This window comes from Xenopus laevis, chromosome 1S, assembly GCF_017654675.1.
Source record: "Xenopus laevis strain J_2021 chromosome 1S, Xenopus_laevis_v10.1, whole genome shotgun sequence".
Taxonomy (NCBI): Eukaryota; Metazoa; Chordata; class Amphibia; order Anura; family Pipidae; genus Xenopus; species Xenopus laevis.
In genome coordinates this window covers 96,983,029-97,055,117 of record NC_054372.1, presented here as the reverse complement: position 1 = coordinate 97,055,117, position 72,089 = coordinate 96,983,029, and the positions used below count along the sequence as shown (strand labels likewise).

At 37.7% G+C, this 72,089-nt stretch overlaps 2 protein-coding genes across 2 annotated transcripts; both read right to left on the bottom strand.

Moving 5' to 3' along the window:
- Positions 1-48,028: 48,028 nt before the first annotated feature.
- On the bottom strand, positions 48,029-53,357 carry LOC108706905 (ubiquitin-60S ribosomal protein L40). Its single transcript, XM_018243700.2, has 5 exons — positions 53,209-53,357; positions 51,628-51,741; positions 50,339-50,425; positions 48,999-49,101; positions 48,029-48,180 (listed from the first exon to the last, which is right to left on the bottom strand). Exons 2-5 carry the CDS (start codon positions 51,728-51,730, stop codon positions 48,087-48,089), a joined length of 387 nt encoding a protein of 128 aa, XP_018099189.1. The 5' UTR covers positions 51,731-51,741; positions 53,209-53,357; the 3' UTR covers positions 48,029-48,086.
- A 6,351-nt stretch (positions 53,358-59,708) lies between these two features.
- kxd1.S (KxDL motif containing 1 S homeolog) lies at positions 59,709-66,152 on the bottom strand. The gene is made up of 5 exons (XM_018243699.2): positions 66,012-66,152; positions 64,189-64,298; positions 62,818-62,970; positions 62,108-62,154; positions 59,709-60,924 (listed from the first exon to the last, which is right to left on the bottom strand). The coding sequence occupies exons 1-5, from the start codon at positions 66,054-66,056 to the stop codon at positions 60,692-60,694; spliced, it is 588 nt and encodes a 195-aa protein (XP_018099188.1). The 5' UTR covers positions 66,057-66,152; the 3' UTR covers positions 59,709-60,691.
- Positions 66,153-72,089: the final 5,937 nt, after the last annotated feature.

Below are 72,089 nucleotides of genomic sequence, written 5' to 3'. Positions count from 1 at the left end.
AAACTGCTGCTATTGCAGCAGATAGAAGCAGAAGTCAAAACATCCTGTCAGCAATAGCTACAGATCTCTCTCCTGTCAGTAAAGAATGATGGGTAAAAAAAAGTATTATGGGATATTTCCTGCCCCTTGAGAATTTTTTTGGTGAAAAAATACATTTACGGCACTACCTAGGTGGCGGTAAAATTTTGCGAACATTGTTGTGTAAATTTGCGTAAACCAGGCGTTAATGTGTATGCATCGTTATTTTCAGCGAATGCGATAACTGGCGAAAACTTATTTTTGCGCAAGAAAATTTGCAAATTTATATTTACTGCAGGTTAGTAAACCTGGCGAAAACATATTTGGCAACAAATTTGTCTATATTTTGTGCACATATTTTTACCGCGCTTTAGTAAACGGACCCCTATAGGAGAATAGAAAGGAGGAAATGAAGGGAAACAGCAGATGACAGGGAACAAATGTGAAAAAAGAGAGGTGGATAAGGGGTAGGCATATAGTAAGAGAGAAGAAATTTAGAAGTAGGAACATGACAAGAGAAATAAACAATAAAGAGAATATATTCTGAGAAGAGAAAAGGACATGAGGTATGAGGAGTAAAGACAGAAGGACACGTGGAAATGAATAAAAAAAAATCAAAAATCAAATATAAAATATTTAATATAACAATATTTAAAATTTAAAATGTTAAGCTGAACAAATTGCAGGACACTGCTATACCAAACAGAAATGCACACATCATGTCTCATGCTACACACATAACAATGCCTAAAAAACAAAAGAGGTTTTAACCTTCTCTAAAGGAATTGTAAATGGAGACATGCAAATGATTCTTCTGTGGCCAACTATGCATCAAGACTGCTAACTGCTTGTTTAATGGTACAGATACAGACTAATAATTAAGATCCACATATCAAAACTTGCAGAATGCCTGTTTCGTTCTCGATAATTCTCATCAGTGCAAGGCATTGGAACATGGCATCTGAGGGGGTGGGACTTGGAAAGCAGCAAGCCAAGCAGCCATTCTCAAATCACAACATACATTGTAGATCATTGTTGGTTTGGCAGTTCAGTTTTTTGTATCAACCAAATTTCTGGTCTCTTCTTTTTTTTATAAATTCTTTATTTTCGTGTTTTGCAAAATACAGAAAATACAATTGCACAAAATTCCTGCAGTGAAGAGTTCTAGCATATGATACAGTTCTTGATCTCACATTACTCCAACACAAGGATTATTATATGTTATCTGTAGTTTATCTTGTAGCCGCTTTCTGTAAACAATAGAACATGAAATATAAAAACAAACTGTGTTGGGCATATCTCTATCATAGCAAGCAATATCATAGTGGCGTTTGGAGGAGTGAGCACATGTAGGAAATGTAGTCGTAGTATTAGTAATTGAATACCTTGATTGCATATCAATTGAATATCAAGGGTCTCGCTAATGCTACGGACAATCATTGGACTTTTCACGTTGTAAGGGTTCGGTACTCGTGCAATTCAGTAAACTGGAGCCAGTAGAACCATTTCTGAGTTAAGCTTTCTTGGTGTCGCGGATTACTTGCCTCTGTCTTGTATTGTTCGATAGTACACTTGGTACCCTATAGTTTCTGGTCTCTTCTGTGTGTATCTCCTACTCTCTCTGCATTCTGCCCAGTCTCTCTCTACAACCTCTCCAATTTGTTTTTTTTCTTTGTGACTCACACAAATTTTTATTTCTCATGACATATCCCTTGCATTCTTTTTACAGTATTTATATGCCTGTCTTTGCCCCATCTCTAGTCAACATGCCTTTCCTTCACAATGTTGTATATCTCACCACACAGTTTTCATGAAAGCTTTTTATTGTTGTTTTTAATTCAGCAAAATCCCAGATTCTGCAATCAGACATATGTATTTGCTAAAACAATGATATACCATTGTTTTGTTGCAAATACCTTGCTTTAAAGAGTGTTATTGAAACCTTCATAATGCCCTGATGTTTTAATCCCAATAAGTTATTTATATAAAGTGGGTGAAGCAAAATTCAGTTGTAGACCAAATATTGCCATGTGTGTACACAGAGAGAGACACATTGGTATTGCAGGGCCTACAGCATATCTCTGGGTAGTTGAATGTTTTCAACTTCAGCTGTGGGATAATAGCAATTCAGTCTAATTTTTAGCATGGGCAATGGGACATGGGCCAAAGGTCCACCATGCAAAAAATGCAATTAAGCATTATGAAAACAGAAGGGATTCACATGACTCATGCTACATTCATAGCATTTCCTTAAAACCAAAAATGAGATGATTAAAGGAAAAGTTCAGTGTGAAAATAAAAACTGGGTAGATAGATAGGCTGTGCAAAATAAAAAAGGTTTCTAATATAGTTAGTTAGCCAAAAATGTAATGTATAAATGCTGGAGTGATTGGATGTGTAATATAATAACCAGAACCCTACTTCCTGCTTTTCAGCTCTATAACTCTGAGTTAGTCAGTGACTTGAAGGGGGGCCACATGGTACATATTTGTTCAGTGAGTTTGCAATTGATCCTCTGCATTCAGCTCAGACTCAAAAACAACAGATATGACCCATGTCGCCCCCCTCAAGTCTCTGGTTACTGCCTGGTAACCACTCTACCTACTTCCAGTTTGCTCTCTCCAACTTAATTTCTGTTCTATTTACCTGGGTAAATAGATAGGCTTTGCAAAATAAAAAATGTTTCTAATATAGTTAGTTAGCCAAAAATATAATGTATAAAGGCTGGAGTGATTTGATGTATAACATAATAGCCAGAACACTACTTCCTGCTTTTCAGCTCTCTAACTCTGAGCTAGTCAGAGACTTGAAGGGGGGCCACATGGTACATATCTGTTCAGTGAGTTTGCAATTGATTCTCTGCATTCAGCTCAGATTCAAAAGCAACAGGTATGACCCATGTGGCCCCCCTCAAGTCTCTGATTGGGTACTGCCTGGTAACCAGGGTAACCAGTCAGTGTAACCAAGAGAGCTGAAAAGCAGGAAGTAGTGTTCTGGTTATTATGTTACACATCCAGTCACTCCAGCCTTTATACATTACATTTTTGCCTAACTATATTAGAAACATTTTTTATTTTGCACAGCCTTTCTATTTACCTAGTTTTTATATTAACACTGAACAATTCCTTTAAACCCACCTTTAAGGAATTAAGGGAGATATACAGATTATTTCTTACTGTTGGAACAGTGACATGTTGACATGAGGTGCTGCTTTGTATTGGAAACTTGATTTATTGACATAATACGGTGGTACCTGTATGACCACAGTATCATAATCAGTATGCATCTATATATAACGTTTACAAACTTTTGATATTTATATTTGTTGGCAAGCCAGTTTTTATTAAAGATGGTGTTGCCATTCTGCTTAAAGAAAAACTTTGCCCCCAAAACAAATACTTAAGCAACAGATATACAGTTTACCGTATATACTCGAGTATAAGCCGATCCGAGTATAAGCCGAGGTACCTAATTTTACCTACGAAAACTGGGAAAACTTATTGACTCTAGTATAAGCCTAGACACAACTACAGCCCTGTCTCCCAGCAGCGCACCTTCCGCCAAAGAGAATCCCCCAGCGATCGACCGGACTTCTTTGCAAAGTTGATGGTGACAGAGAATTGTGCAGAGAGTGCTGTGTGTCATAAAACCATTACTGATCTTTCGTATAACCAACAGATGGCGCTGTGTGATATTGCCATCACTGTTAATCCTTTATTCAACCAACAGATGGCGCTGTGTGATATTGCAGTTACTGTTATTCTTTGATATAACCAACAGATGGCGCTGTGTGATATTGCAGTCACTGTTATTCTTTGATATAACCAACAGATGGCGCTGTGTGATATTGCAGTTACTGTTATTCTTTGATATAACCAACAGATGGCGCTTTGTGATATTGCAGTCACTGTTATTCTTTGATATAACCAACAGATGGCGCTGTGTGATATTGCAGTCACTGTTATTCTTTGATAAAACCAACAGATGGCGCTGTGTGATATTGCAGTCACTGTTATTCTTTGATACAACCAACAGATGGCACTGTGTGATATTGCAGTCACTGTTATTCTTTGATATAACCAACAGATGGTGCTGTGTGATATTGCAGTCACTGTTATTCTTTGATACAACCAACAGATGGCGCTGTGTGATATTGCAGTCACTGTTATTCTTTGATATAACCAACAGAGGGCGCACTGTTATTCTTTCATAAAACCAACAGAGGGCATTGTGGGATATTGCAGTCTCTCCCCAAGTGAACTGTTGGTATAGGAATGATTAAAAGTGACTGCAATCTCGGCTACTGCCTGCTGACCCGAGTATAAGCCGAGGTAGACTTTTTCAGCACATTTTGGATGCTGAAAAACTCGGCTTATACTCGAGTATATACGGTATATCAAATTAAGTAGCATAATAAAGAATCTTACCAAACTGGTATATATATTTAAATAAATAGTGCCCTTTTACATCACTAGCTTTGGTCAGACATAACTTTCGTACGATTGCTTTATTTGATCAGAATGGTTAATGGCAGGTCGGGAGATGGGAAAGTATGATCGTACGATGAATTGTACGATCAGATCTTTCCGTCTATGGCCAGCTTTAATCGGCTCATGTAACCTAACATATGGTTTGTTCGCTTTATTTCTGTGCACCGTGAGTAGGGATGTAGCGAACTGCCGATTTGGTGTTCGCGAACGCCGTTCGCGAACACCGGCAAAAAATGCGAACGTTCGCGAACAGTTCGCGAACTTCGAACACCCGCTAAAATCGTTCGATTCGAACGATCGAAGGATTTTAATCGTTCGATCGAACGATTTTCATTCGAATCGAACGATCGAAGCATTCGATCGAATGCTTTTCATTCGATCGAATGCTTACAATCGTTCGAACGAATGGAAATCGTTTGATTTTTAGCGGTCGAAGGAATTCGAATGGTCGAATGGTCGAACGATTTGTATTCGAATCGAACGCGAACTCAAAATGCGAACGTCGCGCGACGTTCGCGAACATTCGGCGGACGCGAACGGTCGAAGTTCGCGCGAACAAGTTCGCCGGCGAACAGTTCGCTACATCCCTAACCGTGAATCATACGATCCCAGGAGACGGGCCTTATTTTTTTAAAATGGCAATTTTCTATTTAGGATCACCGATGGCACATACCACTAAAAAAGTATATTATTATAAAATTGGTTTATTTACATGAAGCAGGGTTTTACATAGGAGCTGTTTTATGAAATATCTTTTTATACAGACCTACATTGTTTGGGGGGTACAGTTTTCCTTTAAGAGATGGGATAACCTGTAGCTCAGTCTCACGTGAGCCTGCAGTTTCCTTTTAGACAGACTTGAAACTGCACACAGACACCATGTTTCTCTTGCTTCAAGATGACATAACTTTATTAACACTTCTGCGTTAGCAGACAAAGATCATGTCACATGACACCGTGTCAGTATCAGATTACTATGGGATCTGTATGAGAGCACACTCCTTAATACATATCTTAACAGATGGATACCTACATACAAAAATAAATCAATTATTTGTTAACTTTTACAAAATCTTTATATACTTTGCACTCTTTGGTAAGTAGAAAGGGTGAGTGATGTTCAACAATACCTTTTTATTACATATGTTCATTTAGACTTTATGATAAAAGCAACGACAATAAAAGACACATACAACTCATTAGCGCACATCATAAGACTTATAGTCTAGTCAATAAAAAGGGCAATTTAGCAGAAACCAAATGTCTCAGTTATAAATAGCAGATAGCTCTTCAATGCTGTTCTTATTTCTGATATCTATTTCTCATTTTACCAATGTGTCCCATCAGTCCATCAACTCTCCATGCTGAATTAGATTCTCCTGCCATTCCCCTTGAAAGCATGACCCATAGAGTCAGTTCCCACAAAAAATGAAAACAGACATATATCTCCTGGTGTGGAGATGTGACAGCTCTTGGTCGTAACTCCTGCTGCGCCACAGCTCAACAGACGGATTTTTCAAATATCTTTACAACCATAATAAGCTAAAAATTAATTTCCAAGATGCAAAATAACATGGAGAGATCTGTGAAGAGCACATCCATAGTTTTACACAAAACAATAAAACTTGAGAATTTTAAAAGAAATGCCAACCAACAAAACGGAATGTCAGAAAGCTTCTTTGCCAAGATCACATGGGGACATGCGGGAACCTACGCCTACTGGCGAACAAATGTAACAAAGCGATCTTACCCACTCCTCCTCCCAACATGAACCATACTCTACAGGAGTCTGGCAGATGGGCCTCCTTGAAAATGTCTTACGGTCATAAGGGGTTTGGAAATTAATTTCCCAGTTGTAAGAACGAGAACAGATCTATTGACGCCATAAAGAAAGCATCAATGTTCAAATGAGGGAATAATTGAATCCCGGTGCCTTTAAAAGCAAGAACAGGCAACATAAAACAATGAATGTGCTTGGCTATTCATTTAATGCCAAAAATATATCTGTAAAAGAAACATTTTTTCCTAAGATTGCAACTTTACATTTTCTGCTCATGCTTAGTAATTTACCCTATCACTGCCATTAAACCTTTCATGCAGAGCAAACCCGTGGTTTCCACCCTCTTCCTAACGTGAAAAGGTTAAAATATCTTGCTAATAAATAACAGAGGAATTTTAGTGTTTGTTATGGTACATTACACTGTGAAATATTAGATTAATGTCTAGAATGTTAAATACTGAACCTATAAAAAAAAGATACATCATTTTTCAAGGCATTGATCTACGAGCCATGTGTGGATGAAGCCAAGTTCCAATATAAAGGAGATTTTGTGTTTTTTTAGGCTCAGAGGTGGAATTACAGGGGGTGCTGGGTGAATTACAAGTAGAGTGAGTGGTCTTCATTAGTATTTCTTCTATGTCGTACAGTGGACACACATGTTTGAATAGAAGGTGACTTGTTTGGCTTCGGTCCCAATACTGGAGTCCAGCTGGCAGATTTAGAAGCATTGCACAGTTCCTGGGGTGTGTTGATATCTCACAGCATTCTCTGAACAATGGGTTGGCACAGCTACAATAAAGCTGATAACTCTTTTGTCTGCTTCAGATATTTAGAGAAAGTGATGGAAGCCTAGCTCAAAGTAATGCTGGAATTTAAACACACTTGATTTGCTGCTTCTTCATCCAAGATGAGCAGAGGCTTAGATTTTAAATAATCATATCTATATATATATATATTAATCTGTCTATCTTCAATCTATCACTATCTGTCTTAATACATTTATCATTTGTATGATTTTAATCGGGTAAGTAAAATGATGCACTGGAGAACCATACAAAGGATTGAGGGCTCACACAAGTGTACTGTTATAAAAAGACTGTCAGGACTTGCCTGTTCTCTAACCCTGGTCTGGTTGATGAATTATGCCTGTATTAAGCTTTTCAGCCACTGGGGTTTTTTAGAATGGAAATGGGTCAACTATCCTGATGGTCACAGGTTGCTCTCTTCCTGCTGGTCTCTTCCTACTCCCAACTCATTTACATCAAGTGTTTCCAATTATTCAATTCAGGGGCTTTATAAGCCCATTACAAGCAACTCCTGGTTGCTTGATCATTAATAGAAGAACACTCGCACACCCTTTATGTAGATAATAAAGATAAGCTCAGTGCCCAGTGTTTAGAGGATATGGCAACCTCCAGGTACTTAGTAGTAAAGAAGCACACTGTTTGACGAATGAACGAATGCTGCGACAAGCTCATTATAGGCATGGGAGTGACATCAGAAGACACTCTGAATGACATGGCAGCTCGTATCGGGAGATCCCTCCTCATGCGAGTGTCTTAGAGCTGGCAGGGGTGTTAAAAAAGTAGGTGTAATGTCAGGCAGAGTCTCATGTAGGCTGCCAGTCCACATATGGGCAATGAAGTAGCCAATCATAGCACTTATTTGACACCCCCAGGACTGTATTCATGCTTATGTTCTCCCCATTTTTTTTTTACATCTGAATGTGGCTCACAGGTAAAAAAAAAAATTTAAAAAAAGGACACGGCAGACAGCTGTCCATGCCAACTTTAATACAGGTCCCATCACCAGCTATAAAAAAATAAAAGCATATCATAATTTATTTGATTATACTGTTTCAGGTAAAGATTTTTTTGTTAGGTAAGTGCTGGAAGTAGTTGGAAAAGAAAGTGGATTTAATTCAGCAGTGGTATTTGCATGTTTGTGTGACCTTCTAGAGCAGGGGTCCCCAACCTTTTTTACCCTTGTGTCACATTCAAATGTAAAAAGATTTGGGAAGCAACATAAGCATGAAAAAGGGATGAAAAACAAGTGCTGTGGTTGGTTATTTGGTAGACCCTATATGGACCAGTACCCTACAGGAGGCTCTGTTTGGCAGTAGACCTGTTTTTTATGCAATTAAAACTTACCTCTAAGCCTGGAAATCAAAAATAAACATCTGCTTTGAGGTCACTGAGAGCAACATCCAAAGGGTTGGTGAGCAACAATTATAAACTTTGCACGCACTGCATCCACATTAAAATGGATGTCACATTAGGGTAGCATGCCACAGCAGGTGGTTGCAGAGCACAGAAGGAACCCTAGACTTAGGTGGTAAAAGGAGTCCATGGCACGTCTCACCAGGCCCTGCAGCTGTGGCATAGAGTAAACACTTTTTCTAATGCTTTTTTACAGACACAAATATGTCCCCATTTTTGCACCAAGCCCTTCACCAATTATATAAAATTAGGCCCATTAAATTTATATATTAAACTGTAAACTGGCAATTAAACTACTTCATATTGATCTCAGTGACACTTTAAATGACAGGGCGGGTTACAATTTATCCATTTAATGTAGATTTTAAATTATTAACTGATTTAAGTAGTTTCCTGTTTGTCCCATGTCATTTCAATCATGTAATTAAATTCAACAGTAAGTATTAGTCCAGGATCATTTTGTTATAAATAAAACATAAATGTTTGTGGATGTTATTTTTTTGATGATGTTATTTTTGTATGAATGTTTAACCATTAGTCCAAACATTTATCTTATGGCTCATAAAACACATTCATAGATTAAGTTTGGGTTTTCTTATTCTATTGATGAATTGCTAACATTAATTACCAGCATTTGATTAAGTACCTTGTATTTGATCCCAAGTAAGATATACAGTAAATAATCTTTATTTGAGGCAAATCAATCCTATTGGGTTTATTTAATGTATAAATAATTTTGTTATAGTATGGTGATCCAAATTATGGAAAGACCCCTAATCTAGAAAACCCCAGACCCTGAGCATAGATAACAGATCCCATATCTGTACCATAAATAGAGACCAACAAACTTTCCTCTTACACCTGGAAACATGCATGTCTCAATTACACTTCTTCTATCTACCTATATCCCTCAAAATTCATGGGACACTTGACATCTCTAGTATTTTTTTCTTTAGTAATACTGAATTCTTTCTTTCTGTATGTTCCAAGGCTGTAGTGTGGTCTAAGGTTGACAATAATAAAATGTATTCATGCACTGCTCAGCCCTGCTCCTTCCTTGCTTTGAATTATGGGGGTCAACCAGGATCGGACTGGGGGGCCGGAGCCCACCGGGGCTTCTGCCTTTATGGCCTCACATCCGGCAACCCCCCGGAGTATTATTTTTCCACTGTTTGTAGGTGGTGGGTGAGTTTTTCCCACAATATTGATCCTTTCCAGTGAGCCCTGCTGCTACATACACAGCTCAATGCTAATGCTATAAGATGCACAATATTTTTCTGCTGTCAGACGGGAACGCCAAATATTCCTCTCCCCAGAACTGATATCACATACACACAAGGCAAAAAATTGTTTACATTGCTGGTATTTTTTTCAGTTCTGGCTTTTATTACATTCCCCAGCTAGCTTCTTGCCTAGAGCATTTTATTAGTGGGTTTGGATATAATGCCTTCCTTTCCTAATCTGCTTGGCTCATTTACAAAACACAGTTTTTGTCAAATACATTGGAATTAAAAGCATTAAATAAAATGCACAAATCCAAAAAAAAAAGGCAAAGTCTTTGGCACAACAACCTGGAGCACAGGCACAGCAGAGTCAGGGTCTTAGGGAGCAGCATTGCCTCTTCGGTAGTAGCCAGCCCAGGTGGAGTAGCGGCAGCGCTGAGGGGCCCATTGCTGTAGAAATAGTTAACGCAAAACTAGATCGCTGGCAAAAAATACATATTACAGTGTGGTCGGACTAGTGGGTGCCCACAAGGACTGGGGCCCACTGGGATTTTTCCCGGTGTCCGGTGGGCCAGTCTGACACTGGGGTCAACACTCTTGCAGACCAAAAGGAGTTCTTCAAACAATCTATAGTACAGGTATGGGATCTTTTCACTTGATAAAGGGCATGTTGCTCGAAACATGTTGTGGCAATAAAACTCACTAGAAGCTAGTCCTGCTTTGGTCTATGTCTTCCATCCTCTCTTCCTGAATTTACGCACCTGGAGTGGGTTGCTTAAAGGGGAACTCCACAAAAACAAAACTTTAGCTTTTTGAAAAGTAAACATAATTTCAAGCAACTTTGCAATATACATCAATTAAAAAATATGCAGACTTTTTAATGGTTTCTGACAGTTCCCTAAGCCTAGCCTCCTGCACTCCTTTCTGACTACTTTTCTGAGCTAGCTGATTACTCTTATTTTGTATCAACAGCCATATGTCCTCAGCCTGCATCCTCCAAACCTGCACACAGGATTTCAATAAGGAAAGTAACATCACAGTGCAATGCATTGTGGGTTATGTAGTTCCTGCATGCTGTCTGTAAGCTGTGGAGGATTTGTTACAATTTGTAACATCAGTGTTTTAGTCCCTCCTTCCCTGCCAGGATGATGCAGAAAGAGAAGAACTGTTAGCTGGATTTCAGCATAGAAATATTTATTCATACTTTTTGAAGAAACAGGGAACTGTGATGGGTATATTTGGGGTTTCTGTGTTATGTGGGCCTCTTTATCAAATTTTGGTTTGGAAGCCGGGGTTCCCCTTTAAGAGAAGATTGGACCTAAAAGGTTTTCTCCTCATCTGTTGGGCTCTTATATGTTTGTGAACAGGTATGGGACCTGGGGTGCTCGGGACCTGGCGTTTTCCCGATAACAGATATTTCCGTATTTTGGATCTTCACACCGTAATCATGTTAACATTAAATAAACCCAATATGCTGTTTATGCTTTCAATAAGGATTAATTATATCTTAGTTTGGATCAAGTACAAGCTACCGTTTTATTATTACAGAGAAAAAAAAATTGGATTGTTTGGATAAAATAGAGTCTATGGGATACAGCCTTTCCGTAATTGTGAGCTTTCTGGATAATGGGTTTCCAGATAAAGGATCCCATACCCATACGTTTAATCACTTTTTTCATATTCCCAAATGAGAAGAGATCTTATTATACAAAGTAGGGGATAAGCATGTTTCTGCCATGCAATGCTACCATGCTTATTTCTAGGTAGTCCTGCCAGAGAACAGTGATCTATCAGCTGCGTACCGAGCATTGGTGAAAGCGAGAGATAATCTTGGTTGATAGGGCAAACTAACTTTAATTTCTTTGGCATTCAGTAACCTTCAAAAGCATTTGATTTTTAGGGAACTCTGGGTGTTGAACTTCACAAGACACAAGCACTAGAGGTTTATGAGGCATCACTACAACAGCATGAGGCATGTTATGTGGTTTCCATTGCCTTTAGCTATGCTTCTTATCTTTCTGCACATTTCAAGGTGTTTCATATAAAGGAGCAGTATTTTGCTCTGCTATCTGTTAGAGGCTTATCAGAAGTAATCACTGCCTTTGGCCTGCTACTTATTCCTGGTGATGCATAAAACATTCATAGCTTTCTGCCAGATGCATTGTGAGGACATTTCACATGCATTATATGTTCATAAATTAAATCACCAAAACAACTTGTAACAATAAAAAGACCAGGCATTAAGGGTACAAAACTATGCGATTTAAGTACCATACACATCAGGCTTTTACCAACCTGAGCTTGTGTGCGCACGTGCCTTGCGCTAATTTCGGGTTGCATCTTGTCCTGGAAGTAACTACTTGTGCCCAAATGAGGCTTTTTCTTAGTTTATCAGTATGCAATATTAAAAACTACTCCACATAGCTATTCCATACTTCAGTTGCTTTTCAGATGCACAGTTGTGATCTCACTGTTCCTATTTAGATATCATTTTGTTGAGAGATGTTTTCTGACCCAGTGTGCTTCTGAAAAAAAAAATCATGGTAATTAATTTTGCAGATGTCACTTCTTATGCTGTGTCTTTGTTAATTTTTGATGTATATTTGCTTCCATAAAATGACTATTTAAGCTGTCTAAAAAAAAAGAATTGCCATTTTATCCCCAAGGCATTTGTGTTAATAAAAAGGAAGGTTACCTAATCTTGTCTGTGTTTGGCTAAAAAATTAGCCAAACGGCGATAAAATGTGCTACTAGTTTTTGGGCTATGTCCTGTTTGCTGTTCTCATTTATTTTTCAGGATCTAAAGTTGCTCTTATGGAAGCCCCCTGCATTTCTATCCTATTGCCTATACATACTGTATATGTGTGTATATCATGTAAAAAAAGAAAACCTTTATACTGTAAGCATATATCAAGAATGCCATAAAGATATCACATAGCAGCCTAAGCATTTACTTGTCTACTGCAGTTTGGAAATGAAAGCAAATATTTAGGCAGTTGCTTAAACTGGCTACCTTATCAATCTTCAGGGATGTAGCGAACTGCCGATTTGGTGTTCGCGAACGCCGTTCGCGAACACCGGCAAAAAATGCGAACGTTCGCGGACAGTTCGCGAACTTCGAACACCCGCTAAAATCGTTCGATTCGAACGATCGAAGGATTTTAATCATTCGATCGAAGGATTTTCATTCGAATCAAACGATCGAAGCCATTCGATCGAATGCTTTTCATTCGATCGAATGCTTTTCATTCGATCGAATGCTTACAATCGTTCGAACGAATGGAAATCGTTCGATTTTTAGCGGTCGAAGGAATTCGAATGGTCGAACGATCGAACGCGAACTCAAAATGCGAACGTTCCCAAACGTTCGCGAACATTCGGCGGACGCGAACGGTCGAAGTTCGCGCGAACTAGTTCACAGCAGAACAGTTCGCTACATCCCTATCAATCTTGTAGAAAATAAGGATAGCTGATAAACTACATCATCATGCATACAGTGTCTTTGCTAACTCTTCCATAGTGAAGCCAAGGGTCATTTGGATTAGTGCAATTTAACTTTTTTTTGGTCTGAGAAAAAAAACTATTTTCCAACCATGGAAACTGTTAGTGAGGTTGCAGCTGCCTCTGCTGTGTGGGGCTATATTTGTGATTTGCTAGGTACACAAATGAAGTCAGTCCTATACAGGTTGTCCGCTCAACTACTGTTGGTCGTGTTTGCTAAGGAGCTTGTGCAAAGAATGATAACATTAATAGGGTGTGACTTTTGTGTCGCTGTTTATTAAGAAGAACATATGGTAGATGGTGAGGTTGATTTCTTTCAACCTGTTCAGCTACCTTTCTCTCTCTTTCTAGATAGATAGACAGATACATATACAGTAAATATAAAAGCAAAAACATGGAATAATATTCATTCAAAGAGTTCGCACATTAGTTAAAAGCAATGTTCTGGCTCAGTTAAAGTATTATATAACTTGTATGCACACTGTGAAATCATAAAGTTAATTTCTGTTCCATCAAATCTGTTCTCCATACAGTGCTTAGATACAGGCAATTTGTCATTGCCATAGCTAATTGTCTATAGAACGGTCTCCCCACAAAGATGAGACCACAAGGAAAAAGGAGAACAAAATAAGAACCCTTCTTTATACAGAAGCATTGTGACAAGGATCAGGTATCCATGCTTCCCTGGCAGATGATCTTCTACCTTCTGACAAAATATCTTCTATGTATCACCACCACATGATTAGTGAAAGAAACCAAATGACATTTAAACTACTACTCCTGCAACCATATTATGAAGAAGTTGGTGTAGGTGGGAGTGGCTTTAGTTGACATTGGGGTCCTATGTAACTGCAGATACAGTAATATGAATATTTTAACCATAAATAGTTGTTATACAATTAAATGCCCGACAAGTCAATAAAAACCCCACTTACTGTATTTACCACAATGCATCAAAAGGTTTTTGCAAACATTTATACCCTCTGTTTGAAGAATGCATGTGCACAAAGCAGAGTCCTACCGATCACTATGGGCCGCCAGTCCATCTGTGAAAGTTCAGGCACCCCAGGTGTGCGAGGCCTGGGGCAAAAACATCTTTGGCTTTAAAAGCAGCTGGCCATTTGGTCAGAAGATCAAGTGTTTCACTATTAAACCAGAATGGACAGGTGCAGTCCTTTATGAACAGAAACTGGACTTGAACTTAGCCAGAGACTAATATCACAATCACTCCATCCATGTCTTATAACTTTCATCAGACTTTTGCTACAATTGAGTTAAAGTCTCACCCTCAGACATTGTTACATTATAAGGGTCTCCAAGAAGTTCCAAAGTTTCCTTCTGCAAAATCACATTTTACCTGAGGCGTGTATGATATAGGTTGTACAAACCTAATTTACTGCAGGGACCAAAAATCCCAACTTCAAATCTCTTACTTATTCCAATAGTGTCATTAAGCTTATGCCTCCACATACTGAACTGAATCCAAACCTTAATTTGTATACAGTATTTCAGTTTGAATATCTTCTGTAAAAAAATATTGACTTCAAGTTTGTATTATTTCAGCACTAAGAATTCAGATAAATCCTAAAACAAAATTCTTAGGATTTGGCTGAAACCCATACAAAACGATATACAGAGTGCATCGCTAATTAAAAATAACTATTGCAGATGCTTCAATATATGATTAGAGCAAGTGACATATACTGAAGGGGACAAGCAGTAAAGACTATCAATTTAGACTATAATTACAGATACAGTTTTTATATAGGGGTCATTCACATCTATATTATTACGAGAATTTATGGAGGAGTTTCAGCTGACTGCAAATAAGACTACATGTCTATTCTTTCTTAATGTGCAGCAGTAATACATTTCTGTAGCTGCTGTTGCTGACCTGACAGTAAAAGTACATTCACCTTAGTAATTGGAAACATGTGGTTAGTAAAGAAGTTCAAAACATGCTTTTGGCACAAATTAAGTCCCTTTCACTGAACACCTTGCCTCTGTTTCTTAATCTTGTTAAGGAAATCAGGGTTTGAGTTATTGATATCTAACATTAAATAAATAGAGATTTCTTCTATGTTCCTTTGGATTGGATCCAGATTTCCCTGTGCCCTATAGTGAGCCAAATGATATAGATTGGGAAATATCTCAATAAATCATCAAAGTGAAAATCCCACGTGGTAAAGCTGTAAGGTTGGCTAGCATGTGTCTGCCAATTGGGTCATTTTTAAACAGGTTCACAAAGGGTCTGTATTTAGGAAAGAAAATAACTTGAACATTTGCCTTTGTGACAAGCCTCCTGCATTATTAGCTGAAAAGATCAAGGATCTACAACTACAATTCCTTGTAGCAGTACAGCGATGGTAGATTTATTATTTTAATTTAGTAGACTGTTATGCTATCTTACACCTCTGGTCTGATCTCTAAATAATGCCTCAGTTGTCATTTTTTTTTGTAAAATATTTTCCGTTGTCTTGACTAATTTGAAAAAGTATTATTTCCTATGAAAAGGATATTGGTATAGGTATGTATGGGTTTATGTAACCCCACATACTGTAAGGCACAATAACCAATCAGATTACTGTATGTATGTATATATGTATGTATAACTTTATTTGTAAAGCGCTGTTAAGGAGCGGCAGTGATGTACGGTGCATAAAAGTATATATATATATATATATATATATATATATATATATATATATACACACAAGTATATATATATATATATATATATATATATATCCGTACAAACTGGAGTGGAGCTCACCCTCCCTTAGTCCATGATTTAGTCCACGTTGTGGACAAATTATATAACCAACAAAAAAAGTCAAGACAACTTTGTGCAAATAAAAAAAGTTTTTACCAACAGGTAACAGCAAATGTGACCTTTCGAAGCTTCCGCTTATGCTTGAGAAAGAAGCGGGAGCTTCGAAACGTTGCATGTTTGCTGTTACCTGTTGGTAAAAACTTGGGAAGACAAATCACATAATAAATATATACAGAATCATATCAGGACAAAGAACTTACCGTATATACTCGAGTATAAGCCGAGTTTTTCAGCCCCCAAAATATGCTGAAAAACTCTACCTCGGCTTATACTCGGGTCAAGCGCAAAAACGGTCGCCGGCGTCTAAGAATAGTCGCCGGCGTCTAAGAATAGTCGCCGGCGTCCAAGGATTGTCTCCAAGAATATTCGCCGGCGTCCAAGAATGGTCGCCGGCATCCAAAAACGAGATACCGGCACCTCCAATGGGAGCAGAAACCCTCAATTTTTTGATTGAAACTTACCAGAAGCTGCTGCATTTCTCGCCCTCGGCTTATACTCGAGTCAATAAGCTTTCCCAGTTTTTGGAGGTAAAATTAGGTACCTCGGCTTATACTCGGGACGGCTTATACTCGAGTATATACGGTAAGTGCTATGTGGTAAGAGACGAGATATAGTGGGAAGGAGGTTCCTGCCCTGTAGAGCTTACAGTCTAAGTGAACGGGAGGCTAACATACAGGCACAAATTGGAGATGAAAAAGTGCACAAGGTAAGGCATAGTCAGTAGGCACAGGACTAGGCTAATGTTCTAGTGCTCCAAAAGGTAGGCCCATAGTTTTTTCTTGAAGAGATTAAAAGAGGATTCCTTACGGAGGAATTCAGGGATGGAATTCCAAAGGTAAGGAGCAGCAAGATAGAAGGGTTTGAGACGAGAGCTGGCAGTGGATGTGGATGGTGTGAAGAGAAGGTGGCTCTGAGAGGATCGGAGAAGATGACCAGGAGCATATAGTGAGACAAGAGAAGAAATGTAGTGAGGAGCAGAGGAGTGAAGGGCTTTGAATGTTAGTAGAAGGGTTTTATATGCTCAACAGGCAGCCAAGCTAAGGATTATTTTAATCTTTTATTATTCTTACTGTGTTATAAAACTGTTGATTAGTTATAATGAGGTACAGGTCTGGGGCCTGTTATCCACAATAAGAGGCCTTTCGATAACTAAAAATAATTTACACATTTAATAAACCCAGTAGGATTGTTTTGCCACCAATAAGGATTAAATATATCTTAGTTGGTATCAAGTACAAGGTACTTTTGTATTATTACAGAGAAAAAGGAAATCATTTATAAAAATCTGATTTATTTTACTAAAATTGAGTCTATGGGACTATTTTACAGTATGTAGTCATTTAGTGCACATATGTTAGCAACTAATTAGATGTTTGTTATCATCTTCCAGCCTGCACAAAACCTAATATCCGAATAGTTTGCTATGGGTTACTGCACTGCAGGGATGTAAGTACATAGGAATCAGACCCTGTCAATGTTTGGGGATTTGGGAGGTATTTCAGCAATTTCAGTATATGCTTATGAGAAATGTTTTATTCCCAATGGTAAGAGGACCCTTAGAAGCATAAAATAAATGTAAAATTCCCACAGTGAAGAATGGGTTAACACTAGCCTTGCTCTGTCAGTAACCTTCCAAACTTCAGTATTCATCACGTTCACAGGGGGTACAATTAAAAGTAATGAGAATAGATATAAAATTTGATAAAAATGCTGCAAAGAACATACTTTCAATACAAACCATATTTATTGCTTCTAATCATTCATAGTCAGGTAATATATCTCAAACTTGTATTCTTCTTCTGTCTGCACTTCTTGGCCCGATTCTATAAGTGTAATTGTCTCTGGCAACCAAAAACACGTTGGTCTGTGTGATTATGAATATTCTTGCTTACGATTGCATAAGTTGCTGGGCCCCAGACATCCATCAAGTAGACATTGCCCATCCCTGGATCCTCCTCACATTTGGCCCTTGTTGACTGCTGGTAATGGTTTACTATTCGCAACACCCAGTCTAAAGTAATGGAGCCCTGATACATCTGAGGACAAGTGCCATAGGTAGAACTGACTGCTATAGACATAAAATATCTCTCTGGCATAGTTTAAGTCCCTAAATCAAGTCCAGATACCAGTCCTAGCTAGACACAAACATACTATCAGTATTAGTTGCAAATTCCAGGTTTTTACTGGTTTACAGGCAGATTTGGGTGTACTACACTGCCATCTTGTGGTCATAAAACAATTGGGAAGAGCCAGAATTCTAATCACCTCTTATCATAAGACATATTGACAAGGATATTTAAAGTCAAAGAGGAGTTCCAGGCACAAGGTTGAAGGACGAGTGCTTTTATATAACATAGTCATAACATAGTAAGTTAGGTTGAAAAAAGACACACGTCCATCAAGTTCAACCTTTGGCTTTTTTTTTAACCTGCCTAACTGCCAGTTGATCCAAAGGAAGGCAAAAAACCCCATCTGAAGCCTCTCCAATTTGCCTTAGAGGGGGAAAATATTCCTTCCTGACTTCAAAATGGCAATCGGACTAGTCCCTGGTTCAACTTGTACTATGAGCTATCTCCCATAACAGTGTATTCCCTCACTTGCTAAAAAGCCATCAAACCCCTTCTTAAAGGGCATGTAAAGTCTAAAATAGAATAAGGCTAGAAATGCTGTATTTTGTATACTAAATATAAACATGAACTTACTGCACCACAAGCCTAATCAAACAAATAATTTATGCTTTCAAAGTTGGCTACAGGGGGTCACCAACTTGTTGTTAAACATCTTTGCAAGACTAAGACACAGTGCACATGCTCAGTGTGGTCTGGGCTGGGCTTAGGGATCGTCATAAACAAAGCTGCTTGAGTTCTGCGTGGCTGGAAAGTAAAGCAGGGGCTCCCCCTACTGTTCATAAGTATGATTGTTTCCCTGCTCAGCAGTTAGGGACCTTCTGACAATTCCTATCTACAGCAGTAAATGAAAGGAGAATTTCACTGCATACAGTCAGGTTTCTTATAAAAATGGTACATATTTTTTAATTAAAGTATAATGGAGATAGGTCTCTTTTTCATTAAAGAAAGTAAAAATTAGATTTTATTTTTTTGCCTTTACATGCCCTTGAAAGCTATCTAATGTATCAGCCTGTACCACTGGTTCACAGAGAGAATTCCACATCTTCACAGCTCTCACTGTAAAAAAAACCCTTCCGAATATTTAGGCGGAAACTCTTTTATTCTAATCGGAATGGGTGACCTGGTGTCATCTGGAAAGACCTACTGGTAAATAAAGCATTAGAGAGATTATTATATGATCCCCTTATATATTTATACATAGTTATCATTTTACAACTTAAACGCCTCTTCTCCAACGTGAACATCCCCAATTTGGTCAGATTTTCCATACCATTTACCAGCTTAGTTGCCCTTCTCTGGACCTTCTCCAATAATGTTCTGTTTGAGAGATGGAGACCAAAACTGTACGGCATATTCTAGATGGGGCCTTACCAGTGCTCTATACAGTGGAGGAATGTCCCCCTCCTCCTGTGAATCAATGCCCCTTTTAATACAACTCAAGACCTTATTTGCCTTGATGCTGCTGACTGCCATTGCTTGCTGCAGTCAAGTTTATCATCTACAAGGACTCCAAGGTCCTTTTCCATAATGGATTTGCCTAGTGCAGTCCCATTAAGATTATAAGTGGCTTGGATATTTTTATATAGGTAATGGAAACCAGAGATTACTTCTTAAATCCTCATATTTGACAACAGTGGGTGTATTATTTATTAAAATACATGTACAAGTAGTTGTGGGTGCACACTATTTGGATCAGGTGTCGTTTACTGTAGAACAATTGCATGAAAATAATGTAACTACAATTATACAGACGTTTCTTCCCCATATTTTGCTCTTGTCATCAAACACAGTGGGTGCAGGTTGTGCACCCCCAATGGGGCCCAACCTCATCAGCAACTCCCTTAGAATTTTTTAGCTGCGACCCTATTACCTAAATTTTCCTCCTTTCATTGGTGAGGAAGAAGACCACATCGTTAAGGAGGCACAAGAGAGACCCCAGTTACAGGTAAGTTCCAATGAACACCAATGGCACCGCTTTTATAACTGGGACCATGGAAACTAGTTTTTGAAGAACTTGTTTTTCTTTTTCTTATTGATGGCCTATATGTCTGTTTACAAACAGCCACAAACTTCCAATGTACTTTTTAACTGTTCAGTTTTCAGTCTTTTTTAATGTATATATAAAATGCATTGTACAATAAATGTGTATATACATTAGAAATGTAAGTTATATGGGGAAGTTATTTTTAGGATTTTGATGATCACTAGTGGTGCAGTTTTTGCAAATGGCTCTTATTTGTACATTATAAATGCAGAACAATTGTAAAACAAAGTTTAGGTTAGAGCAGGTATCTGCTTAAATAGTCTACCTTGACATGGTGGCAGGCTTAATAATCCTTTGGCCAAAATTATTTCATTTACTGTTTTAGTGCTTGTGTCTGTGTGACCTTTGTACTGATGGATGGGGGAGGTGGGCAGGTCCCAGTGATTTCTGATGGCAGCCCTGTCTATTGCTGCTGCTTTCCTGCCTTTTCATTCCCGCCCAATGTTTGAATTGTGGCAGATGCTAAAGTGAAGTGTGCATGTACAGGGTGAGGGCTTTACTTCAATTCTTCTTTAGAGAAGATATGTATAAACGCATATCACCATAGACCCGGGTCGGACTGGAGCCTTCAGGCTGCACAATGAAGGGCCCTCCTGGTAGTCCCAGGGGTCCTCCTCCGACAGGTGAAAAAAAAAACCCAGCTGATGCGCATGCATGGAAAACAAGGTGACGTGCATGTGTGTAAAACCGCATCCGCATGTGCATGTGCAAAAATGGCGAAAAGCCTCCATTCGCGTAAAAGCGCAAAAGCAGTCCAGCTACGGCCAGCGCTCTCCTTATTACTGTAAAGTCAGTCCCTTGACAATACTGTGAAAAATATATAATTTTAGTTATACAGTACTTTGCCCTACAAAAGTGTACCCGTTTCTGTAATTAAAAATAATTCAGTCCTAGGACAGTAGGTTAGTAATTGTTGTTACATGCCAACGACACGCATGCAGGGGGGCAGTTGCTAATTTCCATACGGGGCCCCTGGTTGTCTACTTACGCCACTGATCAAACAGTAGCAAAAAACAATAAAATGAGGTGTGTCTAATGGGTTTGTACCCTTGTATCCAAATGATTGAGGATAGCTGATTTTTTCTGTCCTATTAGGCAGTGATGTAATTAGATATTACTGGGCCCCAAAGCAAATTATTTTTCAGGCCCCCAAAATGTCTAGATTTTATTGAGTCTCCTTCAAATAGGGAGTCAATGTTATCAAGAGACGTTTACTCTACCTGTATATTTTTATAGGATTAAAAATATATTATAGGAGAAAATCCAAAGCAAACATACAAACTAAATGCAGATAGGCCCTTAGTTGGAAATTAATGCAATGCTAACCATTGCCATACTTTTATTATGTCTATAGATAACATCTAGGGAATCCTGTGGAATATGACAACACATACTGCAGACCCATACCTCTTCGATATTCTTGGTTTTTTAATTTCCCACCTATTTAATATATGCCCAAACCAATCTATAAACCTTGATAGTTTTAAATAGAGACTTCAGAAAAAAACAGACTGGAAAGAAATAAAGCTTTGATGAATAAATGATTACTTTTTTGTGTGCAAACAAGCTATGTTGTGTCCATTTGTCCAGAAATGTAACTTTCTCTTCCTGCATCCTTTTACTGTTTAATGGTTGGGGAATTTCCTCCTAATGATCCTTTTTTTTAGATAATATAATGTGGACAAATATAAATTATTTTCATATGGGGAGAAGAAAATAATATCTGGAAGAAAGGCACATTATAGCCAATTCATGCATTTAGCTCCAACTTGCAGACCAAAGACTTATTATGCTGTCAAAACTGGACTTAGATTCTTACGTCTCTAAATGAATCTGTCAACTGGGGGTTGGAGAAAATCAACCGCAAATTGGGTAAGAGCCACCCATTTTCAGAAATGAAACGCAGACATGTAAAGCCAGAGGAAAACGTGGTCTTAATTGCTAGTTTTCTTTATAAAGTTAATACATATTTTTTACATTTTCCAAAAGAAGAAGCCAACACAAAGACATAAACTGTTATAACCTGTTTATGAGAAATATAGATTGCAGTTGAAGACAGAAGGCCTGCCTCCTTCCCTCACTTAATATGTTCTCCCACTGACTGGGTTCTACAGCAGGAATTATTTAATGTAAAGAATAAATCTTAGCATGCAAACATTTATTTATGCAGTGCCATACAGAGTACATAGTACCTAAGACAAGTAACATAAAATAGGAAACATATCTAAGTACCAAAAATGTATTCCAATGTGCATCACACTGAATCACTTACTACTAGACTACTAAAGGAATTAAAACGACAGAATGGAATGGGTATAACTCCTGGAGGGGTAATGCTAAACAGTTGTAAAAGAGAAACTTTTTTTGTGAGAAGTTGCTGTGGGGATGGCTGGGTTAGAAATATGTGACATTTTAGAGGATGAATTAAGAATGAAGAATTAAGATGAGCTGTTGAGAGCCAAGAGGTAGTTCACTTTAGTTGAGACAGCAGGCAAAAAGCAATTTAATCTGTAGAATTTTGGATAGGCTGTAGAGAGCAAAGGGATAGTTCACCTCTTAGTATGATGTAGGCAATGATATACAGAGAACATTTGCCGTTGGTCTTTATTTTTTTATTTTTGTGGGGTTTTTCATCATGTCTACCATCTGGAACTTCAGAGGTTATCTGGTTGCTAGGATCTGACTTACCCTAACTACACACCTCCCAACTGTCAAGTTTGTGCAGGGCTGTCCAAATTTTGTCAGCTAGGCCCGTAGTTCCGGATTTTATTAAAAAAGCCCAGTTTTCTCTTTGATGTCCTGACGCCAGAATAATATACAAAGTTTCTGAAACTTAATTAAAATAGGCTTTTTGGCAGAGAGCCGAGAACACTGAGCACTGAGTTAGATTCATGTGTAACAATTTAAGATAAGCAAAGAAACAATTGTTCCTATTTAATAAGATAAGAAAGCAGGTTAAAGGGCAATTTCCCCTTCATTAGCAAAACCGTAGTAACACATAAAACATAGCCCTAAAACTCTCAAAACTGTGGACTGGACATGGTAATTAGGGGGTGTGGTCATAAAATGTGCATGGTCAAAAATGTAATCAGAGTACACATGGCAGATTTTTTAGTCCCTTTTTCCTTTTTTTTCAAATGTTGGGAGGTATGTAACAGTGACGCAGGTCAGTATATGAATAGAAGAGGGTCTGATGCTGAAAAGAGGAAGAGGAAATAATGAAAAAAAGTTTGAGGAGTTTAAAAAATGAAGACCAATCAAAAAGTTGCTAAGAATAGGATATTCTATAACATAGCAAAAAGGAACAGTAACGCCAACAAATGAAAGTGTTTTAAAGTAATTAAAATATAATGACGTTTTTTTTCTTTTTTCTATAACCTATAGTAGTCTTTTTGAAACAAACACATCGGTTTTACCAGTGCAGGGCAACAGTACATTATATTTTAATTATTTGATGTTATTGTTCCTTTAAATCAGAAGTTGGTTACCCCCTTCCAAAAACAGGTGCAGCAGGAGATGCAGAGACAGATTTTAATTAAGGTACGGGGAAGCTAAGCTCAAAGGTAGGTAGGGTGCAAATTCTGCCCCACAGCCTATTATGTGTCTTTAGTAATGTCACTGTTCTGAGCAGAGCTAATTCACTAATATAACATACATGCTCATTTTTACCATTGCAAGAACCTATTACTATTATTATTTACACTGATCACAAGCAGAACATGCACATATGCATGAAAAAACATGCAAAAATTGTTATGTTCATTAACATAGAGTCCTACACTTACGGTAGTGTATGCAATGAAAGTAAATTAAAATATGTAACATTTATGGGCGAAATTAGACATAGATAAGGCTATGTTTTGTAAGGTTGAAGAGCAGATATTGGACATCATTTTTCGTTAATCTGAACATACCAATGTATGGACATTTTTGGCCTACCAACAATGTAGTAAAGTTCTGCTGTACCTTAATATTAATTAATAAGTTACTTAAGCAATGTCATTCTGCGTTTGCATTAAGAAATCACTTTTTCTTCTTGCAAAACTGTGTCTTTCACATACAGTACATCGGAATCATTAGGCAGAGCTTAACATTTCATGAAAGTCAGATATGCACACATACATTTTATTTTACCAACTTTAAAACGAAAATAGTAATTGTGGCATGTGCAATAGTTTGGACCCTCTTCCAACCTGTCCAGTGATAAACACTGTTTTTGCAAAGTCCCTGAACCTATTTACCCCATTAGGCCTTTAAAGGAATAGTTCAGTGTGAAAATAAAAACTGTGTAAATAGATAGGCTGTGCAAAATAAAAAATGTTTCTAATAGTTAGTTAGCCAAAAATGTAATATACAAAGGCTGGAGTGAACAGATGTCTTATAAAACAGCCAGAATCCAACTTCCTGGTTTTCAGCTCTATAACTCTGAGTTAGTCAGCGACTTGAAGGGGGGCCACATGGTACATTTCTGTTCAGTGAGTTTGTAATTGATCCTCAGCATTCAGCTCAGATTCAAGAGCAACAGATATGACCCATGTGCCCCCCTGCCTCAAGTCTCTGATTGGTCACTGCCTGGTAACCAGGGTAACCAGTCAGTGTAAACCAAGAGAGCTGAAAAGCAGGAAGTAGTGTTCTGACTGACATGTTATACATTAAATCACTCCAGCCTTTATTCATTACACTTTTGGTTAACTAACTATATTAGAAACATTTTTTATTTTGCACAGCCTATCTATTTACCCAGTTTATATTTTTACACTGAACAATTCCTTTAAGGCGGCCATAGACGTAACAATTACGATCTTTCTTGGAAAAGATCTTTCCAAGAAAGTTTGTTTGTTTCAATACACACGCGTAGAGCAGAATTGTCAGATAAACAGGTAGATATACAGGTAGAAACAATAGAATTCTACCTGTATCTGATGATTCAACGCTAACAATGGCCGATGTTTGGGTGCCTTCAAAGGCACCCGATCAAAATTTTCCATCCAGCCCGATCGACAAGCCAACCAATATCCAAGTCTTCTGCCGATATTGGTCGGCTCTTTTTCCACCATACACACACCGAATATCATACGAAAATTTGTTTCGTACAATATTATCTGTGCATCTATGGCCACCTTTTGAGGTCACCTGCTTAAAACTACAGAGATACATAAAAATTTAGGCTGTTGTGTCCTTCTTCTTCACCTCTGAAGGCAGGACCAAATCTCTTTACCGGAAACTCCTATGCACTGTAGTGCCAGTGTTTGCCTGCTCCTGTTTAGAAATCAGAATGAAAGCAAATTATACCTTGGTTAAAGTTATTACGAAAGGGGTTGCTGGCAATAAAAAGGCAAAATCTCCTAAATCATGGTGGTTTTACTTACAATATACAATAGATTTATCACATGGGCACAATACAAGTGACAAGAGATGTGGGATCCCTCCCAGACAATTTGGGCCACACCCCTGCCACATGACTCTCAAATGAATATTGAGTGACAAGTGGCATATGGCATACATCCCATCATTAGACTATTTAGGCCACACTACTGAGCTTTCCTGTTCCCTACCCAAAGAAAAATGCATCCAGTTGTAACCCATTTTTGGCCACCCCCCTGGTGCCAAGGTGGTACATCACAATATTTCCAACTTACAGGTCCTGAGTCCCCTTTGCAAGGTGAAAGGGTACTGGGAATACTTCTCTGGAAGTGCCTCCACCTAATGGGATCCGGGAATACACCTGTGGGTGGCCCTCCATGCCAGGCAAAGTCTCACACTACTCATTTGCAGATTAAGTCCCTTATCCCAAATGAGTACAATAGGTCCCAAGTAGCACTAGCAGCCCAAATACCTCTCCCTGCGGATTTAGTATTGGCTCCCTTGTGACAGGCATAAACAAAGCCTGGGTCACTAATGGAATATTGCTGGATCCTCTCTTTTTTCACCCTTCCCTGGCATCACTCATCCTGGGGATTCACTCAGAGGGGCAGGCTCACCTAGAGCAGGAGCAGGCATCCACAGCGATTAATCCATTCCATGAACATATGCAGCTTGTGTTATCCTTCAGACATAGCTCCCAGCACTGTCTATAGCACAAGCACACTGTTGCTGAATCCTTAGCTGAACTGTAGCTCCCAGCACTGTATATGGTGCAAGCATTTCACATTCAGTTGAGAAAATCGGGAGCTCCCGACCCTCTTGATCGAGCTAAGGGCTCTGCCCCTTAGGAAACCCTGTATCCACCATGAGGCTCTGAATGAAAGGGGAACTTACAGTAAGTCTCAGGGTCCCTACACAGTATTTTAAAAAAGGAGTATCTTGGAATAATGAAAGGTGGGAGCTCCATCTTTGGTTTCATTAATTAGGAACATTTAACCTACAGCACCCTGCAGGTTATCCGGGGCATCGAAAAGCCATTGGTGATGCAGCCCTTCCTTAGCCACTTCAGTGCTGATAAGTAAAGTGCAGAAGGGTGTGGGGGGCGGCATCTCTTCAGCCACTCAGAGCAGCAGCTGTGGTTGCTACACCCCTGGATATGTGTTATTGGCTATCTCTGTCCAGTGAGCACTAGATAATTTTGATTGCATGAGCTGAGTGGCATATTACAAAGTGGGTGAATTTTTCTGTAGTGAATGCTAATCTCATATTCAGAATAATCTGCCCATATATTGTTATTTATACAATGACACTTGATTATAATATATCTGCCATCATCCCTTAATGGAGGGGTGTGTATAACTCTTGACGTAAACGCTGCTTTATATCTTCATGCTTTACTGTAATGGGCATGGCAAATTATTTAACAGTGAAATCATTCCAGGCAGCAAGTCCCTCAATATTTTTATCGGTAAAGCATGAGAGGGAAAAACATAAGAAAACATCAGTGTTGTGCCCTTTATACTTTCCAGACAGAGCTTCCTTGGCCCCAGGGCAAGACTCATGAACAAGGAGAAACAGAGGGCTCTATCGCTTTGTGACTGTCTGGCCAATAGAGCCCCAGTATGTAGATGACTTAAGTGTGGCACATGCTCTGAACTTGGGGATGTTCCATATTAGAGTGGAATGCAAGGGTCACATGTGTCAGGAACATGCAACTGGAAGCTAATCCAATGGCCCTGAAGTAAGGGCTGCTGTATCCAATGCTCAGATCTCATACTTAGCTTAAGGGTTTATAAACAGAAAACCCTAACAGCAGCGACTGAATAATCAGAGAATGTTTTATTCAAATACTTAGCGGATTTTTACATTAGATAGGTGCAGAACTTCCACTTATTTAAACGGATGTATATTCAGCATCAAGTGTCAAATGATCACAAATCCTATGTTGAAGGGTCAGAAACGATGTTATAGGGCTCATATAGTCAGAAAGGTCCACTTTATTCAAACTTATTGCATTTAAACATCATTGTCAGCAGCTTATCTGTAGTTGGTGCTACTGTACAAGTTATCTGTAGACAGCAAATACTTGTTGTCAGCAACAGTTGTTTTATAGCACTACCTAGGGTCATGGCAGATACTTTTATCAGGAGGATAAACCGTACAAAATGTGCTCACAATTACTAATTTATGAACAAGAAGTCAGGGCATAACTGATGGACACTGGTATCTTTATTATTATCATCACATATTTATAAAGCTCCAACATATTCTACAGCTCTGTACAAGTGGGCCCTGTGGCCTTGGGGTGCCCAAGGCTGAGATCCAACCCTGGGTTTCCAGATAAGCAATCTCATGTATATATTGAGATTTTACATTTTAATAGATTTAAAATGTGTTGGTATTGATTTTCTGCCCTGCCTCTGTGTCCTGCACACAGTCAGCAGAATACTTATAAATAAAGATGGATTTTGTTTTTTCCTGCACCGAAAAGTGTCTGTATTTGTCTTCTCTCTAACCTGGCTCAGCTATTATTTTACATTGTATTTTGTTCTTTATCTGCCCTAATACCATTTGCCAGGAAGATTCTCTTTACTAATGTCCACAAATAGTGTTTTCCTCTTATGTGCTATGGTACCTTCAGTGCCACTGTAGAAAATGACATAATAACAGTTTAAGCTTTCAAAAATGCCAAATTTTGTACAAGGTCCATTTTTTCCATCAGCGTATATCCATTTCCTAATGTCTACATATATGGTACCCCCACTACCCCAGCACAACTGTGGGCACACTGTGCTACCCCCTTGTGGGTTACAGCAAACATAAAGGTATTATATTTCAAAATAAACATAAACAGAATTTCACCCCTGCTACTTCCCGGCCAGTCCAGGAAGGTTTGTAAGCCTGTGATTTTCAAATCTCTGGATGGCCTTGGGTTGCCCTTGATTGATAAAAAACAATACACTAATGGGTTAGTAGTAGTGTATCTGTAGCTGTTAGTGCCACCAAGTTTTAAAACAATGTCACAAATGGTTACCAACTCTATCTTTGTTATTTGTTAGATTATACTCTGCCTTCCTGTTAGAGACCTAATTACTGTAAGGGCTTTCAGAAATTGGATTATTTGTTTTTATAATATAATTTAATGTGCATGTGTATTTTTGGAGCAATTTTATGTTTGTGCCAACTTCAATGTGTTTGCTGCTGAAAACCAATATGCTTGCATCTGGCGTTGTTAGTGTGGAATGGATATAAATTATTAACATAATGAATGAGATCATGTTATTTCCATTAGTTACTCTGTACAATTATATTGTTACTATCCTCTCTTGTTCTGATGTAGTTATGGATTGCAAAAGTCTGCTTTATTGTTTCTTAAAATGTACAAGAAATAATGAAAGTGTAAAACAACCCTGACCTATGTAATAAACTAGGAGAAAGATCGGTAAAACTAATTCAGAATCTGAGTGAATGAAGGCATTTAGGTTAAAGGGGGTTGTTCAGCTTTGAATTGACTTTTACTGTGACTTAGACATTGACACAATTTCCAACTGTTTTTAATTTTTTTATGCACTGTAGAAGAAGAAGACCCCCTGGTGGCAGGGGGGCTGGGAACAGGGGGGCCTGGACTGCAGGGTTTGTTTTCTCTTTAGTTGTAGAAACTAGTAACCGGCAGCCTGCTCCATTTCTTTCTCTGTTCCCCAGCTGCCCGCCCCGCTACCGTCCCCTCTCCCCAGCCACCTGTATCGTTCCTGACCCCTCTCCCCAGCAGCCAGCCCTGTTCCAGTCCCCTCTCCTCAGCTACCCACCTGCACCTCTCCCCTGTCTGTCCTGTTTCCCTTTAGCAAAAAAATTGCTAAACTACTAAAAAATTTGCAAAACTAATTAAAGTCAATAGGCGACAAATTTTTTACATGCAACACATTTTTCTAAATTAATGGGTGTTTTTTTTCACGTTTTTTTTTTCACTCCAAATGAATTAAAGTCAGTTGCTGTTTTTTCTTGAGGCAACTTTTTCTATTGTCTCGTCAACTTTTTTGTCTTGGCGAATCCATGCCTGGTGAAAAAAATTCGCTCATCACTACTCTTCACCACAAGACTGACTATATGAACCCATATAATTAAACATAAAAAAGACAAAGTGTGGTTCAGAATTATTGGTGCTCCTTGCGTAGATTAATATATAATAACGCAAAGCAATTTTTGAAAATTTTTGAAAAAAAATACTCTTCCACAAAGATCCACAGTTGTCATTGTTTCTAAAATAACTCCAAATTTGCAATAATACAGTAACCCATAGAAAGCAAGGTATTCTGTATCTTAAAAACACTAGTCTGCTCAAATCTCATTGTTTGGGACCAGAAATAGAGGAATATGTAGAAGCTTTAATGTAAAACAGGATAGTCAGTGATTTTGGTCTTCCTCCAATTTGTCTTTTGAGATGGTGATATGCATAGAGTGAAACACTGGAAGTCACACAACTACTTTTGTGCAAAAGACTGCAATCAGAATAATTTATTTCTGATTTTTATCATAAAACAGGTTGTTTAGTTTGTGTATTGTAAACGAGAAGACTCTTGTTACCATGTATCAAACATAGCAATCCTTTATACTGCATCTGTGAATGAATAACAAATCAAGGGTCGCTTGTCCTTATCATAGTATATTTTGAGGACAAATCTGTGCACGCTAACATTTACATTATTGACAGTGACAAACTATTATAGAAATAAACCACGTAAAAATTCTTGTAATTATGAATTTCATAACACAACTGGGCAGAAGAAACTGCCTTTTACAATTCTGCTACTATTTCATGGTGCTACAGATTTAGAGGTGGAGAGCAATGTCTTAAAAGTTCAGTCAACATAATTCATACGTTTCTAATCTTTTGTCTACTGAGACAGGAAGGCAATAACTTAGCCACGGAAAACATAATCTGTTCACAGTTTTCTGTGTCCCAAAGCAGTGAGAAGATGACATGAAATATCAGGTTTAAAAAAAACTTTTCCGGACCTCGGTTCCCCGAGCTTTAAACACGAACCAATTGATGGAACTCTTGCCTTTCGCTTCTGTGAAGGGTTTACCCAGGAGGTATAAGACGGCTAAAAAGGTTGTGAAATTGAGAAAATAGGGTTGGTGTGAGGCCAGCATAAATTGGAGTATTTCATGTTTATGAATCACTGTATTGATGTAAGTGATGAATGCTTTATGGAAAAATAAACTATTTATTCTATTGTTAAAATTCTGGCAGCAATGAGACGCCAGACTGTTACAATATCCTCTTGGATTTACTATATCTCTGATCTCTGGTACATGATGGGGTAGGTGAGCCTTTACCTACCAAGCTCTCTAGGATGTGGTTAACTGCATTCATGTTTATATAAATTCTCCTTGGATCAGATAAATGTACCCATTGGTCACAAAATAAAATCGGGTAATGTAAGTTCAGAGGAGTTAACAATAAGCTGTATTCGTATCTCATCACAAGTTAATTTTCAATATTAGAATCTCCTATATATGCAGCTAGTACATAGTTAAACATTAACTGAGGTTGAAGAAAGACACATCTAACAGGTTCAACATTTTCCTCAAATAAATCCTATTTAACCAAGGAGAAAAATCCTTCATAATCAAAGTCCCAACATGGTATTAATACCTATGACCTTTTACATTTGTATGTGCTAAAAGGCCATCTAACCCTTAAACTAGCTTAGGTTGCTTCAAGCACAACTTCCTTAGGAAAAGGATTACCAAATTCATACCTCTTAGTGTAAAAAAATGTATTAAACTGTATTGAAAATGCAAACATAACAAAACTTCAACTAGCATCTTCTGGCATCCAACAGTGTGGTATGTACATTGTTTGATAGATTGTTTTAGTGGCAATATAGAAAGCAAGATGCTATAAAAGGGTGTGATGGTAAACAGGAGAAGAGATACGGAAGAAGCTAGGAAATGGATGAATAAATGTACTTTTTTTTTGAAGCATACATTTTTATGTATGTTTATGTTTTCGTAGACAAAAGGAAAAACAATATAAATGTGAGATAAAAAAAGAGGAAAAACACAATAAAAAACAAAGCAAGATATATCACTAGAAGGCTAACAATACAATACTTCTAATGAAATTGAATTGTAGATGATATTGAAGCCAGATACTGTATACTGTATAGAGTAGTTAATGATATTATCTTGTATCACAGGAAATCGAGTTAAACAACATAAAAAACGTAATTAGCACACTGCCTGACGCTGTTTCTGCAAAACAATCCTGGTGCCATGGATGTTGACTCATAAACATGAATTTTATGGGCACAAAGATAAGTGAGATAGAAGAATCAAAATAAAGTATGTTGTCCAGGGTAATCTAACTCTTAACAGTAAAAGCATGTTCCATAAGTCCGTGATCATACAAATATTTATTTTTTCCATGAAAAGAGCATTTGGCCCATGTTGAACATAAGGAAAAATGCCCCCTTAAAATAACCCCTTATAAGCATTAAAAAGGTTGATACCAGATAACTTTAGCACTTTATTGTGCATAAAAATACATCAGAACCCCCATTTTATGTTTTTTTCCTGGGACCAGAAAAATGGGGTAAAAAGCAGGAAAATATAAAATTAGGGAAATTTGTTAAATGTGTTATATGTTGGTGGTACCACAGAAAAACAGTGTAGAATGCAGGAAAACATTAAATGTAACTTTGAGGTTTCACAGTACATGTCTAATCTGTTTTCCCTCAAATGTTAGTATATAGTCAATTTCACCTTTCTTTTCCAGCTATGAACTCACCACCATTCCAAACTAGTAAATGCAGTTTAAATAAAAGGGTGTTCATGTTTCCTTACTTTTTCCAAAACCAGCCCTGAATAATTAAACCCCAGCGTATATTTGTATTTTATTGGCCTGCCCAGAGCTGAACAGGTTAACACCCTCCAGATATATGGTTTGTATTTTCACTTGCATCACATTCTGACATTTTCACAATAAAACAAAAAAACCTTTTTTCTAATGGCAGATATTATTAATAACTACACACACCCCAGGCGTTTGTGGCCTTTTCTTTCCATTTAAGTAATTGATGACTATAAGACTTTCAAGAAAAGGAGTTCCAGTCCTGGCTCCGAAAAATGTTAATTATTAGGGGGAAAAAACAGTAAATAGGAATATGAAAGGGAATATGTACTTTACTACCAGGCTTTAATGCTTGGTTTTATTTTTACCTGACCAGACCTTCACTGGTACTAAATTGGCCAAATATTGAGGTTACTAAGAAATTTAGTAAGCTTGAGCTTGCGTGACCTGATGCATTCACTCATCACATAAGGCATTCACCTCATCACATGGCAAAAAGACCTCTGACTATTATAAATCTGCTCCATGTTCCAAAATTCCAATAATTGATATATACCAGGGCTGCAAGATAATTTCTGCAGCTGAAGTACCTGACTGTGCTTTTTGAGAGGGAATTCTCCCACTTCAGGGAAACAGAGAAGGAGCTACACAGCAATACAATAGAAAAGGTACTGGTTACCAATCATTGTAATAACTTAGGTTGTTTTTGCTGTTACTACAGTTAGGCTACCAGCTGTGTTTAGCCAACACTCTGATACAAGGCTTTTAACTGCAGGCACTTGTCTTTAAGAGAGCAAATTCTGTGACTGCTTTGTTTACCCTAAAAGACTGTGGAAAGTGACAGCAAGACACTGACCCAGCTACCCCTACAGGTCTAGGTGTCACATAAGATATATATCAACATGGAAAAGTCTCACATGAACTACTATAAAACCCTTTCACCGTCACTTCCTGTCTACTCCACCCTAGTTGTACAGGGGTGGTTTTTTTCGCAAGCCCCATTATTGTTTCTGTAAGTTGATTTGAACAAAACTTTGAACAAAACTTAGTCAAATGTATTTAAATGTATTTAAATCCTAAAAATGAATATGGCTAAAAAGGCCATATTTTATATAATGACCTTATTGCACCAGCCTAAAGTTTCAATGATCCAGGACTTCAAACTTGTCACAGGGGGTCACCATTTTGGAAAGTGTCTGCAACACTCACATGCTTAGTGGGCTCTGAGCAGCTGTTGAGAAGCTAAGCTTAGGGGTCGTCGCAAATTATCAAGCAGAAAATTAGGTTGGCCTGTAACTGATGCTACAAGGCTGATTATTAAATTCTGATGCTAGTTGCACTAGTTTCTGTTCTGCCATGTAGTAATTATTTGTATTAATTATGAATCATACCTTATATTGTGACATTTCTATTCTATGTGTACTGTATATTGTGAGTGGGTCCCTAAGCTCAGTAAGTGACAGCAGTACAGAGCATGTGCAGTGAATCAGCAGAAAAGAAGATGAGGAGCTGCTAAAGGGCTGTGGTTGCCCTGGGCTGGTACAGAAGCCCAAAATATAATGTACAACATTTCTAGCCTACTTCTTTAGTTAAGCTTTGGTTATGTCCTTATGTTATGGTTTTTTCATGTTTTGATTTGGAATACAATGTGCAGCTATTATAAAGATTTTGAGCTTTCTTCATTTTTTAAACACATCGCTATTATTCTGAACACAACTGTACCTACGAATACCTCTTACTAGCATCTTTTAAAGGGGATTTTGACTACCATAGGGGTATGTGAAGAGAACATGAATGATGTAGCCAGCTAACATTAGAACAACGGAGGCCTCTATGAACGACAAACCTTCATAGAATATGATTATGGCACAGTCCCTTTATTATACTTAAAGGAACAGTAACACCAAAAAATTAAAGTGCTTTAAAGTAATAAAAATATGATAAACTGTTACCCTGCACAGGTAAAACTGACCTGTTTGCTTCAGAAATGCTACTGCAGTTTACATAAATAAGCTGCTGTTTAGCCACGGGGGCAGCCATTTAAGTTGGAAAAAAAGAAAAAAGGCACAGGTTACATAGCAGAATACAATAGTGCTTTATCTGTTGTCTGCTGTGTATCCTGTGTCTTTTCTCCTGGCTGCCCCCATGGCTACACAGCAGTGTTTTTCTATAAACTTAGTAGTGTTTCTTAAGTAAACACACAAGTTTTACCAGTGTAGGTCAACACTACATTACATGTTAATTACTTTGATACACTTTCGGTTTTTGCTGTTACTGTTCCTTTAATGGTATCATATCAATTATATTTCTAGATGCTTTAGAGGGACACATGGAAATGATATTGATCATTCACATCATGAAATCATTTTACTTTAATAATATAATCCAAATTAACATTTGGTATGATTGTATAAGTAAAAAAACATATATACTGTACAGCCCTAAAAAATTGGTTTCCCTTCTGTGGATTCCAAATGTAATATATGTCCTGAACACTGAGCTGGGACGGAAGCAATATATCTGTGAATGAACTTAAGTGATATTAAAAGTATACCTAATAGGTTTTCAAATTTACTTCCATCACTCTCACTTTTCAAAGATCAACAACAAATTCCACTTTTTTTACTTACTTTATTTATTTTACTACACTGCTTAGCTATCACTTGTACATTGCAGTTGAGCAGGCATAAGCAGTGTAAAGCATATGATATTTTCAGATATCGGTTGCATACATATTTGTTTTGATTTGGTTGCTATACTGTATATACAAAATATACAAAATATACAAAATATACAAAAGTACATGTAGGAATTAATGTATAATTGGGTCGCTGGGCCTGGGTGCAGTCTGAATATCAATAAGTATGCAAACTGAAAAGAGAGGCATACGTCATGGGTCTTTTAATCACTGAAATATTTTTCCAAGGACCAATGTTTTCACTGAACAACTGCCATGATCACATTGAGAATGGCTAGTGGTTCAGCTGAAATGTTGTTCCTTGCAATAAAGCACTAATACACTCTTTTTGTTTTTTTATATAATGTCTGTTTTTGTCAATCTGAAATTAACAGGGAGTCCTAGAAATAAATCTCAGTGAATTTTTGATCATTTACTATACATGCTCTGTGCTGCTGGCATTTACTGAGCTTAGGGACTGACTCCTGAATATACATCATATAAATGTAACAATGTAACTCTCTCTGAGGCTGATTATTAAAAAAATAATTATTGGTACATGCCAGCTCAGAAATCAGTACAATTAGCCCTGTAGCATCATCTTATATAACAGGTCAGCTTTGTTATCTGCTTGCTGATTTGTGAAGACTCCTAAGCTTCGCTTCTCAACAACTGCTCAAAGCACACTGAGCATGTGTGTGTCAATGGCACTCCTAACAAAATCCTGTGACAACTTTGAAGGCCTGGATCATTACAACTATAGAGATCCTCTAGGCTGGTTCAAAAAGTTCAATACATACAGGGTCAGACTGGGGGGCCGGGGCCCACCGGGATTACTGTCCAGGGCCCCCTCCGACTTCCCCGCCCCCTATAGTGATGCGCCGAGGAGGCGAAAGCCTGTATGAATGGTGCTGCGTGGCGCCTAAATAAAACTTTTTTGTTTGTTCAATCTGATCAGGAGAGGGGTCTAGCCCGGCGGGGGCCCATTGAGGGTCGGGCCAGTCCGACACTGAATATATAAAACATGGCATTTCTAGACATATTAATTTTGAGGGTTCAGTTCTCCTTTAAGTGCGATACAATAAGTTCCTCTCATTTTTAATGTTAGCACCTATTCACTTAGAACCACAGATCTCAAATCTCCTTTAAAGTATGAACATGGTTAAAAATGCCATATTTTACTTCTCTTATTGCACCAGCCTAAAGTTTGAGCTTCTCAATAGCAGCAATGATCCAGGACTTCAAACTTGTCACAGGGGGTCACCATCTTGGAAAGTGTCTGAGACACTCGCATGCTCAGTGGGCTCTTAGCAGCTGTTGAGAAGCTAAGCTTAGGGATCGTTGCAAATTATCAAACAGAAAAGTAGACTGGTCTGTAATATAAGCTGATGCTACAAGGCTGATTATTAAATGCTGATGATAGTTGCACTGGTTTCTGTGCTGCCATGTAGTATTTATATGTATTAATTACTAATCAGCCTTATATTGTGACATTTATATTCTATATGTACTGTATATTAAGCTCAATAAGTGAAAGCAGCTCAGAGCATGTGCAGTGAATCAGCAGAAAAGAAGATGGGGAACTACTGGGGCATTTTTTGAGACACAGATCCTTACTGCTAAAGGGCTATGGTTGCCTTGGGCTGGTACAGAAACTCAAAACATAATGTACAACATTTCTAGCTACTTCTTTAGTTAAGCTTTAGTCCTCCTTTAAGGATGGCATATAATCATATCTTCATACAAGGACCTTTAGCACACCTCATCACTAGACAAGCTAAGAAAATGTAATGTAAGGCTTTGCTTCACTCTATGGGGGAAATTTACTAAAGGGAGAAGTGACTAACGCTGGCAAAAATTCGCCAGTGTGACGTCATTTCGGAACTTTAACGATTTAATAACGGGCGCTGGTGTAACTTCGCTAGCGAAGGAGATAGACTCTAGCAGTACCTTCGCACCCTTCCATTCTGCCAGGCAAAGTTGCGATCTGGTGAATCAACGTAACTACGCTAATTAACTAAGATTGAGATTTGACTGAACGTTATCTCTTGTGCCAGACTTGCCTTCGCCACCTCAGACTAGACCAAGTGCAATAGTCCCAAAAAACGCTGGCGTCTTTTACTTTTTACAGGGTGATAGGCTGCAAAAGATCAGAATTTTTTTCGGGGGGTACCCGGCTTCTGTTTTTTTATTAACCCTTGCTTTGGGCAACTTCTCTCCCTTAAAAGCCACAAATGCTAGCGGCTGGGGAGGCTTTAGCCTTTTTATTACCAACGCCCATTATATTTGCTGCACTTATCACTAGGTGACACTTGCACAGACCCACACACATTACACCTATTACACTCCACATTTAGCTTTTCCTTTTTCATCTCCTTCTACATCTATACCCAAACCTGTACTTATACTTATACTCCCACACATACAAACACAAGTGTGCACTTATATATACAACTTTACTTTGTCTTTATTATAGTCTCTTCACAATCACATTTTTTTTTTTTAAATGGGCGTTGGTCTGGGCAGTCTCCCCATCAAAAGCCGCATATGCAGGTGGCTGGGGAGGATCTAGTCCACAGATTGAAACCAAGGTTTTATATTTTGATCACAGGTAAACAGGTTAGGGACCGCCGTATGGGGTTTAGCTTGACGTGATATGGCGGCTTACCAATTTTATGATCATAACTTTGTAACACAAAACCCTGTTTTTCTTTTTTTAGACAGGGGATTATTATATTCAAATATTTTTTTATATGGCCTTAGGAGTGCACCCACAACCCCCCCCCCCCTCTTGTACCGGCTTCTCCCTACGTTTCCTAACATATGGCACATAAACTATACAGTGGGCACATGTGTAGGGCATTATAACAACTCTTTTTTATTTTATTAAGGTTCTCTGGGCTTGTGTAGTGTAACGTATTGGCTGCAATACATTACACAACGTCCATTCAACTTTAACTTCCTGCCGTATGTAAATAAGGCAACGCTATCGCAACTTCGCTTTGCTTGCCGCAGTAACGCTAGCACAACTTCACCAGCGTTTGGCGCCCTGGAAGCAAAATTGGATTTCAGTGGATTAGTGTTGTCATGGCAAATCTACGACTGGCGAAGTGTTGCGATGTCAGCGAAGCCGTCGCTGGCGCAATTTTGGAGGTAAGTAAATTTGCCCCTAAGTCTATTTACTTTGAGTACTTACTTGTGTCTCAAAATGTGCATCTCTTCTTGGTACACTTCCTGGCTATGATGATCCTGAGCATTCTGCTTGGCTATCTTTAATCTGGCTGTCTGGAAAAAAAATAAGCTTTGTAATTAAATTTATTTTACCCAGGTTTCTATCGGTATTCAGTGTGAAAAAAAGAGAAACAGCTCTGGAGGGTGAGAATTCATTAGCGCAATATAAGCGGCCTAGGGCACAAACATGCAATTAGTATAGGAAGAGCCAGTGACAGACCTAGTGAGAACTGGATATAGAGGAAACAATAAACAGAGACAATAAAAAAGAGAAAATGAGAAACATGACAGATTTTGTGGTTTTCAGCTTTTGAGTCCCAGGACAGGCTATATATCTGGGACCAATTTGTTCATTGATGTTTTATAACAGCAGCTTTCCTAATTATGACAATAAATCCATTTCTCATTATGCTAAATGACAACAGCAATTTGGCCACTGGAGGGCATTTTTGATGAGAGTCAGTGGGTGAGGTACCTCATACATTGGCTGCTACTATTGATATAAATGAATACATGCCCACTAAAACATACTCGCTGCAACTTAATAATGAAAAAATGAATTAAATGTATTTCTAAATGCTTTGGGGGGGAACCAAGTTCACTTGTACAACTTGAAGACGGAAAGGGGGGATTTTAACGTTATCTATTTAACTGAGGAAAGCCTAACACTGCCGTCTGGCAAATTGTTTGGCAATTCCCAATCTTGTGACCAAAATCAATACTTTTTTATTTACCCTGGCTGGTTTGTCTCTTCTTTTAACACCCCCTGACTTTAGATCCTTTATCGAAGAGAGCTCCACCACCATTATTTCCCTACTCCAAATTATTCCTTGGACCGGCATGGGTAAGAACATGCACAGTAGAGAACTTTCCTTAGCGCTAACTGCATTTCACCTAGTAGCCATGCTGTGGAAAGTACCAAGCCAGCCATGAAGATGTACACACCTTGATGAATGCAGACTGCTGTGATGTGTGCGCAGCTATATGCATGTGAATGCACATGGAAGACCAACACACACAGGACTGTTGGATTGTTGTAAGTGGCGAACCCTTGCTATTCATACTCATTTTTGGCAGCAAGAATCATTGTGACTCAAATAAGCATGTACCATTAACACATGTAGACTTCCATTAGTAGTGTGCAGTCCGACCCGGGCGGGTTCGGGCCGACTTCCGCAGTACATCCTCAGGCCATGGGCAAGTTCGAGCTGAACTTTAGCCTCCTTTCTCTCCGCCCACAGCCTTCTTCTGCCCCACTACTGCCTTTGTGCATGAATTTTTATATACTTGTGCAGGCCCTGCCCCTTTCGTGACATCACAGCGGGGTGGCCAAAGATATACAAAGAGGGGAGCGCACTGCGTTAGGGTTGGGTGCGGGTCAAGGTTTTCTTTACAATTAGTAATCACAAGAGCCATAAACAGGGGACCTCCAAATGGCACAACTGAAAAAGGACAGTTTTGCTATTTAAATATTCCATACATTTTTCAGAGGAAAGCAGTTAATGTAAACCAATCCTGCATGGATGCAATGGATCCAGTGCAATCTACAGCACAAATTGACATTTAAATGTAGGATTTGATGTGTTCTTTTTTACAGGGGCAGTATCCCTTATAACAATGAAATGCTGAACATATTTTTTGCCTATTGTTTCACTAAAAAAATCTATGGGTTTTTTTGTGGAAAATGTGGAAACTGAAGCTACTCCATATTTGGTCCTTGCAAGGTAGATAATTAGATATGCTAAAAAGGGATATACTGCTCCTTTAAAACAGCATTTTAGGTAATGGTTATTAAAATTGAGGCTCTTTTGTGTTCATGACGTTGTATGCTGGGGAAGTCAGTACTAATTTGCCTTCTTGAGTGATTATGAGGGAGAGGTATACCTTGAGCAAAAGACAGAACATGGGAAATACTATGATATTGAGAAAAAGGTAATAAAGAAATTTCAGAGTAAGCTAAAGTACCAGTTCCAACTCCTATTTTTCCATCTCCTGTATTTTCTGCAGATGTTCAGAGAGATCTTAGCGATCATACACTTCACAAAATTGGTCCTTTATCCTGATGACTTCTTTGCTGATACCAGTGTGATCTCATGGACTAGCTGTCATTATTTGATGGAGTCATAGTGTGGGCCTGATTTCAGATATGCCTGGTGCCCCCAGATATCATTTAACCCTTGCAACTCCATAGAGACATGCATTGAATTGTGCTGCTGGCAGTTCTGGAGCTATAAGGGTAAAAATATCAAGTGAGAAACACAAATACTGTGAACGCCCCAAACCAAAGTGTCTAACTAAAACATTTGTAGGTGTTTTAATTAGAATGAATGTGTCTACAGCTCCCTCCTATTCCCACAAAGTATTGTATAATGGAACATTACCGGACAATTCTTGTGCGCTAGCACACAACTTACAGCAGAGGGGATTCAGGCCCCCCTTTTGCCCCCATTAGTTTATAACAAGGTTATGCACATATGAAACCATGGCTGTAATTTACCAATAATTGCTGTTTTTGTGGGAACACTAGTGTGGTGTGGTTTGAAGGACCAGGTATGGGGAGTTGAAGGGCTGATTTTTCACAAAGTGCAGCTTTTACCCAAGCAGTGAGTACATCATTTATAATTGCCTGAACTCTAGAAGACGAACAAACTTTCCATTAATGAATAAGGGATGCATTAAAATTCTGGCTTTCTACATATAAACAGATCACATAGTATTTCACAGTAGCAGTACACACACACATACATGAAAACACTTACAAGGAGACACTGATACGTATTTTTTCAGTTTAGACATACTTCTTGAAAAGAGCTTTCCAATATCCTGTCATGTGGTTAAATTTAACTGTTATATTATAATATATGTTTAAAGAAATAAACCATCCAGAAAATATAAAATGCATACAAGCTCTATACTTTGAGAACTTGACTTGAAACTGACCCTGAGATTAACCCAGCCTAAATTTCTAATTACCACTTGAAAACATCATTCTAGACATACAAAAATCCCACACATCTTAAAAATCTGAGCCTGTTTGTCTATGATAATGAGTGAAAGAATTTATGTGGTTATGAGGGGAAAAACAAGATACTGTTATGGTTTTATGTATAAAAATGAAGTAGATACAGTTATCGTAGGGCTGAATTTGCAGTCCTGTGATGCAACTGTAAAATTTCTCTTCATGCAGCCACTTTTAAAAGCTGGGTAAGTCAATCTGTACTAGGGCAGTCTTCCTTTAAATATACTCACTTTTACTACTGGAGCAAAAAACACCTATTAAATATAAATGGAAAATTTGCATGAAAGACCAACATAATGCTTCCAGGCATTAATACATGTTATTATAAAACTGACTGTATGGAAGCATAGACTGTTAATAAGTAATTTCCCTACCTGTTTAAGACTTAGTAAATAAAATAATGCCAATGAGATGTCATCTAAAGACCTTTGGATAGCTACATTTGGCCTAGGGTTCTTCAGTTAGACAGGCCTGCTACAGAGTCAACTAAATATTTATTTACAAAAAAATGTGTGCATCTGTATGCTTTTGGTAAGGAAAGTAGTTTGCGAGCACTACTAAAGCAAGGACTGATGTGAATGGCTAAAGTATAAAAAATAAAATAGCATAATCATTGGTTTTAAACGGTGAATAACCATAAAATAACCCAACAAACTAATCTCACTAATTGAAAGTAAGAATTAAACATGTAAAAAAACAATGTGCATGTAAACTGAGGCACTCCAATAAGAGAGTATGTAGCATTTAGAATCAAAATAAAATTAAATACTGTACAAATTTCCCTTTTTTCAATTAAACTTTCTAGGCCAGATGTGGAAAAGATAGTAGTTTACTCTTCAAACAACCCATAGGTCTCCACTTGTTCTGCTTGTAACTCTTAAAACCACCCAAACGAGGCTACAGAAATCATTGTCCCTATAGAGATAAGCAAATATTTAGCTATAGATGGTTAACTCTTAAGATGCAACTATTCAGCAAACAAACAGATTTTTTTAAATATCTTAGAAAAATATAAGGATACATTATATTTTAGGCAAAATTAATCTTAAAAAAGTTATTTACATAGCAGGTGAGAAAGATATTCTATTTTACTTTTAGAAGAGGCTTTCATACAGAGCCTGCACCTGTAATAACCCATGTCCAGCCCAGCAAGAAACCCATACCCACCAAAAGCCCTGACTGGTCAGTTCAAAGTCCCTTTAAGAACAATGTGACTTAAGCGTTTTACTATATTAAAGACTTATAATGTGTGTAACCACACTAGGAACTAACACTGTGTTTTCACACATAATTACGGTAAAGCCAGCCTGTGAACATATTTGTGGACCACACAGTCTGGGAAGAGTGAGTCATCCAATGGAGACTTCTGGTTCAACCTAGCATTTCCCCAAGTTATCTAGCACATACTGCCACCCACTGGAGAAAATGGATATTACACAATCCAAAGACCAGGATAAAAAAAGTAAATATCAAAAGCCATACTCACACGTACAGTACAACCCACCAATATTTATTTTACAAGTTGAACCCTCATTTCACATTTTTTCAGAGGACTAGGAAAAAATCACGGAAAATGTAAAATCATGGAAATGTGCTAAATCAACTTATTCTTCAAAGGATTGACTGTTTACAGGCAACAGTATTTTAAACCTCTGAATAATTTCATTCACAGAGGACAAAGCCATTTTTGGGAACACTGGGACAACATTATAGAAGTAAAAACCTAGAAAATGTAAAATCAGGGTAGATAAAATTGAGATTTCCCTGTATTGCTATTTTCTTGCAGAAAAAGATCAAGCTTTACAAATGTATGCAGGTTTAGCAACAGGTTAGTACTCCATAACTCAAGACAACGTGACACACTGACTAAGACAACAGATATGGGCTAACAAAGAAACATACAAAAGGCTGAAAAAAACCTCTTAGCAGGCATTGAACAAGATCAAAAAAAGGACCAAAAGCAATACACCAAACAAGACATCAAACCTAAAAACAACATGAGGATTACTAGAAACACTTTACAGGGTGTGTGTATCATTCAGGAAATGTATTTAATGCAGTTCAAAGTAATTTGCTATTTTTATTTTGTTTTGCTACTTTACTCACTGTTAATATCAGCTTTTTACCTATTTTTCTTATAGCTCTGACATGCTGTCTAAAGGTGACCAGACACAGACAGATATAAGCTGACTAAGTCTGCAGCTTATTGGGCAGTGTATGGGGCCCCTCTGACCAGCTTTCTGATCCTTATGTAGCTGAAAATCGGGCAGATGGCGATCAGGCAGTTTTAAAATTCCTATTGGGTCGAGGACAAAATTGGTTCGTTGATGCGGTCATCTGTCCAACCACCTGTATTCTTGGTGTTGTGATCCGGTCGTTGGGCACTAAAACGCACGATCGGATCAGCCTATCACCCACCTCTAGGTGGGCATATCAGGGAAAAATCCGCTTGTTTGGCGACCTCAATAAACGAGTGGATCTCTGCATGTAAGGCCACCTTTAATCTCCAGTAACCTATCAATATTTGGCCAAACTTTAAAAAAGATAAATTCAGAGATTTTAATTTTAAATAAAAATATAGGATAAAGATGATGATAATAATAGGCAATAACAGCACCTACAAATATGGAACCTGTTATCCAGAATGCTTGGGGCCTGGGGCTTTTCAGATAACAGATCATTCCATGATTTGGATCTTCATACCTTAAGTCTACTAAAACATAATGTAAACATTAAATAAACCCAATAGGCTGGTTTTACTTCCAATAAGGATTAATTATAGTTTGGATGAAGTACAAGCTACTATTGTATTATTACAGTGAAAGAAGTAATAATTTGTAAACGTTTGGATTATTTGGATAAAATTAAGTTGGCCTTTCGGTAATTTAGAGCGTTCTGGAAAATGGATCCCATACCTGTATTCTATATGCATATATATTTTTAACTTCCCTCTTCACCTCTTGTATTTGGTATTGGTATCTTTGTTTGCAATTCAGTTTGTCCAATGTATAAACCAATGTATTACATAGTATAATTGTATCACTACTCTGGCCAGCTAATTAGAAAAGTCAGTACAATAAGCAGCATTCCTATAACTGTAACTTTTGGAAAGACTTTGCAACTGTAAAAACATACAGGTATGGCATTATTTCCACTGTTCGGACTGTATGTATAGCTGTATTGCCCATGCACTATGAGTGTGTAAACATACCTCCCAACTGTCCCGTTTTGAGCAGGATAGTCCCGCTTTTGACAGCTCAACCCACAGTCCTGGTTTGTTACTTAAATGTCCCGACTTTCCCTTTCATCTCCTGCACTGAAAGGCCAGAAAAAAATACAAAGTTTCTAACTTAATTGGCTTTTGGCAGAGAACCCAGAATTGCCGCCAGGTGCAATAAGATACATTTGTAACAATTTTGAAATAAGCAAATAAGAAGTTGTAACAATTCAGATAAAATTTCTCTTGGGAGAACTTAGACTAACAGCTTAAAGGGCAATTCCTTCATAGCAAAACAGTAATTGAAAAAAAACAGAAATGTGTTCAAACTTTCATAACCTGCCAAATTTTGTAAAATGAACATGGTAATTAGGGGGTGCGGCCACAAAATGGGTATGGTTCTATTTTCCAAATGTTGGGAGATATGAGATCACAGACTTACGTAACATTAGCAGATATGAAATACAATTGGGAAATGGATAGACTTCCCGGGGCAGTAGATAAAGGAGATGACATTCAACATAATATTTGCTACAGTTATATGGATCTCTGTGTTGTACCAATGATATCACCCCTGCCCGCAGAATAGATGCGATGTGATAATCCAAGTCTCTCTCACTAGCGTCTCCTGGCGCAGCGGCGGACTAACTGCACCTGGGATTAGTTCCGCCAGAGAGCAATTTGAACAAGTGAAGGTTTTCACCATAGTTTTACTAACGATGTGAGTGTGATCATTATTTTTTAAAATATCTGCTGAATCTCGTGTTTTTTGGGATAACAAATGGTTGCGTCGGTGGTGCACAAAATGAGCGATTTATGCTGGAATCAGCCAAGTGAAAGTCAGTGACTTGCTGCCAGACTACTACATTTAAGATAACAAGGAACTCACAAATAAACCAGTAACTGTTAGAATAAAAACATAAAAGCTATTTGTGAATGCCATACCAGAAATAGGGTTGTTTGTTACTCATATGGATTTCAGTGGTAGACTACCATTGAAATCCATTTCTAGCGTTGCCTCCCCTAGCTGAAGGTCTGGGGCTTGAGCACCTGGACCCCCTGATGGTATTAGTGAGTTTACCTTACTGCTTACATTTTTTGTCACAATGGAACATTTTTCCCCTTCCCTATTCCCTGTTACCCTTGTTAGATTCTTGTTTGTTACTCAGCTGGTATTTTACCTTGTCACTAAATCATCAGCTAAGGCTGTGATCCGAACAAATTTAACTGTATGTACTTGCATGTAAATTTGGAATTCCTGGTCCTTCCTTCCATCACTGGATGATAGCTATAACCCCTAACCCATCCATTAAGTCCACCCCAATCCCTACTCTTACCACATGCAGGTCCCCACAGCAACCCCCATTCTGCCCAGAGCCCCTTCCCCATAATGGCGCAGTCCTGCCTCTGTAATGTCAGCTCCTACAATGGTTATTAGATACTGACAAAGATGGCAACTGCAGATACATCTACCAGACTCCCACCATTATCAGTGATGGTAGAAGACTGAAGGGAGTTGTATCCATATGCAGGGGAATAGTGGGAATTCACTCTTAAAGTACCAGGAGCAGCATTTTTGCTGCCCCTAGTACCTAGTGGGGCACTGCTGCCTGAGACGAGAGCCTCAACTCGCCTCATTGGTGAAGCACCCCTGCCCTTATTTTGCAATTATGTGTGAAGGCATGTAAACTCATTTATTAGTGATACATTTTTACAAGCAAGCACCTACAGTCCACAGTGTTTTTAAAGGAGAATGTGCCTACATCATGTTCAGACTCAGAGGCTTACAACGGGTAGTCAGGGCGCCAACTTTATTTCAATTTTACTTGTTTACAATTTTACAATTTTATTTTCAAATTTCAATTGTTTTTTTATTTCTAAATTACACAGAAAATAATTCACTGTACCATGTAAAATTTCATTTCTAACCCAACAACTTGTAACAAAATTTTGTTTCAAAATTAAATATAAATAATCAGTTTGCTCTTTTAAGAAATGGATTTCAGTGCAGAATTCTGCTGGAGCAGCACTATTAACCGAATATTTTTTCACATGACAGTATCCCTTTTACTAAAGAAATAGGCTAGAAATGTTGTACATTATATTGTGCTTCTATAAAGAGCCCAAGGCAACCACAGCCCTTTCGCAGGGGAGAACTGCTGTACTGCAAGTTGGAGTGATATCACCCCCCTACATTTCCCCCCCAACAAAACAATGGGAAGGTAACCAGATAGCAGCCTCCTAACACAAGATAACCGCTGCCTGGTAGATCCAAGAACACTCAATAGTAAAATCCAGGTCCCAGTAGTTCTTTAACAGGCCACCACCTATCAACAGGCAACCAAGGAATTCTCCTTGCTAATCACTTTTTGATTTTCAATATTATATCAACATAAAAGGAATCTGGGAGGGGATTATGCTTGTACCCAGCCTGCTACTACGACAATGGCTGGCTGCTTAAGTAAATCCATCAAGTTTAAATCCCGCCAGGGCCCATGCTTGCCCATGAAGTAATCCAAGCAATTTAAAGGCATTCGGAGAATTTGCCATAACGGCATCAGAAAGCAGGGGATTTCACAATACATTATATAATACAAGATTAATGAAAAAAATATAGGATTATATTGTATGTTATAAAGATCTAGACTGCAACCACTACAGTGTTAACTTAGACACACTTAATCCAAAGGCTCCCACACTTTAGGCTAACTAAATGGATTAGGGCCTCCACCAGACTAACTTTCTAGATCAAAACTGAGAATTTTTAGAGGACTAGCAAGGTATTTTAGCATTTTATATTTTGGACTCTAATAAGTAAAGGGAACCAAAACAATTGCTGTATTAAAGATAGGGAGTCAATACTTTAGGAATGAAAGAGGTTTATCCATGAACGTGAACTCACCAGCTCTCTTTAGAGCATATTTATCAAAAGATGATATGCCCCACAAAGTCTGCAAACTTCTGCACTAAGGGGCAGATTTATCAAGGGTCAGATTTTGAATCCATGGGAGTTTTTTTTTTTTAAAACTCAAACTCGAAATTTGACCAATCGAAATGTATTTAAAAAAACCCTGAAGTTTCAAAACTCTGGTGAATAGGATTGACTCCAAATTGATCACAGGATGTCTCACATTGAATACAACAGTAATTTGGCAGGTTTTAGGTGGCAAATAGTTATATTAGTTCGTAAAGGGCCAGAGTATGATAAAAAATCAATCATTTTTTTTTAAAACTCAAATTTTAACAATTTCCCATTAGAATTTGACAGTTTTGGCCATAAAAAAAAAAGTTTAAATTCGAATTTGCAAATTATATCGACAAAAAAAGCTTTTAACCATTAATCGCAACATAAGTGACTTCAGGTAAAAATCCAGAACCATAAATTTTTAATTTTGTCTAAAATTATTTAATAAAAAAGAAATCAGGCAACAGTTCTCTTTTTTCTTTATTTGTCAACAAAGCTCAAAATACAGGTAAAGATCAGTTTATTTGACCTTCTTCTTGGGACGCAGGTTATTGGTGTGTCCACACTTCTTCTTACGGCAATTTACAGCACGGGGGTGAAGGCGGGCATAGCACCTGAAAGACAACAAATCATCAGAATAGTGCATCTGTTGCTGAACATTACCAATGCCCAGGTGCATGCTATTTACGAGACCGCATCTGAAACTTGCTGCACTCACCCATTAGCCCTCACAATATCAAATATGTAAAGAAAAAGGAATATGACCAATTTAAAGTGGACCTGTCACCCAGACACAAAAGGCTGTATAATAAAAGTCCCTTTCAAATTTAACATGAAATCCAATTTCTATTTTTTATTAAAGTATTCATAGCTGTTTCAAGCCCATTTAAAAATATTCAGCTGTCATTCAAATCCTTAGACATTGAGGCGGGGCAGACAATCACTTTCCATTCAGCACTTCCTAGATGTCACTGCTCTCCACACATTCCCCCGTTCTCTTCACTGTTTAATTGTGTAGCCAGTGCATGGGGATGGACATCAGGTCCCCCATTCTTACGCACAAACGAGATTCTGAGATGATAAGGCTTGCCTTAACAGTGTCCACAAAATGGCTCCTGCCGGCTTGCTATAATTATGAATTCCCAGACTGAAGGAAAAAGATTCAAATAATTTATATAGTGTAATTAAAGTTAATTTTCCTTGACTAATGATGAAATAGGATTTGGAATCATTTTTTTGGGTGACGGGTCTCCTTTAATAAACACTTGTCTCAGAAAATGCTCAAAGTGAGCTATATGCAGTTCTAAAATATTCTATTTTCAGCATGTTAACTCACTGTAAATGCAATTATGTTTCTAACAGATTTATAATAACCCTTTTAGCTCACATACAATCCAAGGATTCCTCAAGATCAAAAGCACAAAAATCTTACTTGCGGCAAATCATTTTGTCACAGTTGTATTTCTGAGCAAGTTGGCGAAGAGAAGGCTCGATGATACCTCCACGCAGACGCAACACCAGGTGCAATGTGGACTCTATAAAGTTCAGTTTAAGAAATAAATTAGACACTACACAAGCATTCAGCTTTGTATACACTAAAACTTAATTGTAGTCTTGATGTAAATTTTAGTATGTTCTAGAATGTCCAATTCCTAGCAAATTTGCAATTCATCTTAATTATTTATATTTTATAGTTTTGTTGCACTTTTGCCTCTTTCCAGCTTTCAAATGGGGATCATTGGTCCATCTAAAAAACAAATGGTCTGTAAGGCTACAATGTAGTTATTGCGACTTTTATTACCTCTTTCTATGCATGCCCTCTCCTATTCAAATTCCAGTCTCTTATTCAAATCAATGCATGGTTGCTAGCAACCAGATTGCTTAAATTGCAAACTGCACAGTTGCTGAATAAAAATCTAAATAACACAAATACAAAATGTAAAAGTGAAAACCAGTTGCAAATTCTCTCAGAATATCACACTCTACATTATACTAAAAGTTAATTCAAAGGTGAACAATCCATTAAAAGGCATTGTTCAGTATAAAAATAAAAACTAGGTAAATAGATAGGGTGTGCAAAATAAAAAATGTTTCTAATAGTTAGATTGCCAAAAATGTAAGCTAGAAAGGCTGGAGTGACCAGATGTCGAAGACAACATCACTTTCCACTTTTCAGCTCTCTTGGTTTCCACTGATTGGTTACCAGGCAGTAACCAATCAGTGACTTGAGGGGGGCCCACACGGGTCATAACTGTTGCTTTTGAATCTGAGCTGAAAGCGGAGGATCAATTGCAAACTCACTAAACAGTTATGTCCCATGTGGCACACCTTATAGTCGCAGACTAACTATTTATAGAGCTGAAAAGCAGGAAGTAGTGTTCTGGCTATTATGTTAGACATCCAGTCACTCCAGCCTTTATACATTACATTTTTGGCTAACTAACTATATTAGAACCATTTTTTATTTTGCACATCCTATTTACCCAGTTTTTATTTTTACACTGAACTGTTCCTTTAAAGCAAGGCGCTTCACATATAGACAGGTATGTTATTAGAATATATCAAATGCATTTGAGATAATAGATGCCAGATCTGTATAGGACAAAACTAGTTCCTGAGAGAGTAAAACTTCTGTAGGCTATATAAATGAGAATATTCAATTATAAACAATAGCTAATGACATAACTGCCACAGAATAATGGAAATGCATCTTTGAAAAATGATGTAGTTTGCCAACAAATGCTCTTCTGTTCAGTATATTAAGCACTGTACCTTTCTGGATATTATAGTCAGACAGAGTGCGTCCATCTTCAAGCTGTTTACCAGCAAAGATCAAACGCTGCTGGTCAGGAGGAATACCTGAGGAGGAAAAAAAAAAAATTATCTCTCTCTCAGACAGTCTATCATCAGGGTGAAAAATTATCTGCAAATATAGATTCATGTAGGATCAATATAATTGATCACAGTTTAATGAAATAAGCGATTTACTCTTGGTAATCTGGTTACAAACTGTGCTGTTCTGTTGAAATTACTCTGGATTCCATTTCACACAATGTTAATAGATACTTAGTGTTGCTAATAATGATGTATGGAGGCTAAAGTTCAGCCCGAGAAAATCATGCGGACGTCAGCCTGAACCCGCAAATTGCCTATGCTGCAATACAGTGGCTCACATCATAACTCTGCAAATTTGTTTTCAGTGCTCCTTTGCCAGCTCATCTCAGAACTTTTTAATTGCAGTTAAGGATTTGAAGGCCATCTTTGTTACTGGCAATCAACAACTCATCTGGACTTAAAGTTAAAGCTACAGGTTTTGTATGACTGAAGAGTGATTAACCCTTTAAAGCAACCATGTTAAACTGTGTCCACGTCAGTGTCATTTCTGTACAGATCATAAAAATAGTGGACTTTCAATAAATTCTTTAAGTTTTGGGGCTGCGCTAATTACCACAGCCAATAATTACCCCAATATTTCGCCACAGATTGTTAAACTGGTCGGTGTTCTCTCTTTAACCTATGTTCTCCCTGATCATTGTACATCATGGGGTCTAGTTATCATGCTGTGTAAAAATTGGAATAAAACATTAGGTGATGTTGCTCACTGCAACCAATGAGATATGTGCTTTTGTTTTCTAACTGCTGAAATCTAATTACCGGTGATGTTACCCATAGCAACCAGGCTTGTGCTACTCCACTTTTTACACAGCATGATAAATAGGGCCATTTCGTGGCTTTATGCATTCCCTAATGGAGATATTTTTCACACCTTTATATCAAAAGTCATCTTAGTGTTGCTAATGCTGCAATACACTGGCTCATATAACACCACAAATTTATCAGTGCTCCTTTGCAAACTCCTTTCAGAACCCTTTTTAATTTGTAATCCAAGGATTTGGGGGAAGAATTTCAAAATTTACACCAAGGGCTCATTTACAGTAACAAATTAGCATACTTTCTCCTTAATAAGTAATTGGCCCTGCATGACCAGCTTTCAACAATCATTCTCTCTCATTACTAGTTGTCTAGTATGCATCTTTCTTAAATATATGCAACCAACATACCTTCCTTGTCCTGGATTTTGGCCTTCACATTTTCAATAGTATCACTGGGCTCAACCTCAAGGGTGATTGTTTTCCCAGTAAGGGTTTTTACGAAGATTTGCATCTTCCCGTTTACTGTATAGACAAAAAAAAAAAAAAGGGGGGGGGCTTAGTTAAAAAAACAAAAATAGCATTTGTAAAATATGAAGCAATTGTAATATACAAATTTAATTTTGCCCATATGAACAAGTGCAATGCAAGGATTTGAAAGATTTATTACATAACATTTCAATTACTGTAAATGCCTCAATATTTAAACAAATTATGCTGTCTTTAGTTTCAAACTCAATGTTTAGAGTTAACAAAAGGTGATGACAACCATAAGATTTAATGAACAATGCATAATATGCACATTGTATCGCACACATTGGGTCTAGCTAGCAGTTCCCAATAAACTGCCCATCCCTTTAAACAGTGATTAAAGGGGTGGTTCACCTTTAAGGTAACCAATTCCAATTGGTTTTCATAATTTATTTTTTATAGTTATTTGCCTTTAACTTCTGACTCTTTGCAGCTTTCAAATGGGAGTCACTGACCCCTTCTATAAAGCAAATTCTCTGTAAAGCTATAAATGTATTGTTATTGCTCATTTTTATTACTCCTCTTTCTATTCAGGCTCCTCTATTAATATAATATTATAATACTATAATATTATACTATAATATTAATGCCAGTCTCTTTTTCAAAGCAATGCATGTTTGCTAGGGTAATTTGGACCCTATCTACCAGATTGCTTAAAATACAAATTGAAGAGCTGCTGAATCAAAAGCTAAATAACCTCAAAAACCTTAATAAATGAAAAACAATTCCAAATTGTCTCAGAATATCTCTATATCATATTAAAAGTTCTCAAAGGAGTACAAACCCTTTAAGTATTTAAAAAAAAGGGGGAAAACACCATTCGGACTATGAATAGCTCTTGGAAAAGATCCCTGTAATGAATTTTACAAGTGACAATTTAGCAAGAGGGACAATTAATTTTCCCAAAAAACGTTTAATTCGGCCAATGAATTAGATTATAAATATCAAACAGCCAACCAGCGGCGTGTGGATTTCCAACTACAACTCCCAGCCTGTAAGAAGTGGCATAATCTAGTAGCCCTGCAGGCACCTATACATCCTGGGTCCCCCAACATCAGTTGGACTACTTCCTAGAGTTACGCCAATGCCAGAAAGAGAGATGCAGTTTCTACAGATCTCCAGGCCTGATATAAAAGCTATATAATACAAGTGCACTAATTAGACGGAAGAAATGATACGTGGGTAAAGCCGGCTGCTGAAGCTGAGCAAGCATTTACGAAACTGTCCGCTAGTATACTGAGAAAATTGAGTTTTGGCAAAGCGGCCTAATGTAGAATCACGCCATGCGCTCTTCTGTACAACGTGGCCTGTAAAGCTCCTCTGTTAGCAGTGGAGCGCAAGGAGATACAGAGATATTGTACTTGTAGGACCGAGGCATCGCCCTCACACGATGCCAAAACGCACAACTACTCCGGTTGCCAACTTTGCAAGAGAAGGGACTGGGCCATAAAGTATACACACCCGCACGGCGGCCGACTGGCTAGAAAAGGAAAGACGGAAAGCGGAAATTACGTCTCCACTAAGAAAGTGTAGGCGGGGCTCGTGGGGGACGTCTCTTCCTGCTTTACAGTGGCCAGCAGGATTGTATTGGCCCAACCTGGTCTAAAACGTAGAATGGGGGAGGAGGACGGCCATCTTTGTTATGGGCAATCGACACTTCATCTGATTTTGAGCTGTTAGCTACGTGTTTTGTGTGGGTGTGACCGAAGAGTAATTTACCTCCCAACTGTCCCGTTTTAAGAGGGACAGTCCCTCTTTTGACAGCTCAACCTACAGTCCCTCATTTGTACTGGAAAGTCACGTTTTTCTCTGCACTGAACAGCCAGAAAAACTTAAACTTAATTGGCTTTTGGCAGAGAGCCCAGAGCAGCCTCAAGCAGCATATAAGTTACTTTTGTAACAATTTCGAGATAAGTAAATAATTAATTGTAACAATATAAGATAACAGGTGCCTTGGGAAATGTTAGACTCATAGCTTAAAGGGCAATTCACCTTCATAAGCAAAAATGTAATAACTGGGGGGAAAAAAACAGAAATATGTTCAAACTTTCATAACCTGACAAATTTTGTTACATGAACATGGTGATTAGGGGTGTGGGCACAAAAATGGGTGTGGTCAAAAAATGTTGACACACTACACACAGCAACTTTTTTGTCCCTCTTTTTATTTCCAAAATGTTGGGAGGTCCCCAACCAGTGGTTCTTGAGCAACATGTTGCTCTCCAACCCCTTGGATGTTGCTCCCGTGGCCTAAAAGCTGGTGCTTAATTTTTAATTACTGGCTTGTAGGCAAGTTTTGGTTCCATAAAAAGCAGGTGTACTGCCAAAATGAGCCTCCTGTAGGCTGCCAGTCCATATAAGGGCTACCAAATGGCCAATCACAGACCTTTTTCAGCAACCTCTACGAACATTTTTCATGCTTGTGTTGCTCCCCAATTCCTTTTAAGGGTAGGACTACACGGGCGTTTTTGGCGCAATCCGACGCGCTGCGACAAAACGCCTGTGACAAAAATAAGGTAAGAGATAGAAATGTCGGATGAAGTTGCAGCGTTGATCTGACGCAACACGACTGTTGGATGCAGACGCAACATGCAGCTTCTGCATCCGACAGTCGTGTCTCGTCGAATCAACGCTGCAACTTCATCCGACATTACTATCTCTTACCTTATTTCCGTTGCATGCATTTTGTCGCAGAGTGTCGGATCGCGCCAAAAACGTCCGTGTAGTACTACCCTAAATCTGAATGTTGCTCACGAGTAAAAAAGATTGGGGACCCCTGCTTTATAGCAACCACGTTAAACTGTGTCCACATGCGTGTCATTTCTGGATAGATCATTTTGAAGATACCGACTTCCAATTAATTATTTTAAGTTACAAGGTTGCACCAATATTTTCCCCATTATTTCGCCTTATATTGGCAAACTGCCCGGTGTTCTGCCCTTAAGCTACATTCTTCTAGATCAGGGATCCCCAACCTTTCGAACCATTGAGCAACATTCAGAAGTAAAAGGAGTTGGGGAGCAACACATGCATGAAAAATGTTCTTGGGCTGCCAAATAAGTGCTGTGATTGGCCATTTGGTAGCCTGTATGTGGATTATCAACCTACATTAAGGCTTGGTTTGGCAGTGCACCTTGTTTTTATGAAACCAAAACCAGGAATTCAAAAATAAGCACCTGCTTTGAGGACACTGAGAGCAACATCCAAGGGGTTGGAGAGCAACATGTTGCTCACGAGCTACTGGTTGGGGAACACTGTTCTAGATCATTGTACATTTTATGTGGGGTTTTTTGCTTTCCCTTATGCAAGTGAATTTGACACTAGATTACACGTGTACACGTTGTTTTATTTATTTATTCCTGATTAAATGGATACAGTGTGTGAATGTTATACGCAAATACGATTTTAAGCTCCATTGCCCAGGGGGTACAGGGGTTTTAATGAGGGGCCCGAGAAAGAGGAGACCCAAAATACAGGAAAGTTCAAACTGCTGGTCACTTAGTGACAGGAATTATGGTGGCCTGGGTGTGGTTTGGACAGCCCATGGGGGTTAGTGTAATAGATAGTGGCCAGAGTAGATCAGGGTTGTGAACATGCATGCACAGGGTTGTTTATTTTCTTATTGGACCAGTTGGTTTTAAGGTAGAGCTTATTAAGTATTTGTGCCCCTTATATTTTTTGGAACAGCTTTTTTTCAGTGGAAAACATAATTAAAACTACAAAGGTGTATATATATATATATATATATATATATATATATATATATATATATATAACAAACAAGGGAAAGTTGTGCTCACCACTAGTTTTTAAAAACATTAGGCGGGGGTGCAATGAGGGTTAAATATATTGATAATGGGTTGAGTGCAGAGGAATCTTGTATTTGTCTATATGTATTTTGTGGTCACACCCTCATTGCACCCCCGCCTAATGTTTTTAAAAACTAGTGGTGAGCACAACTTTCCCTTGTTTGTTATAGTTCTACAAGAGCAGTGACCAGCTCCATGTTGTAGCTCCCACCCCTCCAACTATAGTCAGGTGATCCCACTGGTGTCTAATAAAAGGGCAGCCAAGTTTGGGAGTTTTACTTTGAAAGCAGCTAGTAAGTTGCAGGTAAAACGTATTCGTCCCTTTTATAAAATGTATAATTAAACCATAGAATTCTTAATGAATCAGATGAAAATTGAGCATAGGACTGGCCAGATATGGGATGACTTTGACGTAGTTGGCCAGCTTAAATATATTGCAATATATGGACAAACAATCCCTGTTTTGTTTAAAGGGTAAGGCATTTTTCAGTAGCAGTATGCACAAAATGTCGCTGTCTTAAATATATTGATAATGGGTTGAGTGCAGAGGAATCTTGTATTTGTCTATATATATATATATATATATATATATATATATATATATACACAGTTGGGTTCAGAATAATAGCAGTTTGACATAATTTACTACTAAGGGGCACATTTACTTAGCTCGAGTGAAGGATTAGAATGAAAAATACTTTGAATTTCGTAGTATTTTTTTTGGCTACTTCGACCTTCGACTACGACTTCAAATCGAACAATTCGAACTAAAAATCGTTCGACCACCTACTTCGCCACCTAAAACCTACCGAGCACCAATGTTAGCCTATGGGTACCTTCCCCATAGGCTTTCTAAGTAATTTCTGATCGATGGAAAATCGTTCGATCGATGGATTAAAATCTTTCGAATTGTTCAATTCGAAGGATTTAATCGTTCGATCAAAGATTTTTCCTTCGATCAAACGAAATGCGGGAAATCCTTCGACTTTGATATTCGAAGTCGAAGGATTTAACTTCGATGGTCGAATATCGAGGGTTAATTAAATGTGCCCCTAAGTCTTGTAGCAGTGTGGAGTTCAGTTAGTGAGGAAATTCATTCTGTCAAAAAAACAGTGTCAATTCTGGCCCTTATTGAAGGAAGGAAAGCAGCAAATATGCATGCTGGTTATAGTGAATTTTTTTTTGAAAATTTGAGAAAAATGGCTAGTTCCAGACATTGTTCAGAAGAACAGTGTATTTTGATTATATAAGTTGATTGGAGAGGTGAAAACATATAAAGAAGTGCAGTAAATGATAGGCTGCTCAGCTAAAATTATCTAAAATGCTGTAAAATAGCAGCCAAAACCTTAAAGACATGGAAGAAAACTGGAAACTACAATTTGAATGGATAGAAAAATAGCTAACATGGCAAAGCCAATGATCAGCTCCAGAAAGATGAAAGAAGATCTAAAGTTACCTGTGAGTAATGTTACAATTAGTAGACGCCTATGTGAAGCCAAGCTATCGGCAAGAAGCTCCTGCAAAGTCCCATTGTTGAAAAAAGACTTGCTGAAGAGGTTACAATTTGCCAAAGAACACATTGACTGACCTAAAGAGGAATGGCGCAACATTTTGTGGACTGATGAAAGCAAGATTGTTCTTGGGGTCAGATGACACCCAAACATTGAATTTTTGCCATAGTACAGTGTGAAGACAGTGAACATGGTGGCACAAGCATCATGATATGGGGATGTTTCTCATACTATGGCGTTAGGCCTATTTGTCTCATACCAGGGATCATGGATCAGTTTCAATACATCAAAATACTTGAAGAGGTCATGTTGCCTTAAGAGGAAATGCCATTGAAATGGGAGTTTCAACAAGACAACGACCCCAAGCACACCAGTAAACAAGCAACATCTTGGTTCCAGACCAACAAGATTGGCATTTTTGTGTGACCAGCCCAACCCCTGGACCGTAATCCAATTGAAAACTTGTGGGGTGACATAAAAACAGTTTCTCCATGCAACACAGATGTGCAGCAGTTCTCAGATACACTGGTTATACAACTAAATATTAATTCAGCGATTTAAATGAAAGCAAAATCTTGAGCATTTTTCAGTTTATACAGTGAGTTTAAGTTTGTAAAGAAGAATACAGACACTGCTATTTTTGGAACAGCCTAATATTCCCTTTCTGTAAAGGAATGACACAAATCTGATAAATATTTCTTCATGTTTTTATTTGGAATAGAATGTGCAGTGTTCCCAATGCATTTGCGTGTCTGGAAATAAAAGCTATTATAAGGATTTTCAGCTTTATTGACTTTTTAAAACACACTGCTAGTATTCTGAACACAACGGTGTGACATTGGTCACTTAAATGTATGATGATCTTTTGAACAGTATTTTTTTTTTATATTGTCATCATCAGTGTGTAGTAAAGTATGAAAGTAACTACATGTGGTTTAAGATAGGGCAAGTTGTATTTTGTAGCATATTTTATATGAGTTGTATACAGAAAGTATAGCAAATATTTCCACTGTATTGAATTGCTTCTGTGTTAAGATTATTAAAAGAAATTAGAGGGAAAAATATCATTTCTGGCCAGTACCAGATTCAGAGAACCAGCACCAGTTTTTGCAACGGTATATTAACACATTTACCATTCCTTTAAACAAGACAGACTCACAGGCACTGAGGTCATCCAACAAGGCCCATCCCAGTGCATCTAGCTTCAATTAGTAGATTGCTTACAGCAGTTGCCTTTACTACTATGCATTGTACTGCAGTAAAAACACCAAAGTGATGAATGTATAATGCTGATAAAGGGAGGGGTTTTCCCAATAAACTTCTGCGGCATTTCTTGTCATGCAATAATTGGGATCAACCCAACATAAACCTCTTGTTACCCAATCTATGGTATTTATTTTGCCATATGTGTATGGTGAATTGGTGAATCTAGCCTGTGTACACAGAATATATATATAGATATATATAGATATAGATATATAGATATATATAGATATATATAGATATATATATATACACATATATAGATATATATACACATATATAGATATATATACATATATAGATATATATACATATATAGATATATATACATATATAGATATATATACATATATAGATATATATACATATATAGATATATATACATATATATACATATACATATATATATACACTATATATATATATATATATACTTATGTATCTGCTGACATCCCAAGTGAGTGGTGTTAGGAAAATACAGCTCAAAGTATTCCCTTGCTCCACTTAAACATGTTGATACAACATACCTGATTAAAAGATCTAGAAGACAAGTAAAGGTCCCCATAGACGAAAAAAATTTCTTTGCCAAACGACCGATTTTAGCGAAATCTGACCAATCCGTCAAATTATCGTGAAGTTAGTGGGATTCGAACGATCGTACATCTTACGATTTTCAAATTTGATTGGCCAGGTTAAAAAATCTTTATCGGCCCCAGTGCAATCTATCTATGTTTGCAGGTCTAAGCAGGCAGCTACTCTTCAGTTTTGCTGGCAATATCGCCTGAAATTATCTTTTTAGTTGATGGACACATCATACATTTAAACTATCGTTTCGAGATAATCGTGGTCTCACGATAAAGAAAAGATCTTTTAAAGATCTTTACATCTATGACCAATTGAAAAGCACAAGTGTGGGATCCATTATCCGGAAACCCATAATCCAGAAAGCTCAGAATTACGGAATGGTTTCCCATAGACTCCATTTTATCCAAATATTCCAAATTTTAAAAAATGATTTCCCTTTTCTCTGTAATAATAAAACAGTATTGTGTACTTGATCAAAACGAAGATATAATTAATCCTTATTGGAAGCAAAACCAGCCTATTGGGTTTATTTAATGTTTACATGTTTTTCTAGTACATTTAAGGTATGACAATCCAAATTACGGAAGATCCATTATCCAGAAGACTTCAGGTCCCGAGCATTCTGGATAACAGGTCCCATACCTGTATTAGCATATTAAATTATATGAAACGGTATGCCCCACATTGAGCATAGCTAAAACTTTCTTCTTTGACCTCTTATGAACATCAAGTTGCGTTCCACCTTTGTTTGTTTAAGTAAATACAACAATTTTCATATCAGAGCCAGTAAATATTTGGTACAAATAATTTAATTTTATTGCAAGGGATGCTGAAAAAGCTTAAAAATAATTAAGAATTAAATAAGTGCTAAATACCATGATTTGGTAAATGCAAATAACACTTCCTTTTCAAGCAGATACAGATATGTACTCTTTAGACATGATGATACCTCCTTGGGATAAGTTAAATCGTATGCTTTGACATTTTTACATATAGTTTTTTTTTTTTAAATCACTTTCAGGTCTTCTTACAAAGCATTAAGTTGGTTTACATTAAATTTTGTGACCCAAGGCTTGAGCATAAATAAACGCAATCAATGATGAAGAATCAAATTTGCAATTGTGCTGTTCAGGGGGGAAAAAGTAAATTCCCTGCAGTAGTTTTTGCTAAATGTTTAGAAACCTAACACATTTTTATCCAAAATAACAAAAAAGGCAAATATGATCTTTCTGACAAAATTCAGAAAAGATTAAAAGTCATAGGAAATGAAAGGAAAGTAACACAAGGCGAGGGAAGAAGTGAATGCAATAATATAAACATGGAAATGGGCATAAAATAGAGAATAAATACTAGTTAAGAAAGTGCATTAGCAAAAGGATGTAACATAATTATTGACCAAAAAAGGAGAAAGAAAAAAGGTTCAGTGTACAAGCATGTGTTTTAAAAAGGACAAGGAGGGAGAGGTGGGAAGTAGCATCTGCAATACTGGTACCAAAAGCAAGCCAAGAGTGCAGAAATAGCTTTCCAAAAAGCAACAGCTAAGAGTCCTGGGAAGAGCTAGCTCAGCCATGAATCATCTGGGATCAACCACCCTTTCACGCAACACTGACCCAAGCTTTGCTTCTTAGGATTACTTGACAATGCAGGGTGCTTATTTCCAGGCAGCATAACAAGAATTCCTTGGTGGCAGAAGGATGACAATGCATTGTGCTGGAGGTTGAAGAAAAGCACACAACCATAATTTAGACATTGGTGTCGCTTTCATCCTCTAGTCTGCTAATCCTCATGGACCACCTCTTCGTCTGTCAGTATCTGCCCATTGACAGATGGAGTGTCAGAAGGAGCCTGAGATAAGTCCTCAAAGTCCTGGCTCATTGCAGGTGAAATAATGGAGGGGCTTGTGTCACAAGACCCTGTGCTTTGCTCTGAAGTCGCAATTGTGGTGGCAGCACTTTTGAGGGTTGGATCAAAATCATCATCATCTTCTAGGATGGGAGATTCATGAACATCTGTGAAATTTGAACAGAAATACCACTGTTAACTGCCACACACCCAAACTTGCATATGGTAGCAAATGTACAAAGAACCTCTACCACCATCCCTTTTTAAAGAGTTGGCATCTGCTATCTCTGGCCATGTCACATCCAGTGCCCAGTCTCCCCAGTGATGATCATGGGCACAACTATCAAGCATTACAGTCTAAATATTTCGACAGTAAGGACTTATACTTAAAGGCTAATTTACTGTAGCAAAGCACAGTGCAAAGTTCAAAATGGAGTGCAGAAATGTACCCTTTAAACTGACATTTATGAAACTGCTTTTGCCTATAAGAATATATACGGTATGTTCTGGCAAAAGAGAGCCCTGTTCCTTACACCTGCTTTGAGCAGAGGGTATATACAATGCACTCTTTGCATATAATTGAATATTACTATAGAAGCTACCACTTTTGCCAATCAAATCCCATGCAGGACACAAGCGTTGAAAAACCCACATTGACACTGCCACAATTTTGTCTAATTTATGAAACAAATACAACTTTTATACTAGTATTAACACACCAGATGCCAGTTGCAGTGCATGCAAATATTGTGTCAATTGCACTGAATCTCTGAGAAACAATTTTGTGTACAGACATGGACTGGATTTTAAAATATTTTTACACCCTACACAACATCAGTTAGAGCAGTATTCCCTCAAGGACTTTTAGCTTTTCACAAATCTAGTAATTATCATACTTCATAGGCAAGAAAGAATACCCCCCCCCCCCAAAAAAACAGTAGTTTTGGAGCAGGAAGCAACTATAACAAATCAAGCAGCTGAAGGCTTTTTTTGTTACTGAATAAATCCAACCCCTACAACACAGGTTCTCATTCATTGGACTTCACTATCTGGACAAATGTCATACCCTCACAACTGTATTTGTGGATCAAATAAATGGACAAACAATTCTAAATGATCCACCGGTGATTCTCTGTAAGATACAAGGTGCTTGCTAGTAAGGCATACAGATATGCTCACATGCCAATTACCTTTATTATTTACAAAACATAGTTCAAACATGTTGTTTTATTTTCTTTACCATCTGTAATGCCTAAGTCATTTTATTATTACTTGATAATTTTTGTATCTACAATACTAAGTCCTACAGACAATAATTATATATATATGATTGAATAAGGAGGAACTTACTGTTAAAAGACTCTGGATATTGCTTTGCCAGTTTCCCTTTTAACGTCCTGCATGGGTGAGAACAAAAATAAACTCATAACTTTAGCATGTTTCAAGGTAGCATTATACCTTTCAGATAAAATAGTGTGTTCTAATTGTTGATGATGTAAAGTCTTTCACTGCCCAGATATATATTAGCCAATGTACATTTGTTGTTCTGACTACACAGACAGATTTTGAATGACGGCTAGGTCATATACATTACTATGTGCACCATTTGCCGACTCAATTTATTATATGTCAAAATAACCAACTCTAATCCAGAGCTGCATGTAGAGAAAGACTGCAGAGAGTAGAGTAGTAAAAATTAACTTGATTATTTGAGACATTGTACAGAGCTTTTAATTTAATATATATAAAGAATATATATAAAGAATGTTTTTTATTTCCATGAGAGAAAACTTTATATTAGATTTTTATGTTTGCAATAGTTCCCTAGTGAGGACAAACCACTGCATCTTTTCCTTAGGAACTGTAGCAGTGAAAAAATCATGTATGCCATATGCCTTAAAATATTCTGCTGCTTGAAAACAGAATGCAGGCATTTTAAACTATGTTGCTACTGATCTCTGACTAACAGTGGAGGGGCAAGTGCAGGGTGCATAACGTGTAACTTTTAGTGCATTTGTGCACTTTTACCCTGTGGCAGGTCTACTACTTAAACCTTATACCTGATTCTTCTAAAGATGATGTCCAAGTCTTTCTTCATGTCCACCAGTGTCCTGGTGTGATGTGCAAACCGATCACTCATCTGTTGCAATCGAACATTTGAGAGACCATTGAAATTGAGCAACATTTCATTGGTTTTCTCAAAACGATCAAGCCTGGAAAGAAGACAACAAAATAAATAAGTTATGCAGTTCTAATAGCAATACAAAAAATTTACTTTAAACTGTGCCAAAAATGTCTCTGTAACAGAGGCACTATTTGCCTTACCTAATAAATACTAGGTAGGGGGTATTAATATTAGACAAAGGTTTAAGGCTTGCCAGACTCCATAAAAAACAATAATGACAAAACAGATGGAACAATCTCAAATGGGTTCATTATAGGTGTATTTTCTGTCAGCTATGATCCACTATTTTAGAAATTCTTTTGATCATAGATGTTAAATTGCACAAGCATAGTCACCCAGAGCTACAAATCGGATTATTGCTTTTATTCTCAAAATGTATCTGGTGGATCTTAACTAATTACTCTGTGGGTGCTTCTGAAAATTGGCGCAATTTAGCACCTATGTAAGGGAAATCAGTCCGACTGCTTCCAAGAAGAGCTACGAAAACAAAAAAACAAAACACTGTGTGCAACATCGGCCTAGGAAATATGTAAAGATGTTTAGAAATCCTATAACTATAGGAAATCTTGATATAAATTATCACAAACAATTTTTAAATGAAGATATGAAAATAACAACAGAAAGGCATAAATAATGTGTTAATTTAAAAATCCATAAATTGTCCATATATCACCTTTAACAATTTTCACATTTGTAAACTTACCATGACATGCCTTTTACTCAGGCATCAGACTATGTAGTATGCAAAGACTGAAAATTATTCACAGGTTAATGTATACTTCAGAATTGATGGTATATCTTTTACCCTTCATGTAGTCTGATGTGAGATTACATCTTTTAACATCTGGGTATACAGAACTGCCGTCAAGAGAGATTCACCAACAAATGCAGAGATTACTTGAGAAAACTCAAGAGAAACCCATTGCAAGACACTTTGCCTTGAAGGGACATATGTTACCTCCCCTTTGGTTCATTTCAATTGATCACGTACCACCCCCAAGGAGGGGTGGTGATACAAATATTGTGATGTTCCTAATATATACAGGTGCACATTGATGGACACAGGCAATAATACTGTAACTGCAATACAGTTCTCTCGCTGCAGAGATGTCTGTTATGATCAGCTACTTTTCCTTTAATCTTGCAAATTTTGTTTGTTTTACAACTTGACACCCAGGTGATGGTTGTGTTTTGGTGTGTGCTCTATGAAATATATATGTTGTAAAGTGTCAGTATATGTACTTACATGTGTCTCTGAGCTAGAATGATAGCATTAACATCCTCTGAATTCACCATATTGAGTACTCTGCTACAGAACACCCCAGATGCTGTTGCTTCCGTCACCTGTTCTGCCATCTGCAAAAAAAAAAAAAAGGTTTTAACAGAATCATAACTCGCAATGTTTTAAATTTGCATGTTTACATACATTGAAACGACTTACTACAATCTTATGGCTCTTATACACATAAGAACAACTCGACTACTTGTGTGCCTTCAGTGAATGATTTTAAGATCATTGTTAAAGGTGGCTGAACAAACAGGTTTCATCTTTTAACTACAAAAGAGGCACTCTTACTTATCTCTTCCAGAAATAGAAAAGTATATTTTTGCAGAAATGTATCTTCCCTCCACAAAGACACCTGCACTGCAAGAAAAAGCTACCAAGAGAAATAAATTAAATATGGCCAAAGACTTGGGACAGAGCCTCAAAGCTAGGGAAGTTTAATGGGACACTTGTTTTATGCCAGTTCATTGATACCCTATATAAAAATGAAATAAAATTCTCAACAGACACTTACAAATATTATTTTATTTGTATGATGTAGATAGTGATATACCAACTCAAATGGCAGTTGGTTCTTTTTATATTCTTTTGTGGTTTTTGAGTTAATTGTCTTTTTGGCCAGCAGATCTCCAGTTTGGAGTTTCAGCATTTGTCTGGTTCTAGGATTCAAATTCCCCTGAGAATCAGGCAATGTTTTGAATAACACAGTGTGAATAAGAGAGGGCCTGAACAGAAAAATAAGTAACAGTAAGAAGAAAATGATAACCTTGCAGACTAACATTTTTTTGGTTACTGTGGTCACTGGGCCCTTTAAAAGCCAAATAAATTACAAACTGGAGAGAGGCATAAGAGAAAGACAGATAATTAAAATCAAAAATTAAGACCAACTGAAAATTTGCTAAGCATCTATAGCATATTACAGTAAACTTAAAGGCACACTAGCATTACAGTGCAATGCAAACATAGAGAATCTATAGTTACCCAAAGCACCTTCATCTAAACATAACATCACTGAATTTGTGCAGATTGCTTTCATTTTAACTTTTAAATAGATAAAATATATTACTGCATCGCCATCAATGGAACACCACTGATAAATAAATTCCGAAGTAGCTTTAATTTGTAGTTTTCTAAACTTACAGAATATCCTTCTAAAAGGGATTCCTGAACTCTTTAAAAAACAGTTACAAAACTAGAAGAAAAACTGGGCTAAAGTATTTATATTTCATTAACATTCATCCATCTGTTGTTAAAAGTGATCCCTAAACTAAAAGAAAAACATTGTTTTCATAGTGGAAGGAAAGGCAAATAATGCATTTCTTCAATATAGGTAATTCTGTTTACAGTTTGTGCACTCCAGTGTGTTCATGGTGGGTCACCCCCTTTAAAATACAGTTTCTCAATGCTCCTGTAAAACCACATGTTGGCCCTTACATTGGATATCCCTGGCGCTTATTAATCAAAGACTCCATTATATTATTTGGTAAACCGGTAGTACGTGTTACTAAACTTCCCAGCCATTTCCAGCAGATAAGTTGCAGAAATCTAGCAATTTAATGACAGTATATAGCCGCTGTTACAAATGAGTAAGACCTAAGCACAGAATTCAGTTTTCTAAACCTCGAAAGTTGTCAGACATGTCAGAAGTAAACAAAGTAGGATGACGTGGTATTAGAATATATGCACGTTAAGACAGAATTGATTTCCCCAATGTTAATTGGGAAACGGGTAACAACACTAGTACACTCGAAAAACATCCCACCCATTATGCAAAACAAAAGTACCGAAAGCGACTGGGGATCATGAGAATCCTGCAAATCCTTGTTCATTGTCCCCTATTCACACAACATGCAGTCACCGGCAATCTCTCAGCACTTCCTGGTTAGCCATGTAATCTGCCACCTCATTGGTTACAACAAGCTTCTCTCTGATAGGACCTGTTACTTACTCCGCCCACTGCCTTTACCTTTAACCCCCTCAGTGTCTGCTTGAATTCTGTTATCAGTATGTCAAATGCGCATTTAAGGGAAGCTATTTATGCGCGATTATTTTCAGCTTTTTTTATCTTAATCGTTAGGACATAGTGTATACTCGGATTTGATGCAGAACAATGAATCATGTTTCTCACATGTTTGAAGGCATGATCATGTCTATGCCACCAGGGTTGCCAGGTCTAATTTCCAAAACCAGCCAAAATCAGCTAGAAAACTAGCCAAGAGGCACTTCAAAAGTAGCCCAAAAGAGCACAATGAAAAAAAGTCTAAAACATAAATGAATATATGTGAAAATATGTCTTTTCAAATTTTCCCATGAAGCAAAATAGTCGAATCTGTACCATTTTGCTCATACCTCCCAACTATCCAGTTTTTAGAGGGACAGTCCCTCTTTTGACAGCTCAACCCGCAGTCCCTCATTTGTACTGGAAAGTCCTGTTTTTCTCTGCACCGAACAGCCAGAAAAAGAAACAGTTTCTAACTTAATTGGCTTTTGGCAGAGAGCCCAGAACAGCCACAGCAGAAGATAAGATACTTTTGTAACAATTGTAACTAATTGTAACAATATAAGATAACAGGTCTCTTGGGAAAAGTTAGACTAGCATCTTAAAGGGCAATTCACTATCATTAGCAAAACTAAAACTAAAAATGACACATGAACATGGTAATTAGGGGGTGTGGCCACAAAAATTGGCGTAGTCAAAAAAAATTCGCTAAGCTACTCGCGTCAACTTTTTTGTCCCTCTTTTTATTCAAAATGTTGGGAGGTATGGAAGGGGGCCCAGGAGGTATAGGGATCCCATATCACATAATACATATATAATTTCAATAAATACTGGAAAAACAGGTCAACCTCTTGACATTTTGGTGGCCAGCAGATTTTTGCTCCAAAATTGTCTGATTTTGAGCAGTCACCAGAAAATGCAAGAAGAGTGCTGGGACACTGGAGTACAGATCCCCAAAATGTGGGAACTCTCCACTTCTACAAAAGCCAGCCCAAATGCATGCTGGGTACTTTATCTTACATTAAACTTGCCAGTTGGCAAATTGTTAAACAAAAACGACATTACCCAACATGCATTGGGAGACACAGGCTTGGCACAAAAAACGAAAAACTTTGGATGGTTTCCAAAGTACAAACCAGCCAAAGGTCCAAAGGGTAGCGCAAATTTGTACCTTGGCTAGTTTGTACTTGCAAAACCCGCCTGGACTTTAAATTAGTAGCCCAATTTGGCTGGAAAACCGCCAACCCTGGTCTATGCGTCCTTTGTGCACGTTTGCACATGGCCTCTTGGGGGCAGGGCGTAACTTGCCCGGCCGGGTTGCCCGGGGCACCCAGCCAGCATTGCCCGGCACTGGTCTATTCCATGTATTTCTTTTAATAAATGAAAGCTACTTATGGCTATTGTAACTCGTTGTATTTTTAAATTCCTTTATGTTAACAAGTTTTCATTTGAGTGGGAGTATGTGCTTTTTTAGAACTGGTGAAGGACAGCAGGCAGTTTTCATAGAGTGCATAGAAGAAACTCTCAATGCACACGGTATAAACTAAAGGGCAACTAAATCACTTAAAAATGGACATTTTTCCTAGAATGTAATGTAATTGAGAGAGAATTATTAAAAAATATGATTTTCTACAAAAAAGTAATTATTCTTTGATGTGCAAGGATTTTAATAAAATTGTACAGGTTGTGTTACATTCGTTACTGTAATGCTTGTGATTTAAGCCACTTTTCTGGCAACACTGTGGACCTACATACAGTAGATTAAAAACTATGGTAACAATGCAAAGTTGCTAAGCAACTGATTAACGGCAGGAGAGGTCAGTAAGGCTCGTTATATAAATAACTGTAACTATATGTAATCTAGGAATAATTTATCAGAATCACCCCATTGCAATTACATTTGGCAAATGGGGGTTTCCATGATAAGGTTCTTGATAAAAATGCTTTCTTGGCAGGGATATAAGGGCTGCTGTACAACAGAAATGACACTGTATTAAAAAGAGATGTGTGTGACCCCCCACGCTGGCACGCCCCCTGGTTTCACATCTCTGGAAGTAAGAAGCCCTAATACATCATCACCTTCTTCACTTTCTGCGCTGGCTGACATGGTGCATTGGCAGAATACATTTTCAAACTTGCCCTATAAAAAAATTGACAGATATCCATGGTACATAGATTTTAGCTCAGATAATCCAGCTTGCACATAGATATTGAAAATCTTACAAAACTTGTTCTGTGTTATTATATCATAAGAAACTTTAAAGGGGTGGTTCACCTTTAAATTAACTTTTTAGTATGTTATAGAATGGCCAATTCTAAGCAACTTTTCATTGACCTTCATTTTTTAGTTTTTTAATAATTTGCCTTTTTCTTCTGATTCTTTCCAGATTTCAATTGGGGTCACTGATCCCTTAATTGCGCTGTAAGGCTACAAATGAATTTTTATTGCTACTTTTTATTACTCCTCTTACAATTTAGGCCCTCCCCTATACATATCCCAGTCTCTTATTCAAATCCGTGCATAGTTGCTAAGAGAATTTGGACCCTAGCAACCAGATTGCTAAAACTGCAAACTGGAGAGCTGCTGAATAAAAAGCTAAGTAACTCAAAACCCACAAATAATAGAAAATGAAAACCAATGGCAAATTGTCTCAGAATATCCTTCTCTTCATCACGCTAAAAGTTAATTTAAAGGTGAACAAACCCTTTAAGCTGGCTATATGCTTAAGAAGTGTCATAATTAGGCTGACCTGATTTTTTGGACCCCAGGTCAGGTAACATAGGGACGCCATGCAGACCTGTCAGGTAAAGCCCAATAACGTACAAAACTGATAGGATTTTCCTTGATCAGTCAATGGGGCTGTCATTCAGGCCCCATCATCTGTCAATGTTGGCTTGTGTATGGCCAGCTTTAGGTATATTTATCTAATGTATTAATGTTGAGTACAATTTGCCTTTGTCTATGAACTCACAGCAACTAAATACCAGTTTGATTTTTATTTGATTGCTGTAGTTATTTATTTTCCCTAAAGCTAGTACAGGTTCATCATTGTTCTGACCTTAGGTCTGCTTGACAGGTATGTTCAGTGATTAAATGATTTACCGTCTTCCTATAGCTGTGGAAAACAACAACACATATTGTACAATCGCTCTGTAACCTTCTTAAAGCACATTTTTTTGATTTTCATTATTTCACGATTTGGGCAGAGACTAATATATAATCTCTACAAGGCGCTGTGGCATATGCTTATTTAAATAAAGCTTAATAATAATTGAATAAAAACTGACATAAAGAGCCCAGGGGCTCTGCTGCCATGAGGTGAGTTGAGAAACTCGCCTCAGGCGGCAGCAGCTGGCAAGTTACCAGGGTGCAGCAAAAAGCCATTCCTGGTAATTTTAAGAGCTAAAATGCCGGTTTTTAAATCAGAATTTTGGCTCTTATTGCCCCCAGACAGTCAAATGTATATTTTTATAAGACATGGATACAAAGGTTCACTGTGAATGCTAACTTGTATCTCCCCTCCCCATTCAGTGTGTACAATTGTTCAGTGCGCAACACTGGCATTATTTTCACATTCAACCAGGGATACCATAATGGACACATGCACAGTTTAGTAAAGTTGGAAATATTACTGTAAAAGGTACGTGCATGCCCAGGGCATGCCAGGAATCCCTAGAAGAATGCAAGATGGCAGTGTGGCTCTGTGATGTAATAGAAGATAAATACTGGCTGGGGGTAAAAAGTATACAATTTTAGTCACTGGATGGTGCCTAAATTCTCTAGTGAATCTAAAATTCCTTTTTTATATACTGTATAAACAACAAAGTACAATGTACTGAAACCTAAGATATTTAGCCATCTTCCACAAAGACACAACATAAAAACCCATGAACTTTTGTTCACTGCTTTTCTAGAGGTAGCCACTGCACATTAGGTTAGTCCTGGCTGGGGGGGGGGGTCACAAGTTTTGTTGTTTGTGCATAAACTTGTCATATGTAATATTCTCAGGTTGTGCCGTTTTAGCCATGAAGTAAGTCAATAAGGTTACCAAGAGCCAAAGTGTCATATGCTATTTTATCACATGATTAGTGCAGAGAACACTCCCTAGCAATTTTGGTGGCAGTTTGGAGGTTGACTGAGGATAGCATTGGGTTTGCTGCCTCAGGTGCAGTACTAGTGTCAAACAGGGATGTTGCAACAAGATATTGGGCTGTGCTTAAATGTTTAGGTCCTTTGCAACTCCCTTTAGCCAGATATACCAGTATGGTCACTGCAGAAATGGATAATGAGCATATAATACAGAAAAGCCATGAATATCTTGTAAATTATATCCTTATAATACACAAAAGCCGTGAATATCCTGTAAATTATATCCTTATAATACACAAAAGCCATGAATATCCTGTAAATTATATCCTTATAAACGGTGAGTTCTGATGTCATCAGTTATAAACGGTGAGTTCTGATGTCATTTCTGTCACATGACTCACTGAAATTTGTGTATTATAATAAATAAAGTACCCCCAGTTGTAAAATATGAGGATATTAGAAGTTACCTCGGAGTTCCATGACCTGTATAAAAACACTCGGCCTTCGGCCTCGTGTTTTTATATGGTCATGAATCTCCTTGGTAACTTATAATATCCTTATATTTTACAAGAGGGGGTACTTTATTCACTATATAAAAGGTGAGTTCTGATGTCATCAGTTATAAACGGTGAGTTCTGATGTCATTTCTGTCACATGACTCACTGAAACTTGTGTATTATAATAAATAAAGTACCCCCAGTTGTAAAATATGAGGATATTAGAAGTTACCTCGGAGTTCCATGACCTGTATAAAAACACTCGGCCTTCGGCCTCGTGTTTTTATATGGTCATGAAACTCCTCGGTAACTTATAATATCCTTATATTTTACAAGAGGGGGTACTTTATTCACTATATAAACGGTGACTAATGATGTCCTCAGTTATAAACGGTGAGTAGTGGCACTGTCATTTTTGTCACATGACTCACTAAAATTTGTGTATTATAATAAATAAATAAAGATGGGTGGTTGGGGGTTGACATTTCTTTGACCATAGTGGGTATAGGTGGGAGTTGGCCAGACTGCAGAAGTACATCCCTCCTCTGCTTTCTAAAGGTGGCCATACACAGGCAGATTTTTTACTTCCAAAAGACCGATTCCAGAATGTTCCGATAATATCGATAACCTATCGGATGGTTGATGGTGTACGATTGATCGTCGGACGAACAATCGTCTCAACATTATCGTTCGCAAAATTGATCGGATGAGTTTAAAAATTTTAGTCGTTCAGGGATTAAATCCCTCTTTACGCATGTCAGGATTGTAGCACAAGCCAACGAACATATACAGAACAACAAACATATATGGAAGGACCTGAACGTTCTTTGCTGAAAACTTCATTTGTAACCATATGAACGAAGTAAAGAAATAAATTGGTGCTGACTGCAGGAATATCACCCTATCACCTCATATGTGAAAGATGTTTATTATACCATAGCATAAATCCATATGTCTGCATGGAGCAGGGAAGGAGAAACTGACTATATACTATAAACAGTGACACAATGCTAGCACCACTCCTCATTTGTTGAACAGCTTTCGTCCTTACACGAAGCAAACAATACGGTTATATCTGTTCATATAATTGTTCTCCGTGGATGGCATATTGTATGGTAAAATAATCATCAGACGATCATTTAACGATACGATCGTTCATCGCAGAATGATAAAAGTATGCCCGTGTATGGCCACCTTAAGATTCCCTCTCTCGGAACCAAAGGTGTCCATAAAAGTTGTATATGGAGTGGGAATTTTTTACAGATAATGGTTGGGT

Coding starts and splice junctions, on each gene's coding strand:
- LOC108706905 (XM_018243700.2), bottom strand. CDS start 51,730: ATGCAAATCTTCGTAAAAACCCTTACTGGGAAAACAATCACCCTTGAG. Junction 50,426..51,627: donor CAAAATCCAGGACAAGGAAG/GTATGTTGGTTG, acceptor TTTCCTCCTCAG/GTATTCCTCCTGACCAGCAG. Junction 48,181..48,998: donor GACAAAATGATTTGCCGCAA/GTAAGATTTTTG, acceptor GTTGTCTTTCAG/GTGCTATGCCCGCCTTCACC.
- kxd1.S (XM_018243699.2), bottom strand. CDS start 66,056: ATGAACAAGGATTTGCAGGATTCTCATGATCCCCAGTCGCTTTCG. Junction 64,299..66,011: donor ATGATCCCCAGTCGCTTTCG/GTACTTTTGTTT, acceptor TTTTTTTTGCAG/ATGGCAGAACAGGTGACGGA. Junction 62,971..64,188: donor ATTCTAGCTCAGAGACACAT/GTAAGTACATAT, acceptor TCTTCTTTCCAG/GCTTGATCGTTTTGAGAAAA.